General features: G+C 37.3%; 1 protein-coding gene, 1 long non-coding RNA gene and 1 pseudogene across 3 annotated transcripts in view; all 3 read right to left on the bottom strand.

Annotated features, from left to right (window-relative positions):
* The window catches only part of LOC147042615 (proteasome subunit alpha type-6), a 2,797-nt gene extending 1,069 nt beyond the window's left edge, over positions 1–1,728 (bottom strand). Inside the window, exons 1-4 of the mRNA XM_085937572.1 lie at positions 1,548–1,728; positions 772–866; positions 599–680; positions 362–517 (exon numbers count right to left, since the gene is read on the bottom strand). Coding sequence (XP_085793698.1) covers positions 362–517; positions 599–680; positions 772–866; positions 1,548–1,623 — 409 coding nt within the window. The 5' untranslated portion in view covers positions 1,624–1,728. The remainder of the gene's footprint in view (positions 1–361; positions 518–598; positions 681–771; positions 867–1,547) is intronic.
* A 7,705-nt stretch (positions 1,729–9,433) lies between these two features.
* On the bottom strand, positions 9,434–11,769 carry LOC147042616 (protein FAM177A1-like; annotated as a pseudogene). The gene is made up of 5 exons (XR_015068959.1): positions 11,599–11,769; positions 11,240–11,455; positions 10,402–10,468; positions 10,234–10,331; positions 9,434–10,156 (listed from the first exon to the last, which is right to left on the bottom strand). The product of XR_015068959.1 is annotated as a protein FAM177A1-like (transcript).
* A 15,301-nt stretch (positions 11,770–27,070) lies between these two features.
* Positions 27,071–45,832, bottom strand: LOC147042617 (uncharacterized). Its single transcript, XR_015068960.1, has 3 exons — positions 45,710–45,832; positions 44,429–44,505; positions 27,071–28,104 (listed from the first exon to the last, which is right to left on the bottom strand). It is a non-coding gene; the product is annotated as an uncharacterized LOC147042617 (long non-coding RNA).
* Positions 45,833–72,089: the final 26,257 nt, after the last annotated feature.

Here is a 72,089-nt window from a genome sequence, read left to right on the forward strand (position 1 = left end):
AAACTGAACCGCTTTCTTGAAACCTTAAACTAAATTAAAAAAAACAAACAAACAAAAAATTTACATTGCATCAAAGGTAACTAAAGCCATTAAGTAATTATAATAATTGTGATTACTTAATTATATAATTTACTTCTGTTATACACCAGTTAATGAGGAAGTCACAACATAGAAGTGCAACCTTTGCTGAAAAGACACGTCTGTTGTTCACGGGTAATGTCAAGTTTCTCCTTTGTTTAATTTATTGGCAAGTTATCGCTGGGAAGCTGGTTAAGTGGATGACACACCCAATGATGTTCAAAGGCACAGCATCTATTAGGGTGCAGCAAACTATTTGATTTTCTGACTCATTTATACTTACAGCAGCCCAGTGGTCGCATCTCAGCATTCTGCGTGTAGACTTGAGAGATGTCTGCAATTCTTTTACAAAGCATGTCCACTGGGATCTCATAGCCGTACTTGTACTGCCAGTTGGCTGCCTCGTAGCGGGCGCGCTGGACTTGGGACTTGCTGTCAGCTATTCAGGAGGGAGGGGTGGAGTTGGGGTAAATAAGGTGAAATGTGTTGTTGATCGTTTTGGTGTTTTCTCATTAATTACCTGTCATTCCGGACATTACACACCCAATGTTATCTGTTATTCTGAAAAGGTGGGTCACTGTGGCCGAATCCAGAAGCTTGTCCTGTTTATGGAGGAAAAAAAAGTGTTGTTATTGATGATCTATAGAACTTTGTTAACATCCAAGTGAGGCGAATGAATTGATACACACTTACCGGTACTTTTTTCTGTGTGACAACAATGGCACAGTCCTTCCCACGGACGGCGACAGATGTGAGTCCACCTTGATTGATAGCCTTGAATGCATATTCTGCAAGTGAGAAACAGGATGATGGTAATGTTATGTTTGAGAGACAGTTGTTTTGTAAGGGTATGTGTGAATAGCAGGGCAAAAGTCGACTGTGACAAATTTTTAATTACATAAGGAGAGTACTGTAATTATTTTTGCCTTTAAGGATTATCTTTGTGATATGAATCAGCAGCGATGAACAAATTTAGGGCAGGGCTCTAGTATAGTACAAAACTTCTTACGGCATAGAAGACAAAAATTACATTACATGCATTCACAACTGCTATACTTTCACTTTCAATTTTCTTCAGATTAGAAAAGCTTTGCCATTCACCCCAAAGCTACACCAATCAATACAAATTTTGTTAATTTAATAATGGTAGCAAAAATGTTTAATAGTAGCCCTCTGTTACAGCAAAACCACAACAACAATGAAGTAGTCAGTGATGCTTAACATGCTAATGTTAGCTAGTTGCTAAACTGCTGGTTCACGCTGATCGATTTAAGAATATTTACGTTGCTAAAACATATCCCCGGCAACACAAACGAACTACATATGGACTAATATAATAAATTTTGTTTTTTATTAATTGCAATAATGCCTTATTTGCAAGCTATTAGAGGAGCTAACCAAACCATGACAGCGCATTTAGCTTACTGGCTAACACGCCGGCTATCGTTTAAAATAATACACATACTGACCGACTTGATAAAGCCTTCCTTCAGGAGAGAAGATGGTAATGTGGCGATCAAACCCTGCACTTGAGCCTCGGGACATTTTCCAAGGTAAACTTGGCCGAGGTGTTCGTCCTAAAAAATATATGCAAGCGGCTAAAACGGTGTTTCAACCCGGAAGTTATGCGGCTGCTGAAAGTACATCCGCTGTGAAAGGTTACCGCCATTTCCATGGAAACCATGAGCTCTGCGTGGAAGTAAATAAGGATAACAGTATTATGATGTATTAAAATAAAAAGTATGTCGTAAATTGTATTTTAATGCTAACTATGTATAACAGAGAAAAAACATTATCCAATATAAAAAAATAATTCTGACATTTAAACATAACCCAAGTTTGTGTTTGTTTGTAATGAAGTTTAATTGACCTAAATTGTGGGTTTCTCACAAACTTCATTTACACATAACAAATAAAATAGATAATAAATCTACATATTCCAGGGGGGTGTTTTACTTCCTTTTTATTAATTACAGAGACCTTTTTTCCACAAGTATGCAAATTATTATCTATTACATAACTTTTGATCGGGAATGTATGGCATAAACACAGAACTATTAACAGTTTATCCATGATTACAGTGAAAAGAGATTTTCTTTTTTTAGTTCCATCATTCAACCATGCATATAAAGACATGTTCAGATTTTCAAGAATGTATTTTATTTCTACTCATGAATGGAATTTCATGACCTAAACAGTGAACCCCCTCCGCCCATGCTTTCTGCCACTATGTTGACTCTTTACTTTCCACACATGGTATTGCTTTACCCTCCTCTACTTCTGACCTTACTCTCCGAAAGCATCTCTCATTCATGTTTATGAAGTGTTTCCACTTTGTGTGTGAAAGACCCCCCACCCCCGAGTCATGTTGTCTGGCACTCAGTTTCGCTGTCACAGGTACAATCCAGGCACAGTATCTTAAATGTTACAGCATATTTTCTTCCATTACTGTATTTCCATACTATAAGTGCTTTCACTTAACTGTTAAAAGCTTCAAATAATTCTGATGCAAATGAATACCAGAAAGTAAAGTTTTACTTTAGGCACATTTTTTTGTTTTCAGCTTTTCAGAGCCACGCAAACTACACAGTAAGAAAGACTGTAAAGAAAAATAGAAGACTGGAAACAATATGCTATGCTTGCTTCCATTACCTTTGACACAAATACAAAGGAACAGCAAGCTTTCTTTTTTTTTTTAACTGAGCTCGTGGTCTGTCATGTTGCAAGCACACATATGGCTGCAATGTCACTTCATGGTGTGTTGCAATGAGTTGTTGTTCTCCTCCTGACATAAACAGGCTCGTGAAGATCTATCTATAAGATAGATAAAATCAATAATAGATAAGATCAAATATTTTACACATTGCAATCTGTAGTAGAAATATGACAATTATGCAGTACTTACTGTTTTTTCATTTAGTTTTATCCATTTGTGGCCATAATATTATGACTACTGTGACAAGTTCCGACCTATATATTCAGATTGTGACCCCGGTGTACTTTTTTTTTAAACCATCATGCAAAATTCACATAAGCCAAACGCTTGAGAGACATTACTGAAATTAGGCATTTAGAATCTGCCAAAGTTTCAATATTATCCAGAAAATGCACATTTGTTTGTTGTTTTGTATTTGTACAAATGATAACGTGTGTGTGTGTGTGTGTGTGTGTGTGTGTGTGTGTGTGTGTGTGTGTGTGTGTGTGTGTGTGTGTGTGTGGAGGGGGAATAATATGCATCCTTTATGTAATATTAAAGCTTCAAAAACAAATTAAAACGTTCATCAAGACTCTTTAAGTGTATGTGAGCAAATCCTTTTTTTTGTTTCAAACCAAAATGCTTCAGTTGGCAAGACTTGTGTCACTTTTGCCTTTGCAAAAGATATAAACCAAAACATTTCATTCAAAAGAATTTCCTCCATAAAATGGAGCATTTAAACTTTGGCAGTGTGACATAAACTGGAGAGTCAAACACATGCACTAGAAACAAACAGCAGCCATTATGACTGAAGTTTCACAAAATGCCACTCATGCCTTCAGAGGTGTGACCTAATTGTCACACAAACAGTCCAAGTTATCTGTTTGTTTTGATTTGCCAGAATTTAAATCTGTCAACTCTTTTTATTTCATTTTCATTTCAAAATAGATGAAAAAAATGATTCATCAACAAAGGGCATAACTATTTATCTCTTATTGTCTTTTCAAACTTCAAGTCTATTCAACATAAATTAAACTGGTGAGCTTAGTAAGCATGACCTCATTTTACGTTATCTCATTGTGGTACATGAGATGACTAAAACATGTGGTCGACTAATGCAAGTCTTTTAATAGCAGTCTTCAAATCACAAAGGTCAGCTTTGACATTCAATTATTTTCACCAAAAAGTTTCTGAATTGTTTTCCCCCCCCCCAAAAAATATATTGTCTGGAAATTTTCCTCCTCGCATAGATGGGAATTTTCAACCAAAAAAGCCCTTGAGACTCTTTTGATTAAAAGGCGTGAAAAAAAACTTGCCTTGATTTAATCATCTGTCCTTGGTTCTCCTATCCAAGGTCTAACCAGCACGCCGCTACAATTCCCCGAAAGGGAACTTCGAGGCTTCAAAAACTTTATCCGAGATCATAATTATAGGAGTCAGTATTTCCTGGTATAACCAAATAGAAAAGTCTGTAATCCAATGGCTTTAAAAGAGAAGAAATATTGTAGCCATGCTAACTGTGACAGATCAACTGTACTTACATGTGCATGTAATAAATAATCAAAGTGATGCATCAAACCAACATGATATAGTGTATCCCGAAAAGCACAATGATTCCACTGTATGACTAAATACAAGGCAAGCATGAATGGTGACTGCAATGAGACATGCTTGTGGTACACGATGGCGACCGAAAGCTCCGCGAAACAGAATGACTCATGTTTGACACACTACTGTACGCTTATAAAAATCCCCCCCCCCTCCATTCTCCGTCAAACACTTTTGCATTCATTAATCGCATGTTCGCACTGTCCCCGGATGGAATGTTTTTTTCTCATGGATCGTGTTTGTTATGTCAATGCAAAGGATAATAAATAACGACTTTGAGTGGTGATGTCATTGCAGAGAATGTTAGGGGAATTTGGAGTGACAAAACTTCTCAAGAATTCAACAGCTGATAAAGTTTTGGAACATTTGTTTTCTGGAAGGACTATAATTTGATTTAAGGATTTAAAAGCAGTTAATGGGTGGGATTTTACTTTGTGTTAACACCTAAATTCCCTCGTTATTTCTACTTGTTCCTTCACGCTTCCCATGTTTCCAAAGTACTGTCAGGAAAGTTAATCTTACTTCCAATATCCGCAGGCAGGGGAGATTTATTGCTAGCTTGAGGGTACTTAAGACTTTGAAAAAGGCTTCATGGCTGTATATGTGACTTTCATTTCAGCAACGAGACGTTCTGAAAAACACAGGAATGTCCTCATGCTGCTCGGGCGGAATTTTTGTTGGGAATTTCCCGCTATTGTGTGTGTGTGCACGTTTGTGCACTTCTCGCCTGTGTGCAGCGCCTGAACGACTACAAACAAATCTGACCGACTTGCATGGGTGACTTGTTTTGTAAAGGTGAACAACAAGCAATCCAGGTGACACCCAGCAACACCCATGCTAACCTTGTTTTGTCCTTGTCCTTGATTACAATATTTGGCTTAGTGTATTTTTCAAGTCAGATTTATAGAAGAAACACACAAAAAAGGGAAATTCTGACTTGATGCATTGCAATTAAAAGTACATTTGAACACAAAAGTATATTTTGTGCATTAGCATATAAATAAACTCAAACATTTTGAAGAAGCCTTTAGAGAAAGAATAGAATAGAGTCCAGACCTTGGCTGAAATATATTCACTGAAAACTAACCTCATATTTATTTATTTATTTATTTATTTATTTATTTATTTATTTATTTATTTATATTTATATTTATATTTATATTTATATTTATATTTATATTTATTTTTATTTTTATTTTTATTTTTATTTTTATTTTTATTTTTTATTTTTATTTTTATTTTTTATTTTATTTATTTATTTATTCATGCAGGATTTGACATGACATAAGGAAAAAGTATAAAATATGATATGCAAATTCCAATGTGGCGCAAAGAATACTGCTTTAGAGATAAAATGTACTTTAAATAAAATCAACTAAGACGAATCAGCTACAATTAAAGCTATGCATAATGTATAGATTAGATACTGCTACTGATTATATTGAACAGCTATTGCCCAATGTTAGTTGGACGTCATTTCTAACAATATGCATTTGGTGATACATCAAATTTGTTTACTTCTTTGAAACAGCATCACTCTAACGGGAACAAAAAATTGCACGGTCCAAAATTCTCTCGACAGCAATAACAAAAGTGTTTTATAACGTGATCCAGCCGCACCACGGTCGTAGTCACTCGGCCTTCAAACCAAGCGACATAATTTTTCGGGATACCCTAATCACTCTTCTTTCTTTGTGCTTTGCACTTGTTGGAGGTAAAGTTGGAAACCAACTTAAAGAATGTAACCTCCAAAATCCTGCCATTTTGCACGTCAGTTCTGCAAGATTGGTGGACTACCACTGACCTCCAGTAGCACAGCTACTTGGAAGCTGTGAGTAAAAATCCCCCAAAATTTCCCTCAGCACAAATCTCTCCCTACTGCTGCCAAGATAATGGTCTTTTCAGGCTTCCTATTATTCGCACTCTGTTGCGGATCCACTGCAGCTGACTGTCGGGTCGGACCGCCTGACTGGCTTGTGCGCAGTGGCGGCCATGTGTGTTCCTAAATTGCTTTTCCAGGGTAGAGCACAGGGCAGTGTGACATCGAGAAGGCCCGGTGGAGAGACAGCGATGGAAAGGTGGTGGTGGTGGTGGGGGGGGGTTCCTCGGGATGCTTTCGCCAGATGTGCACAGTAGCGGTTGGCCAGGCGCACATCTGCAAACGTTTGAACATAGGGGAATTCCTCTCTCACTGTTTCTCTTTGTTAGACTAGATCCTCAGCGGCGCAGGGACAATGAGCTGCTCGGCTGCCTCCCTCTACTCGTCCTTTCAAATTTCCCCCTTTGTGTCACGAGCTGTTTCCCCATACGGACAAACAGGCTGGTCTAGTTAGCAAGCTTGAGCAGCATCTGATTTTGTTTTGAAGAAATTCAAAGGGAAGATAAAACCATCCCCCTGTTATTAATCACTACTCTGAACCGGTCGGTCACAGCCAATCAGAGGATTTAATGATGACTTATTTTTCCATGCAAATGTCCCATGCAAAATACTTTGACCAAAAGAGTGATGGTGGCTAAGAAAGGTTTAAAAAAAAACAGCAATGCATTGTAAAAGGCACTTAGTGAGTTAACTTGAGTGAAACAGCGAAAAATATTGATTGTTTTGCTTCTCTGTGGGGTGGGCAAAGAAGAACAAAAGCAGGGGGTTTCCTTTCCTGCAGGAAGTTGGGAGATTTCCTCATTGTAAAATTCCAAGATTTGGGAGAATGAGCCACATTTAGAAGATATGGTTTGGAAAATAGTGCTTCAATTTGTTCTTCTAAAGTGTTAATTGTAGGCCTCTGCGAATTGTAAGGACAAAATAATAAAATTATGATATTCAGTAACTGTAATTATTGTGATAAATATAAAGACATAATTGTAATTTGGATTAAGAATAGTGGTTACTTTAACGTACTGGGCAACATAAAAAAAACATCAAAACATTTCAGGGTACTCCCAAAAAACAATTATGAAGTTTTTGTGATGTCACAGCCTGGCTAAAATCTAAAAGTATTTTTCAGATTAAAAATTGTTGGAAATATGCATTATATATGGAAATTTCCCAAAATACACCTTTACATTGTGCGCCTTATAGTCCGAAAAATACGGTCAATATATTTTCATATCTATATAAAACATTCTAAATTTTACATTCAATGGCTGAAAATACACAACAGAGACCAGATCGGTGGCATCAAAGCAAATAAATTCACAATAAAATTCCCCTTTTTAAATAATTTATCTCAATGATGAATCAGTCAGGAGTGAGAATTGTGTTCTTTTTGTAACCAACAGCCAACAATAAGCTGCTTTGACCCTTGGGTGGGATATGACACATTTCCTTTTTCCTTGTTCACACCTCTTGCTTTTCATGTCAGAGGCGGGCAGCTATTTATGGAGGAAAGTACCCAAAGTATCCACACCTCAATATGAATTATCATACATGCAACATGATTGTGAAGGGGATGTTTTGACACTGTTACATAAATTAATCTGGGGGCAAAAAAAGGAAGCAGGCCTCCCTTTACCCTACAAATCACAACAGGGTCTGACCAGCCATTTTTGTTATTGTGGGCAGCTCATTGTGTGTAGAAGCGACGAATGACTCTCCACTTGCAAGTGTTTAAAAAGGGCATACTGTCTCTTGTTGTGGTTCTTGCAAAAATAAGTTAGAGTCAGAACATCTCTAACAGAAGCCATCTTGCATGTTTACTTAGTGCTTGCTGGTACTGCAACTTCCAATGAAATTCTCCAAAACGTGCATGTTAGAATTCTTCAAGTCAATTATTCATGTGTAAAGTGTGAATGTTTATCGAGTTGTGCATAAGCACTCTTGTGTTTTTAGTGCCCACAGAGGATGCAAAGGACTAAGGGGGTGATAACAGGAGATCAGGCAGTGTTGGAAATCCCCTTCGCTCAGCAGATCTGCCTCATGTTGGGCCCCACAGAGGCCCACATGAAAGGAACTGCTGCTGTCCGTATGTATTCTCTTCTTTTAGACATTCTTTATGGCTCATTTTCCTTTTGTCTACCACTCCCCCAACCCGTGTTGCTATTTTCATTCAGGTATGTGCCACATATACCACAAAGGAGGGAGGGAGGATGATTGGCTACAGTGTGTACAGCAATGTGGTGGATTTCTTTTTTTCATGTTGAGAGCAAAAATGAGCATTGCCAGCTTCAGATACGTACGTGAATTGTTTGGGGGGTTCATGTTGTTTAGTTCATGGAACAACTGATAAGACCATTTTTTTGTGTGGGTTAAAATAATTTGGAAAGCAAAACGTCTTTTTAAGGTAGTCCTGCCTGTATCTATCTTAGAATCTAAATCTTATATATTCTCTGGGAGATCAATACTGTACCCTAATCTTCTGTGGGAGTTCCAAAATTCAGAACATTTACAAAAGATGGTGGCATGCAGTTTTGAAAAAAAAAAAAAAACAATAAAAAAAAATTCCCTGCAAGTTTTGATACGGATCAAAAGCACTGTGGCAGATTGTCAGACTGAAGGAATGTTGTGGAGATAGAAAAGGTAGGGTATGCAAATTTTGTTGTGCAGATAGAAAAGGTAGGGTATGCAAATTTTGGAAAGTTGGGTGTCGGCATGTATGTCAGTCCTCCCATTTGCTGCTGGAAGCCCACAAAAATGCCATGTATGCTCAATCTGACAACTGGTGGCCACCATATGCAAATACTAACTAGGCGGGATTACTAATAGAAACAATAAGGTCGTTTGGAACTGTACAAGCAGGCACGCAAGAATATCCATGTATTTTGCACAACTGTGCCCTCTAGCGGACATATTTAGTAATCCCAGCCATTGGCGAGGTCACGTTGGATAATTACGAAATCCTCCATGAAGTGACCTCAGAATGACGACGCTATACGGAGAACAGTGGGGGGCTGTCTTGAGAAAACAAGACAGAGGTTTCTTTGTTTCCATACACATTCATTTTTTACCCAAAATGTGTCAGCATTATTCATGATGACATCATTCATCAAGCAATAGAAAATAACTTCCATAGACTTATGAAAGTCAAACTCCAAACACTTTATTTCAATGTTCTGAAAATAATATAAAATAAAGTCTTAGATTAGTAAAACATAGGTCTGAAAAAAAAAGAACAGACCAATAAAATCTTAAACTTTTTATGGTATTTTGATCATTGGTATAAATAACATTATTTTGAAGTCATCGGTTTTGTTTTTAGAGCATGACTATAAAATTTTAAATAAATTCAAATGTTCAAGCCACAAATGCATAAATTTGGCACAATTATCAATATGTGTGAGCACTTCTTCATCACTAATGTATCGTTATTTATTACCACATCATTAAAATCTTTTCACGCCCTAAAAAAAGGGTCCCAATTAAAAAGACAATTCAAGCAAACATCGGTTACCACAAAATGTAAAAATCATTTCACACAATCATAGCCTGAAGACCGACATCTCCAGAAAAGGCACAATAACAAGAATGGCAAGTTGAGAAAAATGAATATTGTTAGTCCTTTTTGAATGCAGCATTTCACGATAAACGTTTCAATGAATGTATGTGTGGACAAATAAATAAAGAACAAACGAGTGATAACAGTTCTGTAACGAGACAAAAATGCAGTAGTTTAAAAAAAAAATTAGTGAGTTAGGTTGCTGTGGCAACAGCAGGGACTACCATGCTTCCTGATTTTCATTTTGGATCTTGTAGGTCACATTAGGTGGTGTGGCAGGAAGCTCTGTCCTGGTGATGGAATGTTCCGCCTCTTCTGACAGTCGGCTTTCCTCCTTCTCCTCCCTCTGCCCAACGGGGACACAAGAGACCATTAAATCATGATAAAGTGCTTGGACAACTAGATGCCCTTGGAAAAACGAACCTCTTTCTTTATTTTGTAGTATTCATCAATGGCGAACTGATATTTGGCTGATGTTATCCCGAAGAAGGAGGCCATCTTCTCCCCTAGGTAATCGCATGCTGGAAGACAGCAGTGTGAAAATTATGATTCAAAATGCACTTAAATTCAGTCAAAATATGAAAAACAAACCTGATATGGTTGTTGTTGCAGCTTTCCACATGTGAAACCAGAAATATGGACCCCAAGTCATCTTTGACTGCAATGCAATGACATATACAGTATATAAGTGAAAATATATAATAACTAATCAATCAAAAAGATAATATTTCCCGTGTTATTTTGTTTGTTTACATGACATTACATTTAAGGGCCTGTTATTAATATTGTTTCCATGGAAACAATTTTGCATTGTTGCAACAGTGTTGCATTGTTGCCTCACTAGTGGAACTTGGATACTTTTTTATTTCCTTGGAAGAGTCATCAGGGGGCGGCTCGGTGGTGCACTGGCTAGCACGTCCGCCTCACAGTTAGGAGGGTGCGGGTTCGATTCCACCTCCCGCCCTCCCTGTGTGGAGTTTGCATGTTCTCCCCGTGTCCGCATGGGTTTTCTCCGAGCACTCCGGTTTCCTCCCACATCCCAAAAACATGCTTGGTAGGGCGATTGAAGACTCTAAATTGGTATGAGTGCGAGTGCGGATGGTTGTTCGTCTCTGTGTGCCTTGCGATTGGCTGGCAACCGGTTCAGGGTGTCCCCCGCCTACTGCCCGATGAAGACTAGGATAGGCTACAGCACGCCCGCGACCCTGTGGGGACTATGTGGTTAAGAAAATGGATGGATGGATGGATGGATGAATGGAGTCATCAGGTACCTCAGGAGGTCAGTGCCCCCCTCCATTGGACACTGGTAAATGCTTGTCAATCACTTCGCTTGATAATTAGATGCTGCCCCCTCCCCCCACGCAGTAATAACAGATACACCTTCCAAACTACAGTATATACAGTAAATCTGTATTTCGTGCTTGCTCACCCTTTCCGCATCAACCGAGTTGAGCAGGTCCTTTCTCTCTTGGACCTTCACTTCCTCCTCCTCCTCCTCATCGGTACTATACTCCTCCATCGTTTCCCCATTGGAGAAATGGATGATCCTTCGTGGGGTCTTCTCCCTGCGGCACTCTCTTTGCACATCGCCCAGCTTCACGCTTTCAGAATCCTTGATTAGTTTTGGGCTCGGAATCTGAGAAGACTTGGTGAACATGAATTGAATACATTTACATCACTATGTGACGCGGACACGCACAATAAGTGACAAGCACCGGCTGTCACGTGACTGCAAAACACAACACGAGAAGAATAAGAAATGCGGAAATGAAGAACATGCTCACAAACCGGTTCCACGTCCACACTTTGCTCCATGGAAACGTTGATGTTCGTCAAATACAAAGGTACATCGCCCATTGTGAGGATGCTAAACGACGTCTCTCCTCCACCCGCAGGACCGGAAGTGCCGCTCGTGACGTACGTAACATCCACTTGCACTCGTCTCGGAATATCCAAAAATTCAACTTTAAAATTTGTTAAGACTTTGCCTCTTGGAGTCTAGTAATCAGCATCTTGTTAAACAATTTACAATTGGCTATTTAACACAGATGACGCACATCTGTACTACAACACAACAGCCTCAATATTAATACTAATTGAAAGTCATTCATATGCACGTTATGATGTTTCGCAATTGATGTGTGACGTCACAACAATCTCTAGCCTGAGAATTACGTTTTATAAAAAAGTATTTAATTTCAATTTGAAGAGTTTACTGCGCATACAACACAACTTTAATGTAAAAATAATAACGTAAGCCAAATTGAAATAACAAATCTAAGTATGGCACAAATTTACATTTAGGTATTAATAGTAGAACAATATAATAATAATAATTGCTACTTTTGTATTTGTTGCATCAAAAATTGTATAGTTAAAGCCTACAAAAATGAGTACAGACCGTTAAAAAAACGAAACACCCTCTTAAAATACCCTATTTGCCATTACAAAATATCAGTTACCAAATAATAGTGTATGTTTTTGGGATGACTTACATATAAATTGAATTTACACATTTTGCTGTACCATTTACATGGGTGTCAATCGATTATTGTTTTACGATATAAAATATTCATAATGACACCAAACCGTATATCTTAACGTTTGACAAAAATAAATAAATAAATAAATAAATAAATAAATAAATATGTGACTACATATTGAACTTCTATTTAAATAATCTGTTATATATTTTCTTACCACAAGATGTCACTACAGTTTCATCTAATGACTTGACGCGCCCCTTCTCAATGTGTCTGCATGTGTTTGAGAGTATAAAAAGATCGTCCTTGTGACGTAAACTACAAAAACATGTGGAAACCGTATGGTTGGACTTTTTAAAAATCAATCAACCATTTCACCCTAGAGACAAAAACACTTTCAGACTTACATTGTCATTATATAGAATTTATGCATATAAGTATGTCAGCCCAAAGCTCTGCCTGAGGTGGCCTTGTGATGTTTTTAACAGCATGTTTTTGTGGGAAATATACTCAAGCATTTTGTGCAAGCTTTCCACCTGCTCTCCATTGCAGTAGATGTTAATTGTTCTTTTGTAGGATTTATAAGCTCATTTATCCCCCTAGTTTACTTAAATATAGTAGAATCAGAAAATAGGTTCTCATTTGTCAATTGTCCCAGCGTTGTTTTCCATTACCAACTGACAACATCATTTAAAGAGGCTATTAAATAAAGCAGTCATAATTGCTTTTGTCAGCGGCTCATTTGGCAAAACTTTATTGATCATTTAACAGCCCAAAATAACAGCGGTCCTTTTAAAATCTAAATCTTTCTTGTCGTCATAATCAGTTGGTTGGTAGTAATAGATATTTTGCATATATTTGTTTAGTAGCCTGTTCTCAGACACTATTTGTAAACACAAAGCATTTGTCTCTAAAGAGTACTTTGGAAGAGCAAGGAAATAGAAGTTGTTAGAATTTGCCAGTTATTGATCACTTACTTGCTCTATAAAATCACCGTCCCTGAGGTATACGAAGAGGTTTAGGAGAATAACAGCTGCCAAAAGAATAAATAAGTCAAGTATATTACAAGCTTTGTTGGTGATCGTATTGTTTGATAGGATTCTAACATTGAAAAAACTTGCTCACTAGGTTTCGCTTGAATTACTTCCACCAGGTCGACTTGGGGGAGCTATTGGATCGTGCAGATCATTGATTGGGCTATTCTGGCTTATTGAATGAATGGTTGTAGTTTGTTATATAAAACAAAAGGGAACTCTTAATAGCTTCAATCTAGAACATTCCAGAATATGTATAAATTGACTATTCAAAATAATTCGGATAATATTGTGTCAATAATAAGTTTGTATTTGTGAAATGAATCCCTTCACAAAGTCAAGTCAAGTCAAGTCAAGTCTATTTGTATAGCCCTAAATCACAAGCAGTCTCAAAGGGCTTCACATAGACAAACAATTGACAATTATTCTCAAAGCATCTCCTGATCTTGAGCTCCCAAAAGGGCAAGGAAAAACTCCAAAAACCCCTACCAGGGGAAAAATTAGAAACCTTGAGAAGGGACCACAGATGGAAGGATCCCCCTTTTCAGGATCACCAGGCTGCAATGGATACAAAGAGAGCACATAAAATACATAATATGGAAATCAAAAAGTGGATGTGTCCAGGCCAAAGCGAAGAGCTGTCGGAAGAGCCCTCGATCGTCCTGGCTTTCCAAGGAATATTAAAGGATGGGAGTATTCAAGTACAAGAGCGGCAAATTGCAGAAATGATGTGTACATGGGAGATTACATGTATTTCCATTATCCTTGCTTCATGCCTTTGAGAACCCGTCCCCAGATTTCAATAATGCAGACACTCTTTGCTATATGTCCTCCTTCCAGGATAAGTCTCCTTTTTTTTTTCTCCCTGCAGTCAATGTGAATCATTCCTTTTACTGGCCCATTGCTTCCAGATTGTTCTAGGGCTCTGCTCATACCTTCCACTGAGGCTATAGGAGAGTTACTCACTACTCTGCACAAGAAATAAAAAAAGGGAGGGTTCTTGATGAGGTGAAACAACAAAAACATCCTAAATACTGAGGCCATTGGCATTTATTTACTCAAGTTCAGAGTGTACCAGTTTTATATTAAGGCAAAGATATTTATTAACACAGAGGTCTTTATTTGTACAAATATTAGGGTTGGTTTTGTTCCAGCCTGGAGGCTGGTGACAAACATTCTCGAATGTTCAGCAGTAAAAGATCCAAAAACGACAAGACATAAACTGAATGTCTTTATTGTCATTGTATTAAAATACAACAAAATTGGGGTGATGCTCCACGAGGCTGCATGAATAATAAAAATATATAACAGCATTAAAAATCACTCCTCATATAATCAAATACACATCAAAATTATGTTTTGCTCATTCTTTCGCTCAAGGCATGGGACAATTAGTTTGTGAGTGCTGATCTTACTTGTAAGGGCTTTCACTCCTCTTAGCTGCTGCAATATTATTCATGACAATTCAAACTTGCAGTGACTGCAATGAGAGTTGCCTTCAGACATTGAAAATTAATGTTGCAGTGACTGTGGCCAGAAAATATAAAATTCTGTGGTAAAGCTAGCACTTGAGATACATATTTTTCAATCTTTTCTGACACTAAATGTGGTTTCATTTCTATTGCTATTTGTACTCTGCACAAGTAGCCTTAATTGGCAGAATGCACAAGTTAAAGGTGATGTAGTTTTCTAATTATTTTGAAGTTAACTCAATGTGCTGGTCACAAAGTCTTCCCCAGGGTCACTTCTACAGGTTCCAGCTGATTAATTAGAAAAGTGCTATGTAATCAAAAGCTCAAACTCTAAAAGGCTACGCATAAAATTAAAACACACCATCGAATAATAGTAAATGGAGTCTTTTCGGCACGGCGCATGAAAAGAATACCAAACAGCTACAAGCAATTGTGTTATCATGGAACGTAGCTTTGTTTGAAAACATAACTCCAAAAAAAAATGTTCGGAACGAATTGGAATGCCCAAGTCATTGGCGACCATGCAAAAATGCTAATTACATCACAAATCCATATCATAGTTGGAGAAACACGCAGCCTGGCATTGGGAAGGAATTTAAATCCGGGATGTCATAGTATGGAATTTTCCATACGACAGGTTAAGAATGTGATGTCATTATGTTGAATTTTGTTTGATTTTTTAAAAATCATTTATTACCAAATATTTGCTATTTCATAATTTAAAAAAAAAAACTGTTTCAAGGTCTATCATTAATTAAGATGGATGACAGCCAAAATTGTCTCTAAGTCACTGCTGTCATTCTTGCAGGTGGTCACCTCAGTGTTCTTCTCACACACTAATAGCATAGCCGAGACACATCTCACACAACGAGATGCAAACGACCTTCTTCACACTCTCATGCCACATGTCCTATTTCTCACCCTGTCATCTAGCTGTCAAATCATAGATGTATAACATGCTATTTTGGAGCTAGATAACTCAACTCTGGCAGTAATGCTCATTAACAGTGGCTGCCGTGCATTTCAGGAAAGTTTTCTTCCTGACAGATTTACTTCCAATATGCCAACCGTGGAAAAAATAGAAATACGTCGATTTAAAAACAATTTAGGATGATAAGAAGATGGATGGATGGATGGATGGATGGATGGAAGATTAAAACTGAGTGTACAAAATTGTGGCAACAATGAGTGGGTGATCATGAGTGTGGCTCTTTGACGGTTTCATAAACATCACTAGGGATACAATAAGCTAGAAAATGTGATTATGTTTTACAGACATCGGCTACGTTTACGTGGACACATTTATTCGGATTAAAAGCCTGATCGAAATAACGTAACAGCGATAACGGGAAAAATACGCAAAATAATGCTAATGTTTAAAATAGGAATGGACGGAGTGATGTTCTGCTGATACAGAAGTCGCTACGTCTTCTTCTACTATTTATATATATTTGGTCAATCTGCGCATGTCAAAATCAATTATTCCAATCAAAAGTATGTCGTATGAACACACAAGTCCTAACCGGATCAATATTTTAGCCAACAAAGTTATGTTCCTCCACAATTGAGCATAATGTAATTCAGACTAGCCTAATTTCACCTCAACCACTTTTATAGTTGCCCCAATGTATAGTAAATTCCAAACATAAAGCTTGACGACTCACCTCACCTGACCCACAGCCGGTTTTAATGCCCCACGATTCCAAACAGGCACAGTAGCTCTTACCATACATGAGCTCTAATACCACATGACCTGCACAAATGATCATTACATATTTTAGCAGTCCCATAGCTGTCAAGTTTCACACCTGTCACACATCATCCACCTCGCGCCGTCAAATTGCTGTCAAACCATGATCGTATTATGCTTTATTTAAGGGTAAGTAATTCATGTAGTTCAGTCCAGCATCAGGTGTGTCAAAACTGGTTGCCGTCTGCCATGTGGCAGAAATAAAATAGAACTGAGATTCATGGCTGATGCTGGTGAAAAGTGAGGAATAGGATTCTTCAGCTTTGGCTCTCTGTGACTTTGGAAAAATTAAACAATGAATGTTTAATTTCAATGTAAATGCATTCATTTATTTTAAAAATTTAGTACCGTATTTTCTGGACTATAAGGCGCACCTTCAATGAATGGCCCATTTTAAAACTTTGTCCTTATATAAGGCACACCGGACTATAATGCGCACCATTAATGCACCATGTCAGGTTTTTAATCCAAATCAAATATTCTCCATTTTATCTTTTTTATTTCAACTTCAGAGGCAACAAATTACTTTATAATCACAAAATAATGAGCATAAAATACAGGAAAACAGGACAAAACAAAATTTATCGAAATAAGTCACCAAAAACACAGATGAAATAAGCAATGACATATGAGCCAGAAACACTTTTGTCATTTACGTAAATGACATGTCGTATCCCCAGAGAAAAATATCTTGGCCAACATATTTAGATTCCAAAGTCCGAATTTGGAATCTGAATAAGCTTTTATAGAGAAGGCGTCTGGTTTGGGCTGGTGCCACAAGATGACTGGTGCTTGTCAAACAATGTAATACAATGCAAGAAGGTTCTAACAATTGTTCAAACTAAAGTTTCATGGATGTGGAAGACAGCCTTGGAAACAATAGCCTGTGACCTCTTTCTCGATTCTATTCTCAAAGTAGAATAAAGTTGCTGGATAAGAACAATTCACCCTGAATTGTAATGTAGAAAGCAGCACAGAAGAAAATTTTATTCTCTAGTTAAACAATTGTAATCAAATTGACATGAGAGCCAATCTGTGAGATGCAGAGCTTGACAAACAAACATTTCAGCGAGGCCATTTTATGGTGGACATGATTGACGATTTATCTGACAAATGTAGTGCTATTAAGAGATGCTTCTGCGTTAAAGCTTTTCGTAATGATTTTTCATGGTGAGATTTCATGATAGTAGGACAAACCTTTCAGAGCTCAAAATAAGCTTGACATTTACCAAATAAATGTCAACGACATGATCAAGGCAACAACCATCTGCGGCTGAATCAAGATGAGTACGCTTTTTTTCGTTTCTTTTTTTTTCAGTTTTAGTTTTTTTTTTTTTCTATTTCTGCCAATCATAAGATTCATCCTGTAATGTTGCCGCAGAGGAATACAATACAGGCAATTAGATTGTTCTCAAACTTACCATTATCAAGTACCATTAAAAAATTAAATAAAAAAAAAAATAAAAAAAATAAATGTATGTATCACTGTAATGACAGGACGATAGCTTATTTAATAAAACGTTATAAATCTTTTGCCTATTTAATTTATTTGGATTCAATTCACAGCACAGTGATGTTTTGTATTTTATTCTGAACTTCTTTTTCAACACTTAAAGAAATTCAGATGTTATTCAAGACAGCATCTGTATGCTGCGATTTGTGAAGCGCGATCAAATGTTAAGTAGGTATGTCAAAAGAGTAGCGCATTCCGACTTCTGCATTCAGTCAAACATCAATTTGCACCCAGACCGCTTTGTTGTCCTTCACCGCTGCAAGAGTGTTTTTTTTTTTTTTTGTTTTTTAATTGAATATGCCTGTATTTTCATACTCACCCTACATATACAATTCAAAAGCAGGAAAAGTAACTTGACGTTTTTCTCTGTTGCCATGGTGATTTGAAATATTGAGGCTCTGCTGATGCCTTTTTGTTGTGCTTGTGTATGTGCCTAGCTCAATGAGTTGAACTTTGGTCAAAGTAATTGAGATCAGCTATTTGGGAAACAAATATTCAAATTTTCCCATTGTAGAGGTCAAATATTTTTTATCCTCTTTCTGCGTTTACTGTTAAAGTCTGCCTTCAATTCCTGCATTATTTTCCGGTTTATCATTTTATTTAGGTAGATCTACTGCTAATGAAAACACTTTCTTATTTAGCTCCTTCATAACAATGAAAGCTTTTACAGAACAGTAACGGGGACTTAAGTTGTGAACAAGAAAGTGAAATTAACTGAAATAAATTCATTTTATTCTTATTATTGTCCTCCAATTGAATTGCAGTTCCAGGGTTCACTCTGCTACTTAACAAAAGACTTAGTCCCCGGCTCATTGGAATAAGCAGTGGAAAATATTTATATTTAAAAATATTTATATATATATTAGCCATCATCTTTTTCTTTTTTTTATATCCTGCCAATGTGATTGATGGATAGTGGATATTTATATTTTTGCACTCCCCCCCCTTTACATTAACGCCTGTGGTTGTCTCACTGCATACGTGTTCCAAAACGAATGTGTGGGCACGATGTGTTACTCTGGAGACAGGATGCTGTTTTCACATCCTTGTCTGCCTATAATTAGCCGTCCTGATAAAACAGCAGTTTGCTGGCACTGGCAGAATCAAACAGTGATGAGCAGGCAGCTCTCTCCAGATGCCAGGTGGCTGTCCTTGAGATGAGAGCCCCGGCTATAAGCAGCGCACATCTGGAGGGCATTTAATAAGTAAGGTGATTGCGATACTACTCTGTGATGTTAATTGTGCTATCAAAAATCACAACAAGTACAACACCTAATGGTTTGATGTACTGACTTTTTGATGTTCAAGGGGATTTACGTGAGAGTTGTTTTACTTTTCAAGCATCATACAAATTGAAGGTGCCTTTGCTAAGACTTTTAATTATGGAGAAAAGAGTTGGCTAATTTATCACATTTGTAGAGTACCTGCTTAATTTGAATGTATTTGCTTTGCTTTGACACACTGTTTTCAACGGTGAGACAATAACACCTCAGAAGTTGCGGGAAGAAACTCTGATGTTACTTTGAAGCAACAAAGTCTAGACTGGGAAGAATAAATAAGGATGCATTGCCAGTTGTAGCAATTTTCTATTGACCTTATTGCTATTATTCCTCTTTTACATCTGTATCCACCCCCAATAATTCCACAGTCCCTTAAAAACAGCATATAATTCATAGGTGTCAAACTCAAGGCCCGGGGGCCAAATCCGGCCCGCCATGTCATTCTATATGGCCCGTGAGATCAAATCATGTCAACTCCCATGATTCTTGCCAAAATCTGTACCATCATTTTTTATTTCAAAGTTGAGATTATGCATTTTTTACCCTTTTTACAGTAATTTGAACAATAATTGAAGAAAATATTTAATATAAAATACGGCCCTATGAGGGATGCCGTAACGACGAATTGGCCCATGATAAAAATGAGTTTGACACCCCTGAATTATAACTCTACTATTCGAACTTGTCAGCCTTTAGTGCCCCCCTTTCTGTTACCTACTACCTCAGAGACTCGAGAGGTGCGGGATAATGTTTCAGTAAAAGTGGGTCACCTGTAAAATCCTGGACAGAAAGTGTCCCTTGATTACATTTTGGGCGGATATAAATGTCATGTCACACATGAGCAAAGCTCCAGGGTCAACATGTTCTGAGATATTTTTTTGCTGAGAGTGATAGTTAACTCAGAAATGAGGAACAAGGTTAAAAGAGACACAAAAACAGTTACTTTGTCTTTTCGTAACAATAATGTGACATACTTTTGTCATAAGACCCCTAAATTGACTTTTTGGGCTTTGTGTGATGGAAGCTTTTATGATCACGATAAGCACTCACTGTAAACTGTTATTAAAGAGGCTGAGCTACACTTATTCTTTGAAATCCTGTCATTTCTTGTCAATACACATTGACAGTGGAAAATAAGTTATAATTGGCAAAAACGGGATTGTAATGGCCATCATGTCAGCTCTTCACAATACTCATTCTCTTCCTGACAGTTGTGTTTTCTTTCTTAAGAAATTACTGAGAAGTTGAAATGTTGACAAATGAACAAGGAGTATAAATAAAAAATTCAAAAAAAGGGGGGGGGGGGCTGTACAGAACAATACTTGCAAGTCAAATGAAATTTTAGATTCCACCATGTTGTATAGTTTTGTTCACATCACTTCAGAACAGTTTGAATTAGTCAACCTGGATATAATTTCATTTCAGGTGACTTAATTCTTTAGTTCATGATTCCACCAAACTTGGCATGGAGGATGATGGAAAATAAAAGGTGGTAGAAAATCTACAGGGTGCATTTAAGTTCATTGAAAGCTTGATTAGCACACTCCCAAGCCAAAAATCTTTCCTTGACTCTTCTCATTACTTGACTCGTTGAATTTAATAGGGGGCTAATTCCCAAATTGTTTCAGCTCAGTGACAGGAAATCATGAATCACCCCAATTAATTTCAAAACATTGGTGTGGAGCAATTTAATCCCATGTCCACTCATATTTTTTGATATTAGACAATCGGGTGTTATGCTAATGTTCACTCACATATCACCTCAATTCATTTGAGAGGAATCGGAGCAACCTTAAAAAATGAAGAAGCAGATAATGTCAAAATCTTGTCGTAAAGTTGTTCAACCCATAAATCATTTTTCTTTCATTATAATGTTTTTATGATCATGACAAGCCGAAATTGAAATCACAATTAAATTTTAATTAATTACCCATTCCTACTATGTAAATCATTGAATGTGTGTCTTGTTTAACTGTCAGCTTCCATTTATGATCCTTTTTTTTTTATTTAACAAAACCATGACTGTGACCTTCTAGTCAGTTATGCTCTTTAGCTGCCAACTAAATTATGATCTTAGTGACTTACCATTTAGTTAAGATGCTGTCATGTCCCTCTTAATGTGCTGTATGAATTTTTATTATTACGTGGAAAGCTAATCAAATTTCCTTTATCCTTAGGAGACTCATTTCACATCACACTTTATGTCCTATACTTGTCCGTACATGGCTCAGTCAATGATGTATCAGTGTTCGATTTATTCTCTCTGATCCTCTAAATATCTTGAAGTGCAAAAATCAAAACTTGGGAGCAAAAACAAATTACATCATATCAATATTCTCTTGAAGAAAAAACGTATTTACTCACAGTCTGTGGTTAATTTTAAAAGTCTAAAAAAAAAAAAATCAATCACGTGTAAATGTCTCATTCAGTGGCATGAAAACTTGGATTTAGCTTTCATTACACCACTGAATGAGTCATATAGAAGTCTGATGTCGCTCCACAATTACAGGAATAAAGCATTCCATTCGCCTTAGTGAATGGCTATTTTGTAAAGGCTATTTAGAGCAACTCATGTTGAAATAACTACCATCCATCCATTTTCAATACCACTTATTGAAAAATATTTATTTTTAGACTGTATTATAAGAAAGCTACCATTGATCCACAATCCTGCTGTGTGGTAGAGTCGAAAAGTAAACCACATGACCCCATTCTTTTTTTTACTATTTTGTTTTCCCCAATATATGCTTACCATATGCTCTAATTTTTAGCAGAGACTGTGAGTGTGTTTTATGTGAAGTTCCCAAGGGGTGTGACAAACTTGTAAGCCCTCTGACCTTCAGTTAGAATGAGGACTTTCCATCTCAAGACAAGTTGCCCTTGGAAGCGCTCTGCTGTCACTTAAACAGCTAATGACTTCCATTCCCTGGGCGCAAGAAAATTACGGGGCTTAATACAGCAAAGTGGCCCAGCTTTTGGTGTTTTAGGGATAACAGATTGTTTCCAAAGTAGTGGAAGGGAGCACGCTTATTGCGAGGACGCCTCATCAATCATCATTTAATGGACCTTAAATGGGTGTGTGCTGCCCTCAGGGGGTTTAAAATTAAACTGCCAAATATATAAGGAGCGAGACTACTGTATGTTTCTCTCTATTTTGTTTCTGAAGAAAGTCTGGAGCTGTATTGAAATTAACAACAGCAGTTTGATAAAGTCAGACTGAAATGTGATCATACTGACTGAATATCGTTTTCATCAAAACGACCTTCAATTTCTTCTAGGCCTTTATATGTTTAAAATAAAATAAAATAAAGCCGAAATCAGCTCAGGTCAGGTCATTTCTACAATTTATTACGAAACATTCTATTCAGAACGAATATTCCCACTTCAATATAAGATGATGGGTAAAGTATCAGATCCAACTTTAATACACTATTGGGCTTCAGTAAGTCAGCAACACCAAAATAATATAGTAGTAATGCTAATAGAGCTTAAATATTTTATTTTTCAGACTATAAAGTGCGCTTAATATTTTTTAATTTTCTCAAAATCAACAGTATGAAAAATAAATTACATATGAAATTAATACATTTTCGTGTACTGTATTTAATCATTGTTAATATATTGAATGAAGCCTGATTCATATTTGTATTAAGTCTGTTACGACTGTCATGGAGACGGATGAATGTTTGCATTACGTTTGCAATGACAGACATGCACACTTGATAATGTTTGCATGAAGACTGACATTGACATCATGACATTTCACTGCCGCTGCGTAACTGACATTTAGCCTGCACAATGATTGCATGAGCAGTGACTATAAATCATCCAGTGAGCCCAGAACAGGCTGAGCAAACAAATATACAACAGATACTTTTTCACCTGTTACCAACAGCGTTCATAACCTGTTAGGAATGAGTAAACACAATTTAGCGCCCGCTATTTGGAAACTTAGTAAATAGCACCCCTGACTGTTTACAAGCTAGCACTATGTAGCAATCACTTGACCTGCTGGTAATAAATGTGACAGACCGCAAGTTTGACTTCCAATGCTTTCCCTTATCCAAACATTTTTTGTCAGCTATTCCCCGGATAGATTTTGAAACAATCTATGTTGTGATACAAACCATCTGGTGTGTCAAGTTTGCTAAATGCTCCACGGTATTACCAACTTGCCGCTGACATTGATGACCGTGTGAAAGTGAGCCAAAACGTTGGAAGCTAAACACCAAATAAAATTATCTTGAAACTGATCTTTATATTTAAAATGTACTCATTAGTGGCATATAAATTATAAACCATATCATTTGATGTTTATTAAAAAAAAATCTAAGCTTTTTGATAGACAAAAATAGTTCTTTATTTTTTTACTTTAACCGTTCTGTTGACCTTAAGAGCATTTGGATTCACACTTGAATGCTAAAAGGCTACTTCAGTAATGACCAATTTGTGTAATGACTGTGTAATTGCGGCTCCATTTTACTTTTCACCTTCGAAAAGCCCAATTATCAGCCATTTATTGTATGTTTGTTTTGTACTTCACACTTCCTCACTTAAACGGTTAAAGACCATTACCCACTTATCTTTATTTTAAAAGCATAAAGGCAGATTTATAAAGTTTGGTTATTATCCGACCTCTTAGAGATACAAAGCTGGAACGGGTATAATTTCCAGCAAGCTTCATTTTTAAGTGACAGCTTGAGGTGTGCCTCTGAACACACAATGGGCGATTAAAGAAGAAAAACTAAAAGAATTCAACCCATTTTTTCCTCTCACTATTGCCATTCATGTGCTGCATTTCATCACCCTCCTAAAGGCACCTTCTCCAACTTGTCAACTGAACTTTTTGAAAGAAAAAAAAAAAAATCCCACCCCCCCACTTCAATTTGTACTGCCACTGGCAATTTTATAGAGGAATGAGTTCTTTTATGAACCTAAAAAGCAATCATCTTTTCATTTGTTTTGAAATTCTCAGCAAGCTCCAAAACCTGTTCATGTAGGGTTTATTATAAGGGGTTGTGGTTAGGCATATGCTGGCAGTTTTGTATTGAAGTTTAGTTTTTTGTCAAATGGATTAAATGACAAGCTATCAAGCACATGTCGAGGTATTTTTACCGCAGTAATGATGAACGGCTGCTCCGACACTCTCTGGTGTCAGTCAGTTTGGTGCTTCAGAAATATTTGGACCGCTTATTTACGTTACTTCTATGAACAATTAAAATAGATCCGTCCATCCATCTGAGTCAGAATCATACACTGCTCTTCTCACACTGAATTATTTATTTTCCTTCAGCCTCCACCATATGCTTCGAGCTCTGTGTCATTCCTATTTTGTAATTGCGATCAAAATGGGATGAGAGGCTAATGTGTCATTTGAACTGTCTGGGTTGCTCTCATTCTCCCCAAAAAACCAAGAAACAAACAAACAAACAAACAAACAGACAGACAGACAGACAGACAGACAGACAGACAGACAGATAAATAAATAAATAAATAAATAAATAAATAAATAAATAAACAAACAAACAAAAACACCCCCCGCCAGAAAATTCTCCTCCTCTGATCTCTCCATTGCTTTAACTCATAAAAACACTTGTGTTTCTTTGTTTTGAACAGCATGAGGGAGAATGATAGTTGAATGTAAACTCAAATTATGTGCCAGCTTTCTTTTTTTTTTTTTTCCCCACAGCCTGCCTTGACAAATAATAGAATGCACTGGCAATCTCATAGACAGACAAGAAAAGGAAAGTGGGCCACTGCCAACCCAAGGCTATGCAAATCCACCCGTGGCCAACTGAGTTTAGGAATCTAATAATCACACCGAACACTTTTCCATCCAATCTTTAACTCTTCCTTCCGCTCTCCATTTCTCATTCCTTACTTCCATTTTCTCCTAGTGCTGTTACTGGCACCGCCATCTGGTACCGATACCCAAGAGATGGACTCGGCTCTGGTTTGCAATCAGGCGAGGGCTTAGAGTGGAAGCCTGGCACCACGGCAGCTGATTCCACAATAATATATGCCGCGCTGTTGCGGCTCATTTTGTTTCTGATGGGCACCGTGACCACTCAAGCATGTGCTGGCAATTAAGTGCTGTGTTAAGTAAAAACTGCAATTTGCAAGGCAAGCATGAAAGTGCACTTTAGTGGAACAAAGCAAACTAAGGCCGAGGAGTGATGAAGGCGGCTCTTCTCTTGTGGAGAAATCAATCGGTGACAAAGATTTGATTCGGTCGTTTATTGTGGAACGTGCTGGGAAACTTCTTAAATTGTAAATGTTCTCAGATCAATGCAAAATTTCAAAGGAGTTATACAGTGGGAATGATTTCATGTTTGAGAAGACAAAGCGTGATTAGATTTCATAAGTGGCTGCTCAAATTCTGACTGGAAGATAAAAAAAAAAAAAGTCTTCCACTTTTATATCATCTAAGCTTGTCTTCACTGACCTTGTTTTATATGCTGCTGTCCCCGCTGAACTGGAAATATACTGCCCAAATTACCTTATTGATGAAGAAGAAAAATTCAGAGAGACACTTGACTACGGACCTTTTCTATTTAGGACAGATCACACTTTCTGAACAGGAAGACCAAAGAGGTTGTCGAATAAATCATTTTCTCTCTTAAAGTAAAATCAAGGTCAAAGGAGCTTACAAAAACACAGCTGCTTTTGGTGGAATTTTGTCTGCTTTTTTGGCATTGCACCAGAATGACTCAGTGACATTGTGCCCTTAAAGTTAAATCCACGGCACACAGAATTTCAATAGCTACCAGCCAACCAAACAGCTGTTAAATACATTTATTTAAAGTGGAATTTTGTGTTGAGGTATATAAAGATAGTATGGTGATTTCAGCTAATTGTGATTGGCAAGAGTAAATAAATTAGAAGGACCTCAGTATGGTGTCCCGATGGGGTGCAAAGAAATTGATTTGGATGATTCAAGCTGCTGGTGAGAAAAATTACGTCTCCAAATGTTAGCGGTATGGCTTCAGGATCCAAAGAATTCCAAAGCATGAGCCAATATATGCATAAGCATACTGTATATTTAGAGCACTATAATATTCATGGTTATGAGACTTGGCAGAAGAATGTGTTCTCTGTAACGCTCCCTCCACATTTCAGTGCTGCATGATGCAAAGATCATTATTGGTGAATGGAATAGCTTACCCCACGTTTTATTTTCTGCCAATATATAGAAATACAAACAAAGTGAAGGTGGTTAGACAGACATTGAAGATGGTTAGTAATCTTTTACGTGACCAATTTTTCCATTGTTTTTTTTTCTCCCACAGTGTGATAAAGATGACAACACGTGTCCTCGATTATAAGGATCAGTACAGAATTACTAAAAATTAAAACAAAGAATTAAACTATGATTTGCTGTGGGACTCTGAACTCCAGCACAGATGGAGATGGTGCGTCACGTGAAGCTCACCTAACACTCAGAGTTTATTTGTCTTACAAAGGCAGAAATATATATAATATAAAAAAACCTCTCTCTCTCTCTCTCTCTCTATCTATCTAAATATATATAATATATTATAATACATATTATAATATATATATATATATATATATATATATATATATATATATATATATATATATATATATATATATATATATATATATATAAAGATAAATAAATTGTTGATTAAAAAAGAAAACTAGGATTGATTTTCTACAAAAAAACCTGAAAAATGCAAAAAAAATAAAAGATAAATCCCCAAATATTCAAATTTGCAGGCACTAAAAGGCAAATATGCAAGAGTTAACTGTGACTGCTGAATTCCTTAATGTCTGCTATTCTTACACTCACTCCCAGAAGACTGTTTATATCTCCACAGTTTTAATGATGCCAGTGAGATCAACACTTACTCTATTCATATACTGTCTTATTCACTCCCACGCATAGGGTGACATACCGAAACAATATGTTGATATTTTACCATGCGCAAATAAGAAAAGCAAGGCCATGGCAAATGAAAAGGTCACAACAATATAAAACAGTCAAGCCTGACTCGAAACGTGATCTTCACCATTTTTACATCTGTTGACAAAAAGCACGTACGATCTATTCGACCGCACGCAATTTAGAAACCGCTATTGAGGATCTTAAATGAGTTTTAAATCTGCCTCCCCCATATGGATTTAAAAATAAAAAGAAAAAGAGTCCTGCCTTTGACGTGTGTGGCACAAAATTATTTGGTGTTTGCATTCACAGCCTTTTTGTCTACCATGTTGAGCCAATTTTTTATCCCATCCAAATTGTCCGGACTTTGATGTAGCTAAAATTGCAAGAAGATAGGCGCCAAACAACCTTGACGAGTCCGCCGTTGCTTTTAGTTCCATTACTGGCAATATGATAAAATGGATTTTCTCAAATAGTGGACATTTTTTACTTAAGATGAGACAGATTTTAACAATAGCCACAGTTATAGAAATTGGCATGCGGCCTCGTAGTCTTTTATACAAAGGCAGGACATTCAATGGAGGGATAATTTGATCAAATGTGATTAAATCTTTAACCTTATGCTCCATCATGTTAATGTAATTGGATTTGGGGGGCTATTTCTGAGTTGAGCCAGTCAATGAAATGCTCAGGGAATGGGCTTGATGATGATGCCAATATTTGATGGCAGCCCACAAGCAAAATCTATATTATTTGATATGTGGCATGCAACTCCAATATGTGGGTAATTATTGTTTCATCTTTGGGTTGCCGGAGATCTGCAGGATGACAGACGACGTAGATTCCGCAGCCGCTGGGGAGAGAGCGAGATGGATAGAGGACTTGTTTTGAGGACTTTTGTGTTCATGTGGAATTTTACAATCATTTGTAGGTAACTTGTTCAAACAAACAAAAAGGTTTTATTGTATTTTAGCAAATCGGGCTAGCAGATAGCTAAAAATGATTTTGGTACCTCGCCGCGAGCTGTACATGATCATTTTGGCTTGAGGGTCACTTGACACAAAGTTTTCACTTAGATTTTTTCCAAAAGTGGATGGAATCTCAGAAGTACTAACACTTTATTGACTATATTCTGTATATACAAGTACAGCTTGTTATCAGACAGTTTGAAAAGACCTGATGCATGTAATGTCCTCTATTTCTTGGAAGGAAGAGTAATAAAGTTTATTCCCTACACTCCAATGTAAAATAAATGCGGCACAAAAACTTTGCAGACATTATCCTCATCTGCTCCAACATTGGCAGCAGCAAACCTCAAATAAGGAATACCCCAGGGTCTTCTTTTTACAACTACACTATCATATTATAAGCAGTACGTGACAACATTGTCACAAGTGCGAGCGAGTGAAGAAACATGCGAAATAAAAACACACATTTAACTTTAGTTATTAGCCACTGCGGGCAACATTGGCGCACCACAGACTTTAAAACACAACACACATCCAGAAGGTCTCATCTATTGTGGGATAAGGGATGAGCTAGTCATGTGTTCTAAAGCGTACCACATTGTGATAATTTTTCATGTTGGATTTTTTCACTATTTCAATTGCAAAATTCTCAGATGCGACATGGAAACTTCAAAATAGTAAATAGTGTTTACATCCCGATTGTCAAAAATGTTCTTTTTATGGGCTTACTGTATTTCCTGGAGTATAAGGCGCACCAGACTATAAGGCGTACCTTCAGTGAATGGCCCATTTTCAAACTTTGTCCTTATATAAGGCGCACCGGACTATAAGGCGCTCCATTAATGGATCATGTCAGATTTTTAATCCAAATCAAATCATTCTCCATTTTATCTTTTTTATTTCAACTTCAGAGGCAACAAATTACTTTATAATCACAAAATAATGTTCCATAGTCTTTTTGATTCATGATTCATCGTCTTCAGCGGGCCACTTATGATTGATTTCACAACACAATTCTTTGGGCCAGTTTAAATTTTGGAATTTATTCCATACATAAGGCGCACCGGACTATAAGGCACACTGTCAGCTTTTGAGAAAATTTGGGGTTTTTAGGTGCGCCTTATAGTCCGAAAAATACGGTACTATGACTGCCTGATGCTATGTTTTATTATTCATACTGGGATATCTCAGCTGCCATCTCACACGCTTCCCTGTGTTATGAGTTGCTCATCATTCTGGTTTAGATACGATTTTCTATGGATGAATTAAAAAAAAATCAGTTCTGCATAGGGGGTTTATAGAATGACATGTAGATTTGAAGCCTTCGAGCTATTTGAACAGATGTTTGAAAGCTGAGAATGAATATGCTGACAATAATAACACTGATTGACTTAAAAGATTAAAGTGTTGTTGATCAAATATGCTGATGAAAGGACAGACGAGAGAGTCGGGAACTTTTTATAGTCTGCTGTTAAAGTGGAAACGAGCAAATAATTCAGTATCTGGTGTGTATGCAGGTCTTATTCATGTCTTTGCTCTCCCTCACACAAGATAAAACTATCTCACCCAAACACAACAAAATCATTTGTTGTTTATATAGCGTCAAGCAACACCGCTGGGGTCTTGCACTCGACTTCCACATGAGTGAAGTCACAAACTTTCAATTATTGTTGCTAAAGGTTACCCAATGCAACGCAAGGCAATTAGCACATTTGATGATGTTTGTCATTGTGTCTTCATTCTTGTGTAAAATGTCAGGTGTCAGTTGCACACCTGGTTGCTTCAATTCTCTGTTCACTCATGGAGTTGATTTGAACACAGCACTGTTAAAATCAAAGATCCAGTCAGCTAAGATTCGTTCTTTTGCAAATCACACAAACCTAACTTGATTAAATGTGTTTGGTTGAGTGAATACACTTCTTCTGTCTGTCAAATCCATGGATTTATCCAACTGAGAAAAAAGTGCTGTCACATTGGTATGGGTTAGTACACTTTGGAATTCTACATTTAAGTACATAAATATAATCTAATAAAACACACACACACACTCACACACACACACACACAAATTTGCAAATGTGAAGTCACTTTCGGTGGTATGCCTCTGAGTTATGGAGCCATACACAATCGTTTACTGCATATATGTGCATAATTAGGAGCAGCAGTCTCTGGAAGAGTGTGTCAAAATGACAAATGAAGTCTTTACAGAACAAGAAAACCTTGCTCTGTCACCATGTCACCAAGAATCTGGGTATTCCTTCATGTGGGGGGTGTGGGGGGGTACATCAGAGAGATGCTCATCACTGCCCATCTCTCTGTGCACCCCTCTGCTCCACAGTCAAGCTCGCCATTTCTCTGTGGCCATCCATCTGCACCACTGATCAGAAGCTTTCAAACCACAGCTTTGATAAGCAGGTGTGGTTTCTTTAAAAGGATTTTTTTTGGTGTAACGTGTGAGATGGGGACATGAGGTTGAAGGGAGAACATGAAATGTGTTTGTGCGAGTGTGCACATCAGGGAATATCGAGGTTACCTTTGACTTTCCCTCGAGCGCTTTGGGTGCAGTCTGTCTACTGTGGCTCAAGCGTGTTGGTAGTCAACCAGCTGTATCTAGTAAGGTCACGTTTTCATACTGACTAGAATTGACAGATATTCAGCTTCTCTGAATTGACAATGAGTCTGAAAAAATACTTCAACTGGGATCTGGGATTGAAATGCCCTGAGGCATTTAGCAAATTCACATGAATCTGGTGGGCTCAAAGAAAAGGGACCGATTGCATATAAATAAATAAATAAATAAATAAATATTTAAAATAAATAAATATAATAAATAAATAATATATATAATATAATAAATAAATATATATTTTATATTATATAAATGTTTTTATTTATACATATATTTATTATATATTTATATATATATAATTTTAAAATTTTAGATATATGTGAGTGTGTGTGTGTATACATTAGTGTATTCCTGGAATGCAAAACGCTTTGTTCTGTGTCACTTCTCTTAACACTTGTTACCTTACCCTTTTCCTGTGCCGGAATAATTGGGGGTGTATCGTTCACAGATGGTCGGAGCCGGTGCCAGTGTATGCCTCAGTATGAGGTGGTGTACAAGTGAGAGACAAACCCCACACGGTTAAACTGGCACATGGTTCAACCTCTTGGCAACTATCCGAGGGTAACAATTACTGAAGCGTGGTGCTCTTGGGGGACATCCCACCTCCCCGTGGCTACAAATGAGTTTCCATCATTCACCGTTGTAAGTAATCAAACTCAAATGATAACATGTCTGATGTTATATTTCAAACATGTGCTCATTGTCTGTGCTGATACATTTGATTTAAATACTGGCAAGCCAATCAAAGGTTAAAAAAAAAATTGCTCTTGCTGATCAGTGCCATGTCTCACATATAAACAGAGAAATGACTGTGTATGGACGTCTTGAGCAAAAAATAGTCTTCCTGCAGTTAAAAGATGACACGCTGACAGCCTACACACTAAATGGAAGATGTTGAGTATGTTTGCAGCCATAGCTTTTTAAGACCTTTAGTTACTTCACCATCAATTGATTCCTCGGAACAGATCAAAGTCTGACTCCTCTCTCTCTCTCTCTCTCAGCAAAACTATCTCAGACTAAGTTTGAACCGGCAGATTTAGTCACAGTCGGATTAGTGTTCACACCTGACCCAGCAATGCTCACCAAGGGTAAAAAAAAAAGTTGTTCGATATAAACAGACTGAAGGATGTTAGGGTGATTGCAGACAGTGCTCTCTTCAAAAGTCTCCCTCAAACCTTCATAGGTACTTTTGGATGAAGAGTTGTCAGAAACACTGGGGAAAAAAAAAAAAACACGGGCTAAAAACGTCCATTTGGCGGACAGGCAAGGCTGACCGTAATGAGTCACAGAGGGGCTCTGTCAGAGTAGAGACAAAAGACCCCACTGGAGTTCTTCAACACTCACTGGGGAGAAGTGCCAGTTCTGTCCTCCCCCTCCAGGTTGGAAAGTCTGAGGTGGCTCTGTTCTACTCTTAGCTACTGATCAATATGTCCTGTTCTGGTCAGCTTGTCATGATGCCCCCTGAGGGTTTGGGTGGGGGGGTTGTGAAGAAGTGGCGGTGTTCCATAAAGCAGCTGCGGCCTCACCGTCAGCTGCCAGGTGCTGCCACCAAACTGTGTCTGTGATTTGGGACATGTTATTGCCCATGAGGAGATGTGACTGAAATCGATGAGGGAATAGCGTGTTGCTCCGTACCGAGAAAAATTCAGCGTCTTCATATATTTGTGTACGTACGGTAATATTCCAAACAGTCACAGTCAGCAGTTAAGCTACTAGCATCTTTTTATGTACATATTGCAAACACTGCATTCCATATGATAAAAGTAAATGTTACATCAGACCTTTGGGATGCATTTTAATTCAAGGTGTGAAGAGAAAATAATCAAACACCATCTGCATACACAACACCTGTGAAACAAAGCACCAAGGCAAAAACATGTTTTTTTTTTTGGATCTTCTTGGTCAGCTCTTTGCAATGTATCATCATATAAATCAATTCCAGCTACCTGATGTAATTACTTTACAGTAAGGGCAACAGAGGTGTGATATTTCATTTTCAGCTGTTTATCAGATGGTGTGACTTTGTCATTGGGACTTAAAAACAGATGTCAGCATTATACTTTTTTTTTTTCCCCCCCCCGCTGCATACTGAGTGTTTCTCTTAATATTCATTTGGCACAATTTGTCGCAGATGGTTTTGTTGTACAATATTTCCTCAATATAATTTGATTCTAAATATACTGTTTTGACATTTGGAATATTGTTTTCTTCTAAGACTTTGATGATGCGTCATTTCATTATATCACTGATTGGAGATTAGGATTCCGTCAAAAACTGATAGCAGCAGTTCTTCAAACTAATGAATCATTTGACAACATTTTCTTCGTATACATCACATGGCTTTTTTTTTTTTTTCGAAAGCAGTTTGTTTCCCTTCAAGGAAGATAAAAATAATTCTTTGCGCAAAAGCCCCTCAGGGTTATACACACCAAGTGTGACACTGTATAAATGTAACAGAACAAGCTGTATCCTGTTCAGGTTATTCTTGCAACTTTAATACTCAAATCTGACAGGCAGTTTTGCTTCATTTAAAGTGCTAAACTGCAAAGTGAGGTACAAGTCGAGGGAGTATAAAAAAAGAAAGAATTTGGTAGGATGCAGCGTTATAAATAATCCCGTACCCTCCCACAGCTGCATTCAGATGGTGAGAAGAGACACGGGAAGAAGACGGAAAACCTGAAATAGCCTCCTGAAATAGCCCGGAGCATGATGGGCAAGCAGCCTGCCTTAATTCCCACCCCTTGTCCTTAAAAGTATGTGCGTTTATGTGAGCACGTGCAAAATAACCAGATGTGTGTCTGTTTACTCTCAATTTCTCCTCCCTTCTCATTTGATTTAAATAAAAGCCACCCAGTTAAATTGACATGTCAGAGAGAAAATCAGAGTAAAGCTGGAATTTATGAGTAAACATTTCATTTATGTACCCTCTCATGTTTATTCATTCATGACAAGGGCTATAGTGATGTAAAGTAATGTTTCCGTTTGGTTTCTTGCGCTATGCATTAGCTTGTGTATTGCCTGAGGTGGAGCTGCTTATAATGGTTGAAGAGATATTTTGGCAGCAATGTTATTGAAAGAACCATGCAGATTTTCAGTCCATATTCATTTACTGTTGCAAGAGAGAAAAAAAAAGCCACGTTGTCGCGTCTTTGTGTAGAGGGAGAATGAGGGAACGGCATTGTGTGTTTGTGTGTCCCAATTCCTTCCTATATATTTCAGAGGGAAATTGTTTTAGTGACAGCACTGTTTCCGGATGCGCTCATCACTCAAGTCGGCCAAGGTCTCAGGTGTGAGATGTTACGATACATCAAGGCATCGGCTGATCAATATTGATTGATCCGTGCAACTTCCATGTATACTTGCGGTCATTTTGTGTGATTCTATTTAGGTCGTTAATATGGAAGACTTGCTGTCAGATGTAACTGCTTAACCTTGCACGGAACTTGACTAAATCACAAGCAAGGAGTGGAAATGAATGGAGTTGGTGGTTAATGCATTTTTCGAGAAGGACGGATGAGGAAGAGTGCTGTTTGTGTTATATAACGTGACACCAGATGGTTTAAAAAGCAGCCTTATATGAATCTGTGGTTGTGGGATTGGATGTGTGAAGGAATGCAATGAAATCTGCTTTTTGGTTTGAGGTTTCTTTTTGTGTGTGTTTACTTTTTTCTTGAAACCACTTAAAATGATAGTTTAATGCAAAAGCACGAATTAGACTTGAATTATTTTAGTCCAAACATTTTTTTGGGGTAACTTAATCCTGAAAATAATCCAAAATACATTACACTATGGATGAATAAAGGGTCAACTACCTCACTTGAAGTCGATCTTGTATTTTTTTTTTAACAATATACGTTTGTCGATGGAATTTGTCTGCGGTTTGTTCAGTGGTTGCGACCACAAATTTTTCACTGCTGTCTTGAAGGCACATTTCTAGAAACTAGTCACAGTACACCTTGTGGAGACAGATGTTAGCAAGTCTGACAAATGATGGTATCCAGCAGAGCAAAATAGACCTGAATAACACAGTAAGAGATGAAAATAACGGAGAAAGGTGAAGCCAAATGCAACAAAAGAAAAGCAACAAAACTGACAGTGATCCAAAAAGAATGAGCAGCAGAGCCCACACAAGCAGACTCCAATCTAGTTGATGCAGTAAAAATTGTAGGCGGAGCTAATTAGACAATAAAAAAAAAAAAAAGAGACTGATTAGCTAACAATGACGCAAGAGCACGGCCAATAAAATCCGGGGAAATTATAATTAATCCTGGCACAGGAAAAGTTTGAAAAAAAACAGCAGCACAATAAAACATGCTAACTCTACAGATGAGGACCAGAACCCGAGCTCATATTTCCAGAATGACCTCATCAATGGTACCTGATGGCAGCAGACCACAAGCTGCCAAAATAACAAGTCAGTCTATCTGTCGGCATCTGTGGAAACATTATCGCACATTTCCAAAGAGGTATTTTTCAACCATATGTTATTTATCTCTTTACACGCAGTTTGATACACTTAAAGCATTGTCAGATGTAATCATTTATTTGCGGTGAATCATTTCACAAGAGTCTTGATTAGAACTATAATGTTTTATAATGATAACAGTTGTAATGTTGTCGGTTTCCTGCAGGCGGGATGATAATCGGACGTCTAAAGCAACAACATCCGTGGCAGGAGGATGCTAAATATAAATCGAATCTGTCTGACTTCATTTCAGCAACACCTGTTCAGCATTCATTGCTTCAGTATGCATTAGAAACTAATTCCATGACAGTCTTTCCTGCCAAATAAATCTAGTAAAATGGGGAAAGAGCTCAGATCTATTGAGAACAAATAGCGATGAGGGAAAATGTTTTCCAAATGGGGCCCGAATATAACGGCTGTTTGCTCTTCACATGTGCCACCTATCCACAAAATGTCACGGAAATTGTCAGTGTAGCGTTTGGGTAATCATGCCAACTAACAACAACAAACAAACCGATACACTGGTGAAAATAATAACGATCACTCTGATGCTTGGCAGCGATAAATGCTTTTTGTTGTTTTATACAACAATATAAAAATTTCCATTATTCATCATGAAAAAAAAAACAAAAAAGAGACATTTCAGATGACAAACTGTGTACTGCTATTGGCTAACCTTGTCTGGCATATGCGTCGGTATCATGCAGAAACAAATGTTGATATCAACCTTGATTTAAATAAACTCCACTTCAAAGCCTCTCAAAAAAAAAATCCAATGTTTTTCTACTCATAAATATGTTTTTATACAGTAGCTAACCCCTTGCCTTACAGCATGTTATCTTAAATGTAGCACCAGATTCATACATTCAAAGTACAACACCGTCAAGTTTGGTCCACCGGTATAAATGATTCATGAACACACACGCACACAAAAAAAAAAAAAACATCCATTGCCCTCCACCGAGACATTAGCATTCATGAAGAGTAGAATTGGTTTATGTTATCTATTGATGTGTAGAGGAGGGGAATTACATCAAATAAAGGCTTTTGCATGAATCAGCGCCTCACTAGATTCAATTCATCCTCAATACAAATTCTTAGAGCTACTTTTAGCTTACGAACAAATAACTGTTTATTTGCCGTTCAGAATAAAAGTTATGTAAAGTAATTTAAAAATAAAATAAAATGAAGTTTCCATTATCTGAAATGATAGATAAGGAAAATTCTCAATTGTTTCCACTCTCGCTAAGCGCCACATGTTGTCACCTAGCAACGTTGACATCTGGCTGCAATCAGGACAGAGATCGTAGAAATGGAGCCAGAGATTTTAATTGAATTGATGAAGCCCATCCAGCTCTGGCAGCAATACCGCAGATTGGCTACTCATTGCAACAAAATAAAAACATTTTCAAACAATTATGAGAGCATCTTGGTCTGACACCCTGTTTGTGTGTGATAAACACTCCCAAATTGAAAGATGTTTACAAATAAGTTGTTAGGCCAAACTAAAAAGAACATGTGAAATTACAGGTGAAAATAATGATGTCATCCAAAAGGCTGCTTTGCATTTTATCCGGGATTATTACGATCGTCTGTGATGCATTAACCAACATTATAATCATCCATTAATGCCTGTTTTTGGTACTACACCACAAAAGAACATTTTCCACATGTACATGTGATTACTTTGATTAAAGCAATCTGTGTAACGATGATACTGATGATGGCAAGGTATATGAGAAAGTTTAGATTTAAACAAACAGTTTGATAAAGAAGCAAATATCTGTGCAATCATGGTCATCCATCACTAACACTGCATGGCGTGATAAGAGGCACTAGGGAAATCTAGAATTGATTACTTTGGGTTTATAGCTCTAAGTCGGTGTATTCACACCTGATCTGATTATAAGATATTATTTTGGTTATTTTTTATTATTTTTTTTAAATCACAAAAGAAAGTTTAAAATACAGTATAATTTCCTTTGTCCTATTCTGGGCCCAAATAAAAACTGAAATGTAAAACAGCATTAGAATATCGATTTCCGTCTTCCTTCTTAGGGTATGTTAATTCTCGCTTGTTGTGCAGAATAATGGTGGGATTTGCATTAGCAAGAAGATGTGACAATCAAAAAAAAAAAAAAAAGCCCTAGAATAAGCAAATCAACATCCAGGCATTTGCCACGAATCAATGCGGCGCCCACTCGGCTCTTCATGAACTGATGAGCTCGCCGAGGTACACGATGAAGTTCCTCGTGTCCTGCAGCCACCGCGGCGAATCCAAAACAACATTTGCATTTATGGATTTTCTCTGAGCGCTTGCATTTTGTGTCGTGCTCTTGCTCGCGGGGATTGGGATCCCTATTCATAGTCTTTATCCATTTCATCTACTGTACTGTTAAATGCAAGCCTTTGGAATAACCCTGCAAATGCAGTTTTCAGTCAGTGAGAAGCAAGGAGCATGGGGGGCTTTACATCAGTTACCTCAGGGCACTATTTTGTTTTTTTTAGTTTGTAAAAAGCAGCTACGGGGTTATGTTTCCCTTGTATATTTATACAATACAATGTATTCATGATAAGTGTGTTTTATTTTGAGACAGAAATGCAAATATATCATCTCCATAGTCCATAAAACATCTTTTGTGATATTACGCGACTTATCGGGCCAGGCTTCGATATCCTCCCCGTCGTTGCAATGCAGCCATCCCAGTTGCCCTCTACTGCACTTCATGATTCACAGCTGGCACTACTTCTTTTCTCCTTGTCAGTCCTGCCCTCAGGCCGTCCACCTGAGATTGCTCGCATCGCCACCCTCAAGGTCTCAAATATTCGCTTGGGATATTCCACCAGGCTGTCACCTCCAACCTCGAGGCCGTCCGCCTGAGGTCTCCTTGCTTTGTCCAACTCCGAGGAAGCCTGTTAAAGCTCCCCGATGCTATTTTGCTCCCCAGATATTTGCCCCTAAATCAACCTTCAAGTATATCTCTCAGTTGTCTTGAACATCTGTAACACCGGCTAATGCATAATAATGCATAATATACAATGTAAATATTAAACAAATATTAGTAGCAAGTAACTGACACCACTGAAATTGCCTATACATGCCACAAGATGGCGGCAAAACACTCCTTAACACTCTGTTGCTCACTTGACGTAAGATGTTAAAGAGATACATGAAGCTTCTCAACTTAATTCAACAGTTTCTTGGCACCAAGATGCCAATACAGTACTTCTGTATCTTGGTAGCATAAACGTGTTTTCAATTATAAATGTTCAACTTTGCATAAGTTAGATACAGACTCAGATTTGTTCTAACTTAAACACAAAATCGAGTTCACCGTGTTGGAACGGTAAAACATTCTAAAATCAGACATCCACAGTATTCACAACATTCTCCATGCAAGCAAAGTTCAACTTTGAACGAAACAAGCAAACTAACAAAAACATGCGACATACTGATTCTTGATTCGAAAAATATTACGGAATATATTCAAACATGCTCAACAACAGAAAAGATTTTGAGGTCCGATTTGTTTGAGAGTTATTTGCAAATGGCCGTGGACGTATTTCTATTTTATTCTGCTCAATCTACTAGCCAGCAAAACATTTTTACAACACATTGGTCTTCAGCAGAACTTGAACCTGTGCTAAATCTCCAAAGCCGAAGTACTTATAGATGAGCCCACCTTGGCCTCGATTCTCCAAAGAGCAAAGCATTCTTTTTCAAATTGATGTCAGGTGCTGATTTCACTTTCTGCTTACTTTTAAATTGCAGATGTGCTGAACGTTCGAAACAGTTTAGTAATCCCGGCGCAGTCACACACAGATGACTGTTACACCTGCGCTACTATTTCACTTTCAAGCCGAATGCTTCTTGCATGATTATGTTGAAGTGTAAGTGTTTGTGTTGAAGGGAGGCGACAAGTTGCATCTCAATGCAAATCATACCCCGCCTGCCATTCAACCGCAGCTGAGGTGATGCTCTGGCGTATTGGCAAGTGAGACGGGCAGGTCGATAAGGATTTTAACTGCATTTTAAAACGGGTAATGGTGGCCTTTATGCGTGTCATTGTCACTTACCCAAAAGTCACGGTTCCTAAGCGTCGCCATCCATCACCTGCTAGCCTGCCACATGCCTCCCTTTGCCAAACTGATTCACTTAAGTTCTGTTTGTTTGTTTGCTCTCAAAGTCACTTTCAGTTATGATTGAGTTGGATATTGGATGGCTTGCTTTATATTTATAAAGCTGTTGTCTTACATTTTTTTTTTCTTTTTTTCCTGCAAACAAATCTCTACTAAATCGTTAGCCCTTGAGACAAAAACGGACTGTATGGACGTTTACGACAACAGCAAAACACTTCCCTTGATAAACTATGACACTAAAACTTTAATTAAAAAAGAAAACCCATGAGAGATAATGTAAAATTTATGAGTGAATCACTGTCCTCTGTTTTGCTTAGGGCACTTTTCACCATAAGGTTTTTAATGATCAGAATGGTAAGTGTGATGGAAATGTGTTGTTTAGCTTCAATAATTGAAAGACTACCGTCTAAAGCTCTTCCAATCACAGTCCCACACGGCTCACACACACACGTGCACGCACACACATCTTTTAGATTAGCCCTGGATCAGGTGCTTATTTATGTAAATGGGAACTCTCACCAAAATAACATTTCAGTCATTATAATTACCCGAAAGAAAGATGATCAATAATTCATCCATACTACTTTGCAAATAAGGATTGGTTCAAAATATGATAAGCAGAGAGGTAATGGCTCAAATGGTAATTAATAGAATACATTACAATTGGATACGCTAAAAGACTCATAAATAATTTACCATTTGGTTTTTGCTGTCTCAATGTACTCAAACTCCATCTAGCCATTCGTTTTCTTTGTACTGCCTTTTTTTTTTGACTGGGCTGAGTTAAAAATGATCCCTCACTAATCGCACAAAAATCGAAACTTGTTTTCTACAATGCCACTAAATTAAAATTGATTTATTTTATGCGTATAAAATAGTCAACAGGTAATAATTTATTGACTTGAGATGTGGAAAAAGTCGTCTTTCCTTTTCCGTGATTGGGGTTTCCTGTAAGTTCCTAAAGACCTGATGCAAGCTGGCACAAACGTTTTACAAAGAATTCCATTGTACGCCTGCAGTGTCTGAATACTTTTTTCCAGACCCAATTATTTTGTTATAAGGAGACATTGTTTTAATGAGTCTCTGGCAGGCTGGAAAAAAACTACCACACATGCTGAGCAGCTGTGCAGCATTACAACAACCCAATGGTTCTATTAAAAAACTATTTTAGCATCAGAATGCTTCATTAAAGTTTACTTCTCAGTGTATCAATGGAAAAGGAATGAAGCCATTTGATCTTTGTGGTGAAGGTGTTTAGTCGCCCTAAGCAATTGTGAGTAGTCGTCCTGAATATCTAACATACCACAATCAGGAAAAAATAACTTCCATGGCTTAAGTGTGTGGTCATGATTTGTTATATTTATACAATTAACCTACTCAGGTGGAATGGTTAACATGTCAAATACTTAAAGACTCAAATGTCAAACCATCATCCTGCATCTTGACATTTTGGAGGATTGCATGACCTCCACGTAGTGCTCATCTAAATGATTACCGCCACAAGTGTGTTTTAATTTTAGCTCCAAATGACAAACCAGGGATACATTCATTTAAATAAAAATAAATAAATAAAATAAATAAAATCTTTTCAGATTTTTTCATTTTATTTTACTTGAAATAAAAATGAGCAAATCAAGCACACAAAAATAAATAAATAAATAAATAAGAAAAAAAATCTGAATCATGCATAAAAAGCTAGAGTGTAAATTTACTGTTTACTGGAATTCCATTATCTCTGGCAAAAGAAAGCTACTACCTTCAGCTCTCAGCTACAAAGAAACAAGGTCAATGTTCTTTCTTTAAATCCGAGAATTGGAAGCGAGAATCAAAAAAGGCTGCTATAAACAAGCACAAACAAAGAAAAGCCTTGCACTTTCAAATGACCCAATGCTGGATAGTAGCAGTGAGAGTGTTTACACAATTGTTTGAGAGTCATTGTTGAGTGGAGATAAAGAGAAACGTTGCTGCATCACATGAGAATGATGCATCCATCATAATGGAATCAAATTGAGTTCTTTGTTTTGATCTTCATGACAGCTACACTCACATGGACATTGTATGATTGTGCGTGAGGAAGAACTAACGGCAGAGGGTATCTCAAAGAATTTGTGCGCGTGCATACAGAATATACTAGTTCCAAGGCACTCTCATTTACATATAAAGCACCAAGCCCACAGGTCGAAAGTGGACTTTAACAGTGAGCGCTGCCATTTATTGCTTTTCATGCTGCAGTGGATACTTGAGAGCTGCAACTTCTCAAACGTAGCAGTGAAATCCATATACAAATGACCAACAGTCATCATTTTCTTGCAGTAAGAGCACATTCACACTGAGAGAGAAGTGAGAGAAAAGAGAAAAAAAAAAAAAAAAAAACTACAAAAAAAACCTCACACAAAGCCTCACAATGAATAATCGTCTTTTTCAAGGCAGCAGGATGCACAACTATTCTGTGATGTACCAAAGTTTGTCTTCCGTTTCTCAAAGTAGATGGAACGCTCTACAACATATTTTACACTTCTTGCACCAACCTATTTATGTAATGTCAAATTGTTACCCAGACATTTTGCATTTTCACAGGATGATGATATAATCCATCAATGTCAACGTAATCTGAATTGGAAATATTTTACAAACCCAGAATGAACAGTTTTTGACTCGTACGGTCAGCAACATGGGAGATTTATAGCGATGGCATTATTCAAAAACATAATCTTAGTTTTGCCCGTGTTATTTATTAGTGATTTATAGTCATCCCATTTACTTGTAAACCAAACTGTCAGAAAAAGACAGCGCAATATGCTAACAGCCCCTACCCAACTGATATCAATAAATACCCGAGAAGATTTCAGCAGCACACGCATGTCATTTGACTTTCCAACTGCAGTTTTGTCAACACTACTCAGCACAGAAATATACTGATGACATGGAAACATTTACATCACTGCACAGCAAACCATGAAGAAGCTATTAGCTTAATCACCTCTCATGACATTGTTTTTTTTCAAATTCCAATGATTATGCTATTCTATTACAATCGTCATTATTATGACAATCAAGGCCATGAGGGACTACAGTGAAGTCACGCTGATTGGCATAGTGCTTTCTCTTAGAACTGAGTAAATTGACCTTAAATCATATTGCATTGTAGAATTGTGGCTGGTTGGATGCTGATAGATATATATATATATATATATATATATATATATATATATATATAATCAGCATCCATATATATATATATAAAATAAATGATATGGAGTAATCTCACTGTTACCTTGACTTTTTCTTTACGAGCTTGTGAAAATATAAAAATGATAAAATAAATAATACATAAGGAGTATCTCACTGTTACCTTGACATTTTCTTTACGGTCTTATATAAAGATGAAATCCTGCAAACAATCATAACTTCTTCAAGGCAAGTGCTGGAAACTTTTAAAGCACTATAAGCAACCATTCAGACACCAAAAGGATATCAAGTCAAGTCAAAAAATAGAGCCAGCAGCTTTTCCAGCGACTGATGACAATGTGTACAAGTGTGGCTGTTCCACAGTCAAGACGACTAATCAAAACACAGCATAGAAAGTGTATTTGTTTAAGACTTGAATGACATGCACATAAATACAGACTGCAGCAATTTACACGTTCCTTCCTAGAATTATCGGATCTAATTGCTGCATTAGACACAAAATACTATTCATCTAACTAAACGGGGATTTCTGGTGCCATTAAGAACTTTATTTTCCGACTTAAAGAGCAGAGACTGCTTGATGTCAGTTTCTTAAAAAATGCAAAAATATAGTCGTTAAAAAAAAAATAGGATGTCTTTTTCTTTCTACAGTAGCATTTTGCATCTTGACAAATTCTTTTAGTTAGCGCTGCTATGGTTCCAGCCCAAAACACACTTGTGATCTGATTTTGATTATGAAAATTCCACAGATCATCTGGGACAGGTTATCTTTCTGTAGAAGGCGTCAAAACAAAACTTGCTGCCTTTTAAGTTTTTATGCTCCACATATCTGGAAATAACTACCGGCAAGCTTGAGGTTTGCTGCCATAATTTCTTTACTTGTTCCTCTTCCAAGTGCTTTTCACTGAAAACAGGTTTGTGACAAATAATTCATATTTATCACTGCACCCTAAACTTCACTCACCTTTAAATGAATTCCATTTTATTTTCTCATTTCTCTTTTATGTGTCTTCTATAGCTGCCTCTCATTTTTTTTGTGTGCAAATTAAAGTGCTATTGAACAGTGTCTAATAAGTCAAAGAATTCATTTAAAATAGCATCAGTTAAATGAAAATGACCTTGGATCTGGTAGCCATATTGAGCACAGTCTTCAGAGACCAGTTCATTTTATTATCACCGGGCTTTGGGGAATCATGCTTGCCGTTGACTAAGGGGAAGTCACTCACCCAGATTACCCTTTAGCCATGGAAGAATACGCCCCTGTGCCTTTGACTACTTATTGCTTCCTACCGCACAGATCGTGCATCTATTCTATCGATCGGCCTTTCCTGTTCCAGAACTCTAATTGTACAGCCGGCCTGGAATTTCACCTACAGTAATAGGTTACACAGAAGAATAAAGATGCATTCACTAGATATTGATCAAAAGGAATCCACACCTCCAGCAAAATTAACGAGACAATGCATATGGATCGATACTGCTTTCCTTACAATCCCATCCATCCTGCTTTCTTTCATGCTGCTTGTTTGTAATCCAATTGATAGTGACGGTCCAGATTTGCAAAATCTATATTAGGTTGTCAAATACAAAATTGACACGATTTTTATTTTGGGGATATCTTCTCCTCTTCCTGTGCTGTCGACCAACAGAAGAAAAATTGGTTTCATTTAAAGATAAATCATAACATTTTGTGCAGGACCACATCAATGATTGCTGCTTTTTGGATAATAGTGGAATCTTAAATTGTTACGTTCTGAATTTTTTTGTTGCTTGAGTTGGCTCATACCTGGGATTCTTCTGTTTGTTTCTCCAAAGAAATGTCCTAAGCTGGTTGGAGAGAACGCGGGGGCATACACCTGGGAGCTGTTGGGGATCAGAGCCTAGTCTTAATTGTCAGGGTTTCAAATTGATTGCCTCTCAACAGAGCAGGCATTGTCAGTTCATTCAAGAAGTTTACATTGAGCAGCTCTATCTTGAATGTTGGCATGCCCCATCCACAAACAGTAAAATGATATTTGTTAAGTTAGAATCGAAATTATACAATCTCTTCTGAAAGGATAAATTAGTAGCATTTAAGCTAACTCTTGACCTGAAGCGTTAGGCTAACACTCAGGCTCGAGCCATTCTAGGATATGTGCATGAACTGAGGAAATCTGCTCATCTGCGAGACAAAATTAAGCACTTCTGTGATGTTGTTTTGTGACGCCTTTGGATATTCTCATTCATCCAGGTCACCGTATTCACAGGGCATTTAATCGATCGCTACTGGACTGATATGGTTGTCTTAACGGAAAATAAACCTTTAAATGCTTCTTGAATCGACGAGCTGGAAACAAAGTGAGGTAACAAGAGTTATGGCGACACGGAAAATGGCTTGCAAGACAATACTGGCAACCTCCTTCCTCTTGTGAATTTTGGGGAGTTGGTAAACAACAAAATGGTGCATTTCTGCATCATTTTGACCCGACCCCGGATAAGCGTAAAAAGATGGATGGATGGATGGTGCATTTCTGCTACATATTGGCGAGGAATGTAAACTACAATATCAAACAAAGTTAAGTAATGATTTAATTTGCTTGAGGTCCAATTTATATTTTTTCTTTAAACTTTAAAGCGCTTTGAGTTGCAATTCATATGAGACGTTGCATTACAAATTATATTTGCATTAATGGTGCGCCTTATAGTCCGGTGCACCTTATATAAAGACAAAGTTTTAAAATGGGCCCTTCATTGAAGGTGCACCTTATAGTCCGCTGTGCCTTATAGTCAGGAAAATACGGTAATTGAATTGCACAAGTAACCTGAGGTTATATTTACAGAGGAAGTAAATAAAAGTGCAATTGAGTTCATTCAAACACTTTAATTATATTGAATTATTCTCTAAAGGCTTTAACTTTGACACATTTTCTCTCCAGAGGTCACAAATTAGCTGTCATTTTTATCTCGCGTGTCTTATATTGCTTCATAACATGCTGTACTGTTTCTTCTTGTTCACAGTTATCACCACTCGTGTGCATTGCCATTCTAACTAGTATGTTGTTAAACCGAGTCTATAAAACCAGCTTACCTCATTCGCCCGCCGACTGCTTGTGCCACCTTCCTATTAATCTCATTTTCACATTCTTTGCAATTTCCTTTCCCTGGAGCTGCACTTAAATACTACCCACGCTTAATTGCAGACAGGTACAACTCATAGTCTCCGCCCACCAATTAACCAGGCAAAACTGTGGGCAGAGAGAAAAGTAAGAAACCAGCAGGCACGAACACAGATTATGGACTGAAACTGGCAAAATCCAAAATAAATAAATAAATAAATAAATAAATAAATAAACAAATGTGAAATAAAAAAAACAATATAAACATTAATTGTTAATACATTTTTTTATTTTTAAATATTTTTGTATTGACTTATTTATACATATACAGAGAAACCTCGATTTTCGAACGTCCTGGTTCTCAAACAATTCAGTATTCGAACAAAAAATTCAAGATCTTTTGCTTCGGATGTCGGACGAAATTCGGTTGTCGAATCTCGCGATTTTCTATTTATATATATATATATATATATATATATATATATATAGACTAATTGGAACATTAACAGCATGCCAGCTTTAAATGACCAGTACGAAAAGTAAACAACGTACTTGAAGAATAAACAACAGGAAGATTGCAAAGGACAACGGCAATAACAAAACAGTTAACATGAATATTGCAGCTGGCATCAATCCCGATGTTGTTCATATCAATGCTGCATTCTTATCGTTTTATGATATTTGAGATTTGGATTAAAACAATATGAATACGGTTAAGTCTAAGAGGATTATTACGTAGTAGATTCTTCGAAACCACAGGGCAGAAAAGCACTCAAACACTCAATTAGTCACACTCGGTGCGTTGCCCTCCCATGGCGAGACCCAGTGCAGAGGTTTCGGGTGTCAAGCATCCTGCTGCCTGTTTTTTCTCAGTGAGCTTAGCAACAGAACTGTTTCATCATTAGCTCTTGTGATGTACCATACACAAATACAGGATAGTTGCTGACCATGTTATTCACTAGCTCAACCGTTTTCATCATCCCCAAGAGTGCAGGGTTCTTTTAATTGAAAGCCTGGAGAAGGTGAACTTTCACAGTTGGTAATTAGGGTTGTTAAGTGTAAAATGTTACCCGTAAAATGCACTTCTCGCTGGGTCAATTTGTTCCTGCACCTGAAGGGAGCACTCTGAATGAAACACAACTGATCAGGGTGATCATTAAGAGATCCACACTGGCATTTTAGCACTTTGACAGATCCACCCTACTGGGAACAGCATTGTGGAAGTGTATGTTGCAGTGATGTACCCTTTGTGTTTCACGTGTTAAAATGAAGTGCGATAAAAACTGGTTGGCTATTTGGTATTGGTACCTCCAAAGCATTTCATTATGAGCATAGTATATACTGATTAAATGGCATGTACTGGATTTCGGAGAATGAAAGTGAATGCAAAAAGACACCCTCCTTCAAAGTAACGAATACTGAGCCGAGGAATAATAATATAATATAATTAATATAATTTAATATAATTAATATAATATAACATAACATAATATAATATAATATAATATAATATAATATAATATAATATAATATAATATAATATAATACAGTATTGTCACAAAAATAAGTCATGCTTTTTTGAAAAACATTTTTTAAAACTTTTTTAAATTTTTTTTGAACTGTAGCGTAAATAATAATAATAATAATAATAATAATAATAATTATACTTATAATTATTAAGGACTCTGAATGTTTGTAGTGCAGCAATGTCTATGAGCAGCATGTGTCTTGGGCCCATGTTTCATTTCATCTAGTCTTTTTACTAGCCCTCCGGGCACTTAATGGAAAGATGAAAAATGGTCACCAACAAGGTGGCTTTAAAGATGGCGCTGACATTTGCAGTTACACCTATCAAGCACTATGGGAATATCAGTTCTCTATCCACTGTTCTCTTTCTTTCCCCGTCGTCATCTTTAACCTTTGCCTGGAATTACTCCACATCTATTTCTTTCTGTATCACGTTGACTGACAAGAGTAATTCCAAATTCCTCTTCTGCTCGCCATTATTTACCTCTCGCTCTGCATGCATTACAACATCTATCTGCACCAGGAAAGGGCCAGCTCTATTAATTAGGAGCATGGTACCGTTAAAAGGATCCACAGGGAGAAGTGGTGGAACAGTTTCTCTCAACCTGCCGAGCGTGTCCTCCCACAGTGCTGGTGATTAATGATGTCGGCCATATCAGGGGGCTCTTATCAGACACGGACGCTCTAACCAAACAAAGCCAGGGTTAGAAACTCGCTGTTTAACTGATGAAGTGGGACCGATGGCGAGAAGAAGCCGAGAGCGAGCATGCATCCTAATGAGCTTGGGTGTCGATTGTTAAGAGAGCGTGCGGGAACATTAACTGTTCGTCTCCATAGTTTCAGGCGAGTGGCATTTGTGTTATTATCATTGTGTGACTGCTCAGCATTGTTTGATGGCAAGCATATCCAGGCATGTCTTGAGGACTACTCCATTATTACCACAAATGAAATAGTTTTCTTTGTTCATTCTAGTGAAATGAGAATTTCCTCGAAAAAGGTCTTTTAACGGGAACTGCATTCTTGTCTCCACTAAGAACCAAAATAGATGATTCTATCTACTTAATATATGTGGGATCTAGAGTCATCCCTCCACAAACGTTCACGGAGAATCAGTCCTCCAATTGCTGAATCTTGTTTGTTAGATCAGCAAATACTGATCAGCTAAAAACAATTTTCTAGGTAATCAATAATTATCGACCAAACCTAATATAATTACGTTTTGTAAATTAAGAGTCAGAACTAAAAAATAAGCAAAGTTGATATGTAGATGCTGATCATATAATCTGTCAGGCAAACTATTTGCAACCAGTTTCGAACATATCACATTCAAATTATAAAATAAGAACAGAAATTAAATCCCAATTAAAAATACAACAGCTTAATGGGTCGTGAGTAAAATGCCGAGTGTGCGCCTTTTTGCCTTCCGAAGCAAGGTTACGTCTCGTAATGGGGCCCTTTTCGAATTAGTGATCTTATCAGATGTGACGGAAGCACCGAGATCAATAAAACAATCTCTGCGTCTAATCTGTTTGAATCATCGCCACGAGTTATGTCAGTTATCCTCTTGGTTATGAGATACCGGCAGTGATATGCTCATTTTCAACTAAGGCGGCTATGCTGGCCGCATATTCCGCAAGTGAAGTTAGTGAAGCTTTCCGCGTGCGATACATCAGTTCTATCTGTCCCCAGCTGAGAGAAATGGAGAGTGGAGGAGAAAGATTGGATTTCGCCTCACTGACGATGTGCCACTACAAAGGCGATATCTCGCCTCCGTGCTTCGATTGCTATCTCTTATGGGACAGACGTGGAATACTGTATGAGACACCTTGTGACCATTCTTGGCTTTATTATTATTCCAGCTGAGAGTCAAATGTTGGAAAGACGCAGAATACTCATTTGCTCATTAAGCGTTTCATTGATGTGAATTCGATTACAATCTTGACAATAGATTTGATTCTTTTTTGATTGGAGAAAAAATTGACAGCACATGTGAGAAATCGGTTTTGGCACGATGGTGGATGAAATGTTATCGTCTACGGAAGGAATGGGCGGAGTAGGGTGGACGGTATGAGAAAGTAAGGGTGGAGAGCAGCCTTCAAATGCTGAACACTATTCTTTGAGGACAGTGGATGGGGTGGTGGGGGTTGACCGGCCTGGAAAAAGAGCAACTCCCAAAATTCACCTGAAATTCACAATGTCCAAGCTCCCGATGTCACCCATTAGGCCACGCCCTTTAAGTTACCTTTAAGACTTACATTCAAATTCAAAGTCAAAGTCAAAGCCAAAGTCTGCTTTATTGTCAATTTCTTCACATGTTAAGACACACAAAGAGATGGAAATTACGTTTCACTTGTATAATGCTTAATTTATTATCACAAAATTTAAAATGTCTTATTTTTCTTCTTGTATAAATTAATAATAAATATTTATTTATATTATTCTATTATAAAAAAATTATATACTATTTATATATATTATATATATATTTTATGTTTAAATTTATAATATATATTAAATATTTAAATTATATATATCTAATATAGCATAAATATGTTATTTATTGTATATTTATAATATAAATATTACGAACCTTTTTTTCTATTAAAACATAAAAAACAACTTTTTTTCTGAAAACCTGTTGCCACCTTCTATGTAAATCCTTTCAAATGATCTTTATCGATTCAGAACAATAAGTGAGTTGAATTTTGCTTGGTGAAACACATTACAGTGGTTGCAGTGGGATTACAGCTCTCATCCAGTTCCCTCATAAAGTTGCCATCCTGCCAAGACGACGGCACCTGCTTTCTATTTTGATCCCTTGTTGACTGCACAGTCTTGTATTTGCCAATAAGAATGCCAGTCAAACAATCAATGCACGACTGATAAAGAACAACAGAGATAAGTAACAGTCCATGACATCCATGTCGAAACCTCTGACCATAAGTACGTCAAAACAAGCTCTGATACTCTTGGCAACATCCGCAAGCTTCAGTTGAACCTGTGTCGGAGTGGACGGCGAGACTCATTAGCTCCCGCCTCTGTGGTTCATATTGTGTTTCCCCAAAGGCATTTCCAGCACCATTGACTCAGTGAGATTTCAAAATGCCTATGCAGACTGATGCCTTCCAAACTAAAGTGTGCTCCTTTCTTTAATTAGCACTTTCAAACAAATTTCCCTCTGGCCTCACAGGACCAAAACTCTGCCGAATTAATTATTAAGGTCCTTGCTGTCTCCCGCTTTCATTTTCCCTCTCTCTTTTGAAAGCTGCGATAGTTTCCAAGTTTCTACCTCATTGGATTTGAATGCAGGTAGAACAACTTTGACAGCAAATGTTTTGTGTGCACAATGATTAATTTGGACCCAAATCGAGCAAACGTGCTTCATTTATACCCACAAATGTTTGAAAATGGGAAGATTTGAAACCTACTACGATGGAATTCTGCATAATTTCTTTGTTCTTTGTTTAGCATTCACTGTAATTTTTTTATGGTGTGTTCAAATGAAAACTGAATGAGTTCTTCTAGGAAAATTCCCTCAGGTGTAGAAGACTGCGTTATATCTCTTTGTATCTGTCAATGACAGACTGTCATAAAAGGAAGCTAAAGTGAGGCCACCGACTTGAAAGGGAATGGATTCGAGGCACAATACGGTTGAAGAGATGAACTTGAAAGGAGGAGAAATGAACCTTTTTCCTCCTTTGGCCTTGGCTAGCCCCCCATGACAGAAGTGTGGGAATGACAAAGGCTCACTATGACCACTGCTTTCACATGAGCGCATGTCAAACACAGCACCTATTGAATCCATTATCATGTACATGGACCTAATCTCATCACCCACTGTGCATGGGGCCTTTTTTAAATTTAGTTTGGTGTAAAGTTTGATAAACTGAGTATCTCCAAAGAAAACCCACAGAGAGTAATAAAAGCAGGGTTGAATCATCACATATTAAATTGCCTTTTTTTCTAATTCTTGGAATATTACCATCAGTCAACGTGAGACTGATTTAATTTTATGTGTCTGTTAATCCTAACAACATAATTATGCCGAACGTACACGCTGAATTGCTTTAAGTGATCACATTATAAAAAATAGTCTTTGATATGCTAATAATGTTTCTCATTAAAACTCACTTCTCATGTCGTCTGCGCATCCTAAATGGTTTATTGTTCATTTGTGTTAAAAAGTGCCCCCTGTTGAGGTTATCTTTTTTTTTGTGTGATTGTGTTGGAAAGCAATTAGATATGATATCGTACGTTAATGTTAGCGACTACATTTTATATTCAAACCAGTTACAGTTTTGTTATTCACATAAAAAATAAGTATATGAAGGTATAATATATATATATATATATATATATATATATATATATATATATATATAGTATATATATAAATATTAAGGTTACAATTTTCCATATAAAAATAAGTATTGATATCAGCTGAGACACGGTGAGGTATTTGCATATGTATTTAATTTGCAGAGGCTTGAATCTTATTCTCTTATTCCTTTTAGCCTCAAAGCTCAATAAAGATTCGTCATTCAAATCATCCCCTTGGAGAAAAACTGTTAAATCACAATAATGTGTCAGAATAAATTCACTCTAATTTTACACTTTCCGAAAATTGACCTTAACTGGAATTACTTGACAAAGATTGTGAATAGTGTAAAAGTATGTCTTCTTAGCAATGCTGTCCTGTTCTGCAAAAAATATATAAATAAATAAAAATTACTGCAGCACCTCTGCTTATTAAGAGATAACAATCAATTCACAATTGAATGCCCAAAAACTTGTATAATTTTAAGAACAACCAAACATGCTGCCAAAGTCATTACTTTTAAAAACTAAACTTTGTCTCAATTCAACAAATTTACTCAGCCAAAGATGAAAATTAAATAGAATACAATATGTAGGATCAATTTTGATCTACACAATGTTTTAAATGTGAATTTGGATTGACATAAAATGTTAATTGAGAGTCCAATCTGTAAAGCCATTAGTTTTCTTATTTGTTGAGTCTTTTTTCCACAGGTGCTCTGGCTGTCGTGAGCACTTTTGACATTTGTCTTGGATTGTCAAACCATCTGTGAATTTGATTAGATTATCTCTTGGAATTCAAATTCAGCCTCCAAGGTAGGGAGACTATTTACCGTTGAGCTTTAACTGCATTCTACCCATTTTTGCCTCTAGTTTAGAGTAAAAACCTAGAAATATGACCAAACTCACTTTCATACGCTGAGCTGGTCTTTGATGCTACCTTAAATTGGACATGGCAGTAGAAAGTAATCGATTATTTCCTGGGTTGATAAAGGTGTAGCTTCAATGTGAAGAGAAAATGGACTTTGCCCGCTAATCTGTTATATCACCATTTCGATGATTTACTCGGAAAGATGTGAGCGTAATCTGTTCGTGGAGCCGTGCTGCTCTCCGTCAGGCGAGGTGTTCTCTTTGATGCCGTACGAATGAGGAACTTTTGACTCGCAGGCTTTTTTACTCAGCACAGAATGTGTCATATTTCCAACCTCCCCAAAGATGTGAAAATAATATAATTGCTTACTCCATCCATGCTGCTGGCTACATGTGGATGTGAAGAATGTGCTTCACACATTTGGTTTGACGATGGAGGTCAAGAGTCTTTGCCTGCCAAATGTGGTTCTTGGGACATGACCAAGATGCCTCCCTGGCCAGGTGTTCTGTGCATGTCAAACCAGGAAGAGTCCCGAGAGCAGACCTGGAACAGACTGGAGCTAATATGTCTGACAGCTGGCCTGGGCCTTGGGTGTGACTGGGGAGCTGGCCGAAGATGGGGCAGTCTGTCCATCCGGCCTCCATAACATATACGGCCAATTATTATTTGTTTATTTTATGTTTGACTTTTAAAATTTTGGACACATACGGCATTAGATAGAATTTATTAATCTATGTGCATTAGGTCTGCTGACAAAAGTCGGAGCTATCCTTTCATTTAGCACCATCATCCATGACATAATCATAAAACTGCTCCGTGTTTCATGTGAAGCGCAATATGCACTCTACTTAATTAAATGAATTGCAAGGCTGACCACTTGAATGCTTGCTTTTCAGCCTTTTTATTGCAGGCTCCAGTAAATTAATTGGGTGAATCCCCTCATTCCACTCAGTTGGCTACAGTGACAGTCAAAGAGTGATAAAAAAAATAAAAAAAATAAATCGTTAGATCTTGTCTGATGCAGATAGACTTTTATCAAACATCTTGTGATCTGTTCATGAAAAACATATTTGTCAATCAGATGCCTCTTTTAAACTTCGAATCAGGATTTTTGCTAGCCCGTTACAAGCTAAGCCACAGCCAAAATGCTTTCTAATCTTTTATGCATGTTAAGCTCCTTTTAGTTATGCACAGTTCAGACTTTCACCTTGAAAGTAGGCCAAGAAGGGTTAAAATCAAGAGAAACCATCTTCCTGTTTGAGTAATAACGGCTTTTCTCCAAAAACAAACGGTAGAGTTAGAGGTGACTGGCTGGTCGCTACCCCTTGAAATGTATTGTACAATCAGTGAAGCTTGGTGTTCAAAGATCAACCTGCAATATTTCAGGCCAGCTTATACAGGCAGGGACATCATATCAAGCTTCAGATCAGAGGGTTCAATAATGGCTTCGCCTCATCCTCTCAAAGTAATGTGGCAGAGATGGAAAGAAAATCTTGGCCTTTAAACCTCGAGGACACACGTGGTCAAGAAGATTTTTTTTATTGAAAGACCACAGAAATAGGAGGTAAGAACCCTCACATTGCACTGATGTCATTTGAGTCATTTCTTACTCTAAGTTAAATCTTACTTATTTCTGACATTTTAAAATGCTACAGCGTCTATTACGGAGGAACATGGGGAAAAAATACAAGGCTACCCACATCTCTTCCTTGATTTGCTTCCAAAGCAAAAAAAAATAATAAATAGAAAAGTAGTCACCACTACTTCATGATTAACAGTCTGAAAATGACTTGAACGTCATTTTCATACCGCTGTAAGAAGAAAATTGGTTAACAAGACTGGACCTCTATAAACTAACATGCTGTCTTGTAGGACATTGCAAGATATAAAAGTGCACAGGCAGGCAAAGACGCATTGATGTACAACACAATCAATGTCCAGTCAACATACTCCAACACCCATTGATGCAATGTGCTTCAATTTGTAGGACTTTAATTGCTTTTCCTTTTCTACCCTTGTGCTATCTACTGATGACGTATTTCCCTTGTGTATGTTTTTGTTTTATCATTTACTTATGTTCCTGGAAATTTCCCTCAGGATTAATGAATCTATTTCTCTCCTGTATGTTTGTGATTATTTGCGTGCGTCTTTTGCTAGTTGCAGATTATTGGCTGCTGCTTTCGTTTTACAAATGCAACTAAATGTTTGGTCAATTTTAATCAGCCAAATGTCTATCCTTGGAATAAGTATGACAACAAACGAAAATATAGTCACTGATTTATTTTTGAAGTTCGTTCTTCAGAAATAAAGCATGACTAGATGATTAAAATGAATTGATTAATCGCCCACAAATAGATTATTAAATTAATTGCTTCATACGGTGAGCATCAATCTTGTTTGAATTTGCATAACTGTTGTCTAGTTGTTTTTTAGTCAATAAATACCACAAAAAGCTCAACAATATTTTTTTCATAAACTTTAATGCAAATAAAATTGTATCCAATTATTTGATTAATTGATGGAATAATTGATTCTAAACATATTCACACCTAAGCATAACCCATATTTGCTATTTTATTTTTTAACCATATGAGCCGATTGTGTTTTTACCTCTATTGTAAATGTTACTGTTGAAAACATTCGACATCCATATAGTAAATTTGTGCTTCCTATTTTCTCCTGCACTGTAGAATGGAATTTCTAGACCATGTTTCTGTCCAACATTCTGCAGTGTATGCCATGCTTGAACCCATATCTGACTTTGAGCTTGTATAAGGTGATGCAGAGTCATTTCAACTCAATTTATGTGCAACTTTGTCTGATTCCTGTCTTTGTATACCTCAGACATTTTTTTCCAAGTAGGTTAGAAACCTGTCATAATCCTAAAGAGAAATTATATAGTTTCCTTCAGACTCCTACACGTTGCTTTGAAAGGTAGAGCAACAGGGAGCATGTGAGAGAGATGGAATGTGTTTGATGGTGCAAACTGTTGAAATTCAACTTATCTGTCTCGACTTATCCAGGCTAGTGGAAAAAAGCCAGGTGACTAAATGTGAGAGATCAAAGTTCTCGTCACGCATGTGCTGAGTGGAAGCTTGAGCGGGTAGTTACCAAGACTCAGGATTTGTGTCCATCAACATAAGCCTTCAGCTGCCTTCGTAGCTCATAGCCAACTTCTGTAAACAGACATTTGCTCTTTCTTTCTGTTACGATACTATTTGAATTGACAATTTATTGCTTTATGGATGATGACCTTTGAGGTCAACTTGTTCAGGAGATCCAAATTGTTATCTTAGCAGAAAAGTTTATCTTTATAGGATTTTTTAAAGAACAGCTGCTGTCCATATTATAATGGATAGAAGAGATGAAGGAAGGACCTTACTTTAAACGTGGGAATGAAAAAAAGTAACGGAAGACAATCTATGGGCTGCAGAACAAAACAACAACCAATTCTACTCATTCTCAAAGTGCATGAAAATGATATCCCCACCTCCAAAAACTATACACATGGATTCAACTCTCTGCTAAGCTCAGGGAATTTGAGCCCACTGTGTGAGAAGGAGGAATAGGCTAGAAAGAAAGACAAAAAAAACCAAACAAAAAAACTTCCCCATAGCCTGCCTGACTAAATGATGGTGTTGGGATTATTGGGGGCCACCAGTTCACTGAAGCAGAAAATGGGAATATGCTTGTGAGGGCACACCCCGTTTACTCCAACGGGCTCCCTGAGAGACAGATGAGGCAACCTCAGCAAAACATTCCTGCTGAATAAAAACTGCGCCTGAGCTGCGAAGGAACGCACTGAAGCTAATTACAATTCATCACTGCCATTTATGCATTGCAACACCTTACTGAATCCTGATTTATTATATATGTTTAAAAGGAATGAATTGACAAGAATGAAAACTAATCACATGTATTATAGGGCAGTAATTATTTTCCTCACTCCGTCTTGGATGTGTGCCTGCTCCTGTCTCTGTTCTCCAACAGAACACCAATAATTGTCTTTGGTTTGTACAATAGAAGTTATAATTAGCTTCCCTCAAACTGCCAACCATCTCACAAAGGGAGAATATAATAATTCACTAATTTCATTATAAAAATTTTTTTTTGGGCCCTGAGTTACTCATTCTAAAAAGTTTCATCCCAGGTTGCTTTAAAACGATTAGAGTAAAGTACAAAGACGCTAATTTGGTCACGGTTAGCTAAAATGGAAAATAAGCAACTTTTGTTTGCATTCATCTATGAAAATGTGTTGGTTGAAAACACATATTGTATACATATCCAACGCTAGGTGGTTGTCACCCAAGTGTCTGTCATCTTTGGCAGAGGCGAATTCCCTCAGGATGAAGTACACAGAGTTCAAACGCCTGCAGCAACAAAAGAAGAAAAGAACCTAAAGCGATTTGGGTTGACGCAGAGGAAAACCAAGCTCCCTAGCTTCATTAGTTTACTGTTCTAATGATAAAAGGTGTTAAGTCCTCATCATCCTCCCTGCTGATGCCTCCGGGCAGTCTCGGCATGACTATTTTATTTCCATCAGTTTCAAAATCCTGTCTGCCTCGCCCTTAAGCTCCCATCCGGGGTATGAAACCTGAAAGAGCAATCTGCAATTATCGATTTTCACATGTTTACATTCATCACTGATTCAGAGCACATGTAGCCTACATCATCTTTTCACTCTAAATGACTGAGATCAGACTAGAGAGGAGGAACATTTTGCAATATTTGACAACAAAGACTTTGCAGCAGATATTTAAGCAGAAGATTGTCAGTTTGGTTCTTGGCAAAAAAAAAAAAAAAAGAATAGCGAAACATTTCTGTGAAGTGAACACATTTTATTTGCTATTGCGGAGCAGGAAGACAAAGCTGATCACAATTAGTTCTCTAGTCCAAATTGCCATGTAGGTAATTTGTTCCGAGTTTCTGATATACTAACTCATTAGGTTTCTCCTAATTTAACACTGCAACTAATGGTAAGAGAAACGACAACTAAAGTGCTGTTGAACACTTCTACAAATCATTGTGTGTATATATGTGTGTGTGTGTTGAGTTTTAACCCTACATGGACAGTTATACAGACAAACATTATTTTAGATTTTTAAAATGTACAAATAAAATGTGTGCATTAAACTTAATACATTACAAATGTTGTGCCCAATCTTGCATAATTGTGATAATTCTTATTTTCACTTCTGGTCGTTACTGCCGGTTTGCAATACTGGAGAGCCAAGTAGGCAATGCCCCACTAGTCCCAGCAGATATAGCGAGAATGAAAAAAGGTAGCTGTTCCTATTGTTATCACTTCTATATCAAGGTTTATATTCCACGGAGACTCTTTCGATATAGCCTTATTTTCTCAAAAGGCACTTTTTTTTTGTATTGCACACTAACCAAGAACTCAAATGACCTTGTCTAAACTTTTTTTTTTTTTTATGGAATCATTTCTATTTGAAAATGCCTAGAAACTCGGTCCTGTGATTTGATGTAATTTCCATGCAATGAATTTTCTTCATGGTTGTCTTGTTGACCACAATTCAGATCATGTAATCTTTCCTTATCGTGTTCCTCAGGGATCCATTCTTGGCTTTCTTCTGTTTTATATTTACTTCATATCATTCTTATCCTGACCACTTGAGCCCACTTCAAGATCTCTTCCAGTGTATTAGCAATGTCCAGCACTGACTGATTGAGAACAATCTTGTGCATTTTAGTAAAGGAACATATTTAAATAACATTTATTTCTGAAAAAATGGGCTCATGCATTCAACTCTAGTTGTTTAGATTACTGAAATGCTTTTTTTCTTTTTGCTCCAAAAACATCACTTTATTCAAAATGCTGCAGCTGTAATTTCATCAAAAGATACGAGCACATCACCCCAGTTTAAAAGTCTCTGAATTGGCTTCCGGCTAAGAACAGAATAGTTTCCTTTAAATGTAATCTCTTCTCACTTAGCTGCCATTGACATCACCCAGTTTGAAACCACGATTGGTATGATTCTGCCGCTCAAGATTATGATATCACAGACAATGATGGCGGATGTTTCTGCAATACCAAAACCCAAGTGGTAAAATCGCCTTTCCATTAATCGTAATTTTCCACACCTATACTGGAGCTTCCTTTGGAGTTGCACAGTAAACACCGTAACTGTCCTTTGCGGACTCAATAAATATGGCCAGGGGGATTCATGAGATGTACACATCTCTGCCCCCTCCCTCTCCAGATGCAAACTTTCCATCCCAGTTCGCATCCTATTATTCACCGTCGACAGTGTATAGGTCCATGGCGTCAAACCCAATGGATGAAATCAAAATTTAGAACTACCTGGGGAAATGTTTTGTAGCTTTTGTGGGCGCTACAATAATGTGTGATCACGAACATAGCCTGACTACTGCAATACTATTTGATATTCAACTCGCTACTTATTAACTAAAATGAAGGTAGGCGTATAAACTTTTGATGATAACTGAACTGTAAATGTATTTAATCAATCTGTGGTTTAGAAACAATTGTAATGTAGTTGACCCTGTGGTTTGTTTGCGTTTCACAAAGTGCATTAAATATAGCACAGTGTTCTTTTTGACTTTGTTCAGGAGTCACATGCTTTAATTCTTATAAGTTCTGGTCTCCTCCAGGTATTGGAACATCTTGCTCAAACAGCAGATTATAAACATAAATCAAATCCACTGATACTTTTTCTTGATTTCTTTGAGTGACAGATATAGTAAATCTTAGTGAGGGTAAAAAAAAACCCCCAAAAAAACGAGATCATTGTTGAATCCAGAATGACTGTGCCGCAGTCGTCCCTATACATCATAGTAAATAATTCACAGAAGTAAAGCTAGCTTCCCCAGGCAAGCACACGCTTGGGACAATATGTGCTTCATCATCCTCAGTGTGAAGGTCCCCTTAAAGGTATAACATTGACCTATGACGGCCATTTTGGGCACACATTGTTACAGGATGCCCATTACTCCAAATCCTCTACACATCGTGTTGTATTGGGTGACAAAAAGTGACAGCAAAATGCAATTATGTACGTTAGCCATTTCTCAGTTATAAATTTGTAAAGTGTCAGGTGATTTAAAGGTCTACCCAGTGAAACCCCATCATGTACTTACTATTACTTTTATCACAACATTTCATCGAGGAAGAGGTGATTCCAGAGTAAGATGGATTTTCAAGGCTGTCAGAATCAAGATGAAACATCCTAAGTGTGTGCACATCGACTTTTGACCCAGATTGGAAGACACTGGAACAAGTATTATAATCATTGTGCATAAAAAAAATGTTTTCGGTATGTTTTGGAGCCGGTAGGCATGACTAATCAGAAATGTACCACAATTTCAGAAAAACCCTAGAAGTGACAGCATTTTTGTTTTTGTACAAACAGACTCAAAAAGCGTCAAAGAGTGTGAATTCGTTGCCTTTCTGTTCGCAATGAAACTAAAGCCAGCCATGTGCACATCACTGCCTCTCTCGGTGATCAGGCCAGAAGTGTTTTTTTTGGACATTTTTGTTTGGTAGTGTGCTGTGATATTTTGCCTAGGTTGCTGTATAGCACTCAGAGTATGGTTATTGACTTGTTTAATCAGGCATACTTTAAGTGGTTGGTGAGCAATCGTATCGTGACCCGAGTTTGCCCTATGGTGTCTTGGTTATGTGGTTTTGGTTGTCATGGTAACGGTAAAAGGAAAAATGTCAAGTTTGGAATTGAATGCATCGAACGGGCAAAAGTCTGCACTTACATTCCGCTAGGAAAACAATAACATAAGGAGTAAAGCAACACTCTTCTGCTTTTTGGGGTTTATATCAAATAGATTGAAACTATAGATATTTTTTTTTTATAATTTGGATTTCTTTAAACATAATTCAAATGACAATGGCAGAAAAATCAGACGTAAAGTCACCATCATATAAGATCTCATGAGATGGCTCTTTGTTTTTTTAACGCCGCCACGGAAGGATCGTATTGATGAGCATAAAAATGTAACTGAAAAATGACAACAACAATCAAACTCCCAAAAAGCTTCATTCATATTCTGATGTTGCCTGCTGAAGGGCAAAATAAATGTGTCAATCTATTATCCTAATTTTAATCTCTTAGGGGAAATTTCATTTTCACTCTGAATACATCTTAAATAGATGGATGACAATCAAATTACAGATGGCAAACTTAAATAAACCTTTTATTTTAGAAATATGGCACAGTTTTGGTGAGACTCCACACTTTTCCGCCTTTTTTTATGTTGTTGTTATTATTGTATTCCAGATGCCAAAATGACAATGGAAGCTCAAGAAAGTCTCAGGGGCAAAGTTGATTTCATTGGGGTTGGGTGCGTACTCATGAGGAATGATCTTTTATCAATCACATTACCGGGAGGAAGAGGACGCTGCGAGGGGTTGTCATGGGGGCAGTTTCAATAGTGAAGCATCATTTTTAATTCAGGTGCCCTAGACTTATTTTATAAGCTCTCGGGCTTGCTGCTGAGTAAACATTTTTAAAATTGAAGTTGAGAAAAGCCCCTCTGGTTTTGGACATAAAAAATGCATCAGCTGTGAGAATGGAAAGCCGTATATCATTCCTTAAAACCCTTTTAACACTTCACATAACACACCGGTTCTTGGCGGGTATAAAGTAGATTCAATCTGTACATCAAATTTATGATTCACACCTTTGCCTTTATAAATAACTGGATTTCTTTTGTGTTATTTACCTCACCATTTGCAAGGTGAAATAACTTTATGCTTTACTCCTTCGATCTTTTCACAGACATAAACTGCTTGACTTCTATTGATTTGTCCAATAGCAACCTGTGCTGTGGCCTCGCACCAAAGCTCACATGCTGCTTGAGTGATGACACCCTCAGCCGGCTGCCCCGATATCAAACATAGTGGATGTGCTCAGCCGTAAAATGCCACCTTTTGTGTTTTAGTCCAAACATTGGAGACCACATGCACACACTCACACACAAAGTACACAAATACATGGTGGGTAAGAGTTTGTTGTCAAAGGGTGATGTGCTGTGAGCTACTTGTCTTCATTTCATCAAAGTGACTCTTGTTTGGTTGAAGTCAGGGCAAGTCAATGTGTTTGGACTGGGGGCATAACGATACATCTATTTAATCGATGGATTGTGTGTCTGTCCCAGCCGCATCGAACATCATTCTTATAAGTTAGCCATCGATTGTATGGATATAATTACCAAATTGAATTCCGACTCAAAATTCCTCAAGTGCTCATTTTCAAATTCATGTTTGAATATTATTTTCAATCAACCTTTTTTTTTCAGATCAATTTGTTAAAAATTGAAAGTATCAAGTGTTACAGTTACATGTTAGAATATTTTTTTATCAAATCTACAAAACAAAAGAAAATAGAGCCACGTTTATTGTTACAAATTTGCTGTAAGACTCTCCTAGTTGTTTGTTCACTACCTCCCAGTTGTATTCTAATATTCCCATCTAAAGTATACTTATTCATTGTTTACCTGGGGGAGAACACCATTTATATTTGGTGTCAGAACCACTACAAGGTTAGTGTTCCCTGAGGGGAGGCTCACCGTCCCAGATTTTGAAAATCCTGCATTGGTGTATTTTGCTATAACACATACCCGTATTAGGTATTAGTCATAAAACCTGTAGAAAACTGATTTGCTATGATGTCATTTCTCTCCCTTCCCTATATCTCTATTTTTCTGATTATTCCTGAATTGTAAAGAAATACAACACTACGGGACAGGCCCAATGGCAGTGTAATCTCAAACCGGCCAGTAAGTGATATTTTAACTTTACAACAACCATAAAGGTTAAGCTAGACTTGATTTTACTCGAACATCCAGCAAATCCAAGGACACGGTCTCCTTTTGGAGCTTAGCTTTGAGCTGACTTTCAGCTGACACCAGCGTGCCAGTGATCCATGGCAGTGATAACTTGTGGCTGTTTTGACAGGAGGGGACCAAGATTGTTCTGCGTGTGAGGGTGTGAGGGCCAGTCGGTCATTGGAGCTGGGGGGATTTATCACTGCATGCTGGCTATTGATTTACAGCCAAGTGCAGATCTATCCCCCCTTCTCGCCCGAGCTTGTGGCCTCTGTTTGATTCCTCGGAGTGGCATTGGGCTCCGTAGGACCTTCTAATCCCCACAGCTCATTTACTATAACCCTCTGTTGTTGTAAAACGGTGATTGCTTTGTAATAACAAGTGCACATTGTGTGCTACACCAATGCGTATTTGCAGCAGCAACAATTTTCTTTCGTTTCCCGTTTTATTCCTTTGACTACTTTGAATTATGACACAATAACTCAGCTCAGTGCCATGCAAAAGTATATTCTGCCTCAGGGGAAATGTTTCTAGATTGTGTTGGAAAAGAATCTTTTGTGTGTGGTGTTGTGTGTTGATATCGGAACATACACACTATACCACCAAAATTGGTAAATGCCTAATTTTTTGTTGTCTTTATATCACAAATAATTTGTGTACTGGGCCTTATATTTTGTTGCATACCTCTTGCAATATTAATAAAATATAAATACATTTACATATTAATAAATCATAATAGTACATTCTAATCAAGAAAAGTCATTACTCATGTCTCCTTTCTTGTGGAAAAAATGAGTAGGGGGCTATTAATGATTAATAGAACCCAGGTGAGGCCTCTTATACTTGACTGACCAAAATTTGTCAGTTTATGCCACGAGCAGTTTTGGAAGTAGACCTTGAGGGGTGGAAAAAAAACTACATCCATTATTTTTCATGGCACTTCAATATGGTGCAGTGCTGCGAACAGTGCTCATGAGCTATTTGGCTGTCATTTAATTGAAGACACGTGTCACTTGATTATTTCCACCTATTGTACGCCAATATGAATATTGAGGATATGAATTATTGTTAGTTTGATCTGCGAGGGATTTTTCCCAATTTGCAGCATCCTAGTCATATATTGGAACTTTGTGTTCTGACACTGTGACCCCTGGAAATGAACCTGTCAATATTTATATTTTTAATCATATATTTAGTGGCTGAATGGTTTGTGGCCTGTAAACCATATTGTCTGTCGATGGTGTCTCATGTGTCCAATTGCATTGATTTATAATAGCAAGCCGAGGCTGGATTTAACATGAAGTGCTTTTTAAAAGAATTGCAATAAAATTGCTGAGGAAAAAAAAGCAATACTAATGGAAAGGTTATCTCAAGCAGTCTTTCTTTACGAACATTTTTAATAACAATTGGAAAATACAGTGATGGATAAGATACAGGCTTTTTATTGAGGCTCGTTTGGGTATTTTAAAAAGCAAAAGATCCTGTAAAACTTTGTAAATGAGACCTTGAGCTTTTTTTGTGCATTTTGTTATGATAAGCAATGATGACACAGAAGCCAACTATTGCTGCATACAATTTGCTGTACATGGAATACATTTTAATCATATAATAATAGATAATTCAAACAAATGTCAGTAAAAACAGTGAACATCGTAAACAATGCACAGTCACAAGCCATAAGAAAGTGTTTTCAGGCAAAATTTTTAAAGTAGACTCAGAGAGGGGAAGCTTGCGTATAATAGTTAGTGGGAGGTAATTCCACATGCAACGGAAAAGGGGGGCCAAGTCAGCAGGGTGGGATGTATAACGGCCACTGTGACCAGACACCATAATTTCTGTTTTCTTGTCATTGAAATTCAAGATATTCAGTGCCATCCAGGCCTTGATTTCCTAAAAACAAAACAGTGGAACATAGAGCTCACTGTCATCTACATAGCAGTGGAAGGATATACCATGTTTTCTTAAATAGAACCAACAAGCAGCAAATAGAATGAAAACAGCAGGGGCCCCAAAATTGAACCCTGTGGAACACCAGATGACAGTGAGGCATAGCGGGGCTCCTAGGCTAACACAAAAAGTACTGTCTGATTATGGTTCATGGTCTGGACCCATAAAATACAGATATTTTCACTATGATTGCAAAAACTGGTCAGTTTTCAAGGATGTTAATCACATGTGAATGATAATCACAATAAATACACCAGTTCCAAAAGGGCCTTCACACGACCTGGTACTCAGGCCCTAAATATTGGTAGGACATGTCTGAAAACATGGTTGGATGGCCCAATTTATACTATGTCTTTGGTCTTCTGCCTGTTACAAACCAAAGCTTTGTTCAGTCACCTGTCAGATGGAATTATTGCATTATCAGTTGCCCAGTAAGGTGACTGTGGGGGACCTGGGCCGCGTAGGCGCCAAGTATGTAGCCACGACGTCTTGTGGAAACGTCAGGGGTCCAAGTAAACCTGCTGTTAGGTCTTGTAGAGACACTTATACAGGTCCATGATCACACTCATGTTATGGCTATAATCCAGAATGACACTTTAAAAAGAACACATTGGCACTATTAGTGTCCTGACAATGTGGTCCTATGGCCTGGTGATGGTCAGCCCTCATAGGCTTGGCAGTGAGGAAAACAACTTTAATCAGTGTCTCACAGGTACTCTAGTTGCCAGGGATACTCCACTAAAGAAAGCGTACCAAAGGACTAATGGTGTCCCGTTGCGCTAGTTGGCCTCTTCGATTCGTTTCACTTCCAATATTCTGATTTATCGAGTTGAAAGAGAGAGAGAGAAAAAAAAATAGGTTACAATGCTCTTTGGAGGGAAATCACGTCAATTGGAACACAGTTGGATTTGTTTGGATTTGTTTGTTTTGTTTTTCATGTACAACAATTGCTATACTAGTTTTAAACTTTGGAAACTTGTTCCAACTACTAAAAACAAATTATATGTAGAGCATTTCCGTTTCTGTGATTTTTTACATTTTAAATGCGAAATAGACATTGTAAGGGTTGCCAGATTGTAAAAAAAAAAACCTATTTTACACAGGCTCGCATATTTTTTTTAGGCCTCACCGTTTGGGGCTGAACATAAAAACAATTGGAATTATATATTTATCCTAAAAATTATTATTTTCATATTGTTAAAATAAATTTAGATAATTTATCAGTTTATTAAATTACCAATATCATTTTCAAACATCTGCTTTATGAATAAATTGAAGAAAACGAATTTGATGCACAGAATCTCAACTGCCTGGTTCATTTTTAACAAAATGGGAATCTGTTTAATTTTATTTCTATCATTATTCTCATTAATATTATTGTCATCATCATTGTGAAATTATTATTATTATTACTATTATTATTTGTATTATTATCCATGTCAAAACTTTTTTAATAGTAATTTAAAAGCCTTTAGTCCTATAAAATCTCTTGAAAAAACGTTTTTACAAAATCTTGGTTTTCCGCTATTTCATTTTGCTTGTAGTACAAAAAGTGGACAGCTCCAAATCCATAACCAGAATAATATGAATGTACTCACTTATGCTTTTACAGCAATCATTTGAACTACACAATATATGTCTTTAGAAAAAAAACCTCAATCAGGGATTCTTCTTGGAACTAAAGTGTGGAAGATCTCGTTTTATTTTGGCGAGAATTACAACTTGACATACGTATCTTCACTGAAAAGACAAGAAAGGAATCTATACCTCTTTTCTGACATCCTATTAAACCTAATCCACGTTTAAATGACATTTGAAAAAGCTCATCCAACACCCAATTACTCCTTCATTCAAAGTAACATTTAAACAAAGCATCGGAAGGTCTTTTTTTTTTTTTTCTTCCTTCTCCTGCGGTTGTAATAGATTCCATTTAATCAGCCTGTAAAAGCTTGCCGAACCTCAGTTTCTTATCTGACGATTTTATAAGATAGAATTATCTTTTATTGGATGTTGATGATGTTAGCTGTCCGGGGCAGGGCAACGAAAGGTAGACTGCGGGAGGGGAAGTAATGCGGATAGAAAATGAGAAAGATTTAAATGAGAAAGGGTGAAATGAAGAGCAGCGGAGTATTAAATCTGGAGATCAGGACTCTGTGTGGACAGTTATGTGAAATAGCCTTCGACGTTTTAGCTGGAAAGCACACAGAGGTGCTTTGTGCTCCGCTGGGCTTGGAGCTCTCAAATGTTCGGGGTCATTGCTGCCTGGTATGACTCAGCACTTCCTGTGGTCTTGACTTGGGGGCTTTAGAAGGCCATTTTGCTGAGGCCTGGACAACAACCACAGAGCTTCCAAAAAACAAAAAACACATTTTGAGCTTAGGACAAGTTAATCATAGTTCACAAGTAGTTTACAATACGTTTTTTTCCCCCCACTTATTGCTATTAAAAAAAAGATAATGCTTTTACTTAAATCTAGTGTAAAACCACTTTCAAATGAACAATTTTAGAAATAATTTTCAAACCAAATATAAATGAGTCTTGTTTGTATTTTTCCCAATATACTGAATTTTATTCATCTCGATATTTATTGATTAGGTAATCAAAACTAAAAATGAAACATAATAATCATGAAATAATAAAATTCAAGGAACTACATTTTATATAAATATGCTGTATTGAAAATACACCAAAAGCTGAGAGTGGAGTCAAAACAAAGTGCTTTCCGGTTGGAGGTACGGGAGCGAATTTGCAACGACTGTGCAACTGCAATTGTGATGAAGAAATGGAGGACAGGTCTTGAGTTTCACAATGTTCAATTGACAGCAGAATGGCAGCGGCAGAGAGAGCGAGCATTTTCAGATGGGACTGTTTGAGTGATTGGTCAAGTGTGTCATCTTGTGATTGAAGGAAGCAAATGGGAAATGGAAAACACCTTTGAGAAAATTCTACGGGATATATATATATATATATTTTTTTTTTTTTTTCAAAAAACGTTTGATGCACATCATGATAGATAAAGGCAATATCATTATATGCCTTTTTTTTCCCCCCCACCACTTTAGTCTAAATAGTGAAGTAAAAGCACAGGTACTTTTTCAACAAACCATCAAAGCAGACACTTGTAATTAAAAAGTACTCCCTAAAAGAAAAAAAAAAAAGAAAAAACATGCCTGAAGCCAACTTATCTATTTAAGCATTCTATTCTGATCTTTTCCGCTAGATTGGTAATTGGAGATGACTTCTTTTTTTTCCCCAGGTTCCTTTATTTGCATGCATTACTTTGCCCTTCCTTGAACCTCAAACTAGAACGCCATGATTAAAGAAGCAACAAGTCAGAGGAAAAGTGAGGACACATACACAAAAAATGCACACAATGGTTCTCACTGAAATGTAATTATTTCTAATTTGGTGGGGAAAGGTCATCATTATTGATCACTCACGGTTGTATTAATATCTTATTTGCTGCATTTGTCATTCACAGAAAAAAAAAAAATCAACAATGACAAGTCTGGCTAGAAATATATTTTTTTTGATGCCACGAGCATACAGTATAAAACATCCTTTCAAGCAATCAGTACATTTTTTCTAAATTTGCCACAGGCAATTATGCGGCAACAAAGCAAACACGCCTTTTTTTTCCCCCCATTCCTGTTCGTCTATCTCCTCAACTCGAGTCGAAAATTGCCGTGTATAGTTTAAACTAAATTCAGAACAATGACTTGAAGTTGCCAGTTGTCCCATTGAACATAACTATAATTATCGAACGGTCCATCTGGTCATGTGGTATTCCGTGCCAGGAGTTTGCCTCCTGCTGTCTGCTGCGTGAGCAACGCCAAACAGAGTTAAGCTTCTCAAATGAGGTCAAAGGAATGGACTTGGCACCTCTCAAGATACAGCTTGGACATTGACGTTTCAAATCGTAAGCATGTTGGCCAAATAACTCAAGTCCCTTAGCTCATGCTGCAATTAATCTAATTTGTTGTGATTTGGAGGTATTTTGGAGCTCCAGCTTGGGTGTTTGACTAGGAGTAAGCATATGCGGCATGGAGAAAATGTTAATGCAAGTGCAATTAGGAGTAGATAGCAAATTCAGAGGGAGGGATTGATCGCAGAGACAAACAAGCAGAGAAAGCAAACACAACATGTACTCTAATATATATGTATATTGGCAACCTCAACTCTATGACATGCTTCTTATGGGAATTGTTGTGATTTTCTTTAACTTACATCATAAGACAAGCCTGATGGTTGTTTTTTTTGTTCCGCGTTCCATTTCTATTCTGAGGGTGACGCAACCTTAAGTGCACAGTGTTATTGTTGTTTATCCTTCAGACCAATTTTTTTTTTCCCCCCCCACACATCTATTTTGACCTGAATAAACCCGCACACAGATACGACTTTGGGAGCCCTTCCTTCACTCTGCATGAAAGTCAGTGTTGTTCCTCAGTCAGTCATTCATTGAGTGACACTGTTTAAACAAGCAACCTCTGTAGAAACATGTTAATCCACCTACTTCATCCTTATTCTAACCAACGGTCTCTTGCTTCTGCTGCTGCACTCCTTGTTTGTCTCATGAGCACGTGCATAGCATCAGCACTATTTAGAAGCCTCTTTACGCCAACATGGCTTTTTTCCATATTCAAGAGGTAAGCATCAGATAACACTGCTGACTGTACTGAATGTTTGAGGGAAAAAATGGTTGTTGTTTACAATTGAAATCGTGTCATGAGGTCAGTGTAGGATTTTGTTGTTATTGAATGTTTTCTCCTGATAATGATGAGTAAACATGCAAGGATATTTCAAGTGGCAGGTGATGAAGATTAATTCCCCGAGGGCTTTTAGGCTTTTTCATTATGGTTTTATGTGAGGCAATCAATCAATCAATCAATCAATCCCCTACACACTGTGATATTGATTATTGGGTTAATATGTTATATGTGCTGTAGTTTCAAAGACTCACATTTAAGAGAGGTTGACTTCAAAATACATCAACCATTGATTTTTACATGTCCGACCGCTAGCCCGTTGAATGATGATGACCTCTGCAGGACTTGAGACTTTTTACAAGTCGGCACAAATGTGATGAAAGTCAAGTCGACTAGTCGTTGATGATATTATTGGTATTTTTTTTTTTTTTTTACAGTCCAGTGCTATACTTAAAAAACTAACGTGTTTGCTGTCGCATGATAGTGTTTTCAACCATAGCAAAAAAAAAAAAAAAAATCCTTTCGTTCAGTGTGCTTGCTGTTTGAACAGCCTGGGACCAAACCTGCTTAGTTTTCTCAGGACAATTTGCTACTAACAATAAAGAAAAATCACCTCTTTATCCATAACGGTATTATCACCATTCATAAATCACGATTATTTTTCCATGCTAACTCGTTCTGCTTTTACCAAGAGAGGCTGAGCGAGTGTATTTGAGCTTGTGTTGTGGGTGTTGACGCTTTGAGGCTAAAATTCCCACCATTGTGTAGGAGGGTCACAAGCCAGATTTAAGAGGAGCAGTGACTGATAAGAATATCAGTCTTCTGGTTCACAGTGTAACTGTGTGGGTTTCTCTCAGTGTTTAAAAAAAAAAACAACAACCTTTGGTCAGACATCGACTGGCTCCTTGGCAGAGTCTTTCACACCATATAAAAAATGAGGGTAAAAAAAAGAAAAGACATTTGTAACATGAGGGAGGAAGAAGTTGTCACGGAACGGAGGCGAGTTTGTCAATAAAGAATAGCGAGGTTCCCAACTGTGTGACCTTGAAGTCATTTCTGCTGTGGTTGGCGTTTCTGCAGTGGCTGCCACCGAAGAGAATCATTAAAAATACGCAGTCCCTGACGACTTTCCCTGACATATTATTTCCAGGCATATCAGGAACAAACTACGTTATTAACAATAAAGGCAACAGCTACCTTGGCAAAGTCCTCCATTGATACTCACAAGTGCAATTAACAAGTAACAGCAAGGGCTGTTTTTCTGACATATTTTAAATGACAAGCAAATTTGTTACTTGTGAAATTAGGAGGTGTTTCAAAAGGTAGTTGTGTTCTTTAATTATCTGTCAGTGGAGGGTGTTTAATTTATTGTTAGAGGTAAGGATATTTTGTAGCGAGCCGTCCTTGAGAAACATGATTACATTTGCTTATGTGAGCTGCATACAATTAACCTTTCAGCATTGAATATGGCAACGTGCTGCCGGCTTCATACACTGTCATCTTTTTCTCATCAGACATGCTGATGTCACACTGCCATCTTGCCTTACCTCATTTGCATGTGAATTATTAAAGCTCAATAATGATATCTTGAGCAACCTTTCTCTGAACTAGATGCATTATTTACAAAAAAAATACATGCGAGGCGTTGACTTAATCAAATCGTATTACAGACCGATAGTCAATGTGCTCTCATAGAATTTAGCAGGAAAGCATAATTTGAATGGATAAAAACAACACAAATACTAGTACACACAACATAACTCGCTGTGGATTTCTGCAATATTTATTGTTCTTCATCAATAACAACAAACAAGAATATCATTGAAGTATTTTATGAAAACAACAGATTATAACTGTAATCCCTTCGTATCTGCTGGATGTTTACAATACATTTTGATAATCCTGCATGTTTTTCCTCGCATATATTAGAAGATGATGAACAAGAGACCTGTAAATGAACCGGTAGAATCTTCCGTCTTGAATCCCCACCCAACTGGTTACTAAATTAGCTTTAGGCTACTCATTTTTGCATACACGTTGCTAAATGTTAACACATTGCTAAATGTTAACGCTAACATGACATGACAAGTGTTTTGTCATGAACGAGAGACCTGTAAATGAACCGGTAGAATTTTTTATCTTAAATCCCCACCCCACTGGTTACTAAATTAGCATTAGGGTACTCACTTTACTCGCACTGCTAAATGTTAACGCTAACATGACATGCCAAAATAGCACACGAACTGCAAAACTGAATTTTCATAACAAATTCAGACGTCATCCATGTTATACTCCTCCAGTCGTGTAGGATGACAAAGTAATTGTAATACTGAAGCTGGAGTTTGAACTTAGAAATCTAAAAATGTCCTTTGGTTCACAAGGTGTCGTATGCTTTACTTCTCGCAAGAACGGTTTACCAAGTTTGTCCCAAGCTGTCATTGAACGAAATTTTATGTCACCGTACATTACCACCGAACTTGATCGAAAGTGAATTCTTATCAGAGCCATTATTACACTTTATTTTTTCAGATATTGCTCCTTTTTGTGCCCTTTTCATACTTGAACGCCAGGTACGGGCTCTGCAACCAACCCCAATTTCTGACACAATTACCCCTTCGGACCCCGTGTCGTCTCTGATATTTGGCTGTCCTAAATTTTATGAGCCCTTCAGGCCAAACCGCATCAAATGTCTGACGTATCTTAGAAAAGCCCATTCCCAGGCAACAGTGGCAAGATAAAAGACAAATGAAGAATAATTGACTCACAGCTCTCGGCCAAAGGGATTAGTTTGACTGAACTCCTGGGATCTCTTCCACTTTCCTCGCTCTCAATCTTTGTCTCCCTCTCTCCATCTGTCTCCCTACAATATCCCCCGTTCACCATTGGGGCTCTCGGGCACTGAGCAACACCCAGTGTTCATTAAAAGCCAACAGAAAGAAAAAAGTTATTAAAGACATCAATAAACGTCATTAGAATCAGAAGGGAAGGCGGTGACCTCATTTGAAAAGGCAACTCCGAGTTTGACGGCGGGATTGCGCTGTTCTTCTGTTGCCTTCTTTTGTTCTCCTCGCTTTTTCAACACCACGGGCGTCTTGCATGCTTCAACAACAGATGCACACAAAGGAAGAATGCAAGTGAAAGAAAAAGGCACGTCTGACACAA

Source organism: Syngnathus leptorhynchus, chromosome 18 (assembly GCF_054491065.1).
Source record: "Syngnathus leptorhynchus isolate UIUO chromosome 18, UIUO_Slep, whole genome shotgun sequence".
Taxonomy (NCBI): Eukaryota; Metazoa; Chordata; class Actinopteri; order Syngnathiformes; family Syngnathidae; genus Syngnathus; species Syngnathus leptorhynchus.